At 41.4% G+C, this 72089-nt stretch overlaps 1 protein-coding gene and 1 long non-coding RNA gene across 2 annotated transcripts; one reads left to right on the forward strand and one right to left on the reverse strand.

The window, feature by feature from the left end:
• Positions 1-5437: 5437 nt before the first annotated feature.
• Positions 5438-25940, reverse strand: TMEM170B (transmembrane protein 170B). The gene is made up of 3 exons (XM_064705273.1): positions 25355-25940; positions 17700-17870; positions 5438-13681 (listed from the first exon to the last, which is right to left on the reverse strand). Exons 1-3 carry the CDS (start codon positions 25449-25451, stop codon positions 13551-13553), a joined length of 399 nt encoding a protein of 132 aa, XP_064561343.1. The 5' UTR covers positions 25452-25940; the 3' UTR covers positions 5438-13550.
• A 2364-nt stretch (positions 25941-28304) lies between these two features.
• On the forward strand, positions 28305-31301 carry LOC135444100 (uncharacterized). The gene is made up of 2 exons (XR_010439162.1): positions 28305-28872; positions 30578-31301. It is a non-coding gene; the product is annotated as an uncharacterized LOC135444100 (long non-coding RNA).
• Positions 31302-72089: the final 40788 nt, after the last annotated feature.

Here is a 72089-nt window from a genome sequence, read left to right on the forward strand (position 1 = left end):
AAATTTAGAGATTTGAAGTCTTCTTTATCTTATTAACCTACTTGAAATCTGTACTCAGAACCTGACAAAGTTAAACATAAAGAGCTGACTCTTACTGATCCCAAAAGGAGTTAATTTGAAATTAAGAGGATTGTCATAGGCTGAAGTTCTTATTTTCCCCTTGACTGGCTCCAGGATAATACACTACTATAAAATACATAAAAATAGGCATTAATCTTCAATATGAAAATGGGTGGCTCAGCTCTGGGCATATGCAATCACTGTGATTGTGGGGCTGTTTAGGCAGATAAGTGGAGGTATGGGAGGTCTAATGTTTATATGAGGAATTTGAGGCACTTTCCCTCTCTACTGTAAAGCTGTTGGAGTTGAAGCTCACTACAGAACTGTTTGGAATCTTTGCCATGGGACACGAAATCCTGTGAAATAGCTCTACTTCCAGTGGGAATTGGGGAGTTTCTGTTGCAGTTGACTGAGATTTTAATGCGACTTTGACAATCTGGCTGTTTTCAGGCTGATCTTCCTCAGACATGCCAGTCAAGGCATTAGTTGACCAAGATCCTCTCTGTCTGCGAAGTAATTACTCTGACTGCCAAACCCTTGGGAAGTGCTTTGCAAAGATTTAAATGCCAGACCCTGTCTTGGCACTGAAATGCTTCTTCCTGTAGTATCTCATATCTCAATCTGACCCACTGGAAAGCCAAGCAGGACTCCACTTTCCAAAACACACTGAAATGAGAGCATTTAATGCAATGGTTGTGCACTGAGAGAGGCAAGCCTGAAACTGGCCTATGGGAATCTGAGTCCCAGCTTGCATGAGTGAACACAGATGGCAAAACTGTCACATTCAGCTCCTGAAAAATTCCCAGTTTTACAGGCCCACTTTGTCAGCCTGCAGAACTGCACTGCATGGAAAGAAAGGAGGGGTTCCAAAGAAAGCACCTGCTGTAGCAGGCCAAATAGAAGTATAGCCTCAAGAAGAGATTCCCTTCTGTCCCAGTTTGTTGCACACTCCCACTTTTACTGTTTCCTTACTACATCTCACCAGACAAAATCTTGTGCCCTGAATTCCTGAGCCAACACACTACTGCTCTGTTCCTGTATTTGGAAAAGCACCCACCACCTTCACCACCAAAACCCCATTTCTGCTTTTACTCAGGTAAAGAATAATTTAACATTGAAGTGTTCAAGATCTAGATTTTGTCATCTGCTCCTAGAGTTTTTAGTTTGAATTTTAGAAATATTCATGTCATATAGCACAATGTTAAACATGAAACCAGGAATAAATAATAAATAATACTTTGAGTACCAGACATCATAAACAAAAATAAAGTTATGAAGAAAACTGTGAGAATGAATAGTTTCAGCCTGTCCTAAGCTTTTAAATCTTAAGATTACTTACCTTTGTAGACATAATATTCAGAAGCAGCATAAAACAGGATTGTAGCTTTGGTCATTATCTAGAAGTGCAGTGTGGGAGGAAGGAGGAGAGGAGGGAGAGAAATCATGGATAGGCCAAGATTACCACCTAGTGACAGAACTTCTGCTTTGCAGGGGCTTGCTTAAATATCAGACAAACTCCTGGTGCTGGAGAAACAAACCATCCAACCCTTATACAATAACAGTCCTCTGAAGGACGGATTACATTATTATATTATTATTGCTTCAAGATTAGGAAAAAATTCATAGCATACGACCTGGTAGAGTGAAGTATGTAGCACTTTGTTGGTTCTTTTTGTTTGCTTGTTTTAAAAACTATCAAGAAAAAAGTTTTCTTGTATTTGTGGAAAACCAATGTGGCTAAGCACTTGCTCTACTACTCCCCAAAGTAACAATTTAGATAAAAACAACTTAAATATTATTTGAACCTGAACAGGTTTTTAATTAATTATTTTGTCATTAGTTAATAGAGGCATGAGTTTTCTGAACTGGTGGCATCCCAAAAACCACAGAATAAGGACCACATGAAAGAGGAAGTGTTCCATCTGCATGAGAGAAACAGCCCTGGGTGGGTACCTTTGTGCAGCACCTGACTCTGAAGGAGAGCTGGGTGAAGTAAGAAGATGGGTCTGGAATCTGTCTTTAATTCTCCCAGCACATTATTCTTTTCTTTCATATCTCACTGTTTTCCTTCCTTCCTGTACAGAACTGCCATAAATAAAAATGCTAAACTTGAAGCATGGCCTTTGTTGTGGATGTCTACCTTTTTATATTCAGAATAATAAAAAAGGCTCCTAGCCTTCCAGATGAAGCTCATTCAGCCTCCATTCTTGTTATTGCAACATCCTTTCCCCCCATTCTGAGAAATACACCTTTCCTTGCTCCCTTTCACACCATAATTCAGTGCATCCTCATCTTGCCCACCTTGCCTCTTGCCCTGCTTCCCCACCCTAGCTAAGTTCCATGCTTTTATTTCAAGGTATTCCAAAGTATGTGCCACTGAAGCCACCTAATGGACTGTCAGGGCATTTTCACCCACATCCACTGAGCCTGTCATGTCACAGTCTGGCAGTGACTGACTTCTCAAGCACTGTTATGCTTTGTCCCTAATCACTCAGGTTACTTAGCTATGTGATAACCGCCCCAATTTTGACTTTTTAGAAAGCAATTTTCTGAATCCTATCATTTTAGCACACTCAACAGTGCTATGGGCTCAACAGTGCCTTTAGGTGACATTTTTCTAGTCTCACACTGAGTTACAGCTCTGTATTGCAGGTCCTGTGCATGCATGCCAGCCCAAGAGGGCTGCAGTCAGGGTCCAAAGCTGTAGGCTGCCCAGGGCTAGGAGCAGGGCTGCACACCTCTGCCAGCGTGGTTAGGGAACAACAAATAAATGAGGGAGGGCACTTGGAATTGTACTAAAAGCAGAAGCTGTGCCCAGCAAGGTTTGGAAATGGAAAGGCATCCATTAGCTGTAACTGCTCCAACACTGAAGAGAGAACAAATAGTGCAGGCATTAGAAACATTCTTTTTTAAGGCACCATTATTTTTTATTTTTTTTAGATAGCACCAGGGACAGTTTAGCTGCAAAGTAAAATGGAACCACAGTACAAAGGTGCTGCTCAGCTGATGGTCTGGCACTGTGCAAAGGGGCAGCTTTTTCTGGTTCTGAAACAGCTGTGTTGGGAAAAATTCCATGTTAAATAGGAAGCTATAGGCTCAGACTACTGATTACTCTGGCTCCCCTTCCACTGATAACATTTCAAGCTGCTATTCTACAATAATATTTTCAGTCAGCTTTTAACAATTTAAAAAACCCCTGATAGTGCCAGTATCTGTCATGCCTGGAATGTCAGTAATCAGTGTTGTTCTAATATCCATGAGCAGAGTTGAGCTGACACATGCCATAATTTATGTGGACAAAAGGAGCATACTTGAAATACAAATTGTGTCCTCATGCTCTCTGAAAATTTTAAACTCATATCCTATTTTACAGTTGAACAAGCTTTATCTACACTGTATTTCTGTGCCCAAGTGAGACCCCGCCACCATTTACAAAGTATAGCCAGGAAGAGAAGCTCAAGTAAATATGGAGATATATATATATATATATTTGTGTCTATATTTACATATATGTTTGTAGATTTATATGTCAAAATATGTAGAACACTTTAACATAGTTTTATTCTGGTTGCACCCAGCCCAGAAGGCTAATTACCTTTGGCATTCTAAAGTTGACATTTTTCTCTCCCCATCAGCATTTACACAGTATAGCCAGGAGAAGAAGCTCAAGTAAACATGGATATATATATTTTTACGTGTCTATATTTACGTTTGTAGACATATATGTTAAAATATGTAGAACACTTTAACACAGTTTTATTCTAGTTGCACTCAACCCACCAGGCTAAGTACTTTTGTTATTCAAAAGTTGACAGATCATTTTTCTCGTGTGTCAGGAAATTGCAAATTCTGTCTATAACCTGATTAAAAAAACTTTCTGTGAGGCAATGTAAGATGTAATGCTAAACAGCATTCCCTGAAACTAAGCTTCTCAGAAAACAAGAAAATCTGTTCTTTGGGAGAGTATGTGTCTTTTAAATAAGCACAACTTACTTTTTAAGAATGAAAAAAAAATAAAAATCAGCTGTGAATGAGCCATTGTGGGGCACTAGAAATAGCATTTGGACATTGCTCTTCCTGGGATGAGGGCTCTGGATGGGCACAGAGATGACTTACCTTGGAGCAGCTCTCGTGCTCTCAGCTCCTGCTGTCCCTGGCTCCTGCTGGGGACACAGCCCAGGTGTCACAGATGTTCCTGCAGAGGCCCCAGGCAGGCAGGCAGGGAGCAGGGTGGCAGGGGAACATCCCTGCTGTGTCCAGGGGCAGATCCAGAGGGTACCCATCTGTTCTGCAGAGGCAGGCACCCCACCCCATGCAGGGTGCAAAATCAAAGTAGCTGCTTGCTTCTGGCAGTTACTCTTAAAGCTGAGACTTTGGCACATCATTGCTTTGCGCCTTACACAACTTCCTCCAGAGTCAATAATCAGAAGATTCAGATATTTTTGAATCCTTCCCTCTAGATTGATTTCCCTTTTTGTATCCCCATCACTCACGGTAAAAGCTCATCTTGAAAGCAACTTTAAATTACAAATTAAAAAACCCCAAAATCAAATTATCAAATGCACAAAAAAAAATAGCAAAACAAAAAGACTCACTACCCACCACTACTTTGAGACATAGCAATCTAGTTTTATACTCTCTGCAGCCCCTTAAGCACTTCATAAATCAGCTCCTGCAATGCCATCTCTAAAAGCAGTACTTTCAGCCTCCATGGGAAGACCCACAGATTTATTAATGAATGTTCTCAGACAGATTATTTAAGAAAATATAAAGCAAATTAAACTTTTTTCCTTTAAAATAAGCGATAAAAAGCTTACACTGCAGTTTGTCAAAATAGCAACTCCAAGAGATAATCACTAATCATGATGAATTAGACTTCCTTAAAAATTAAGGACATGGGGCAAAAGCAGGAATAACTAGCAGCTAAAAAAAAAAAATCAAAAAAACCCCAACTATAAAAACATTTACATCATGTTGACTAAGCATATTTTTCCCAAATTGCTTTCTCTTGTGAGCTGGCTTAACCTGATGAAATGTATCAATGTTGTTCTCATTTCTGCAACCAATTTGTTTTCTAAACTCCATACAGTCAGTTGCATAAACAAATCCTTATTATAACCACAGAAGCAGCTGCCTCAGCTTCTGCTGTAACCAGCCATTTACAGATGATGGCAAATGTGCTCAGGCATGTTTTTTCCCACATGCTAAAGTTTAGCTGTAAGAAACAGAGGCCATAGGTTATAAAGTTGTGTGTGGAAACAACAGAGAAATGAAGGTATTGCTCACAACACACTTCAGTCTGGTGATCACACAGGTACCAGTGAGGGGGTTTTTCTATCTATAAATCACAATTCAGACAATTGTAGGGACACACCACTGTGGTCTACAGGAAGGTACATCATTTATTTACTATTTTTAGCTTTATTTTTATGTGTACATCTGTACATTTCAACCAGATTCACAAAATGTAAAATTTGTGTTGTCAGAGTATTTCATACAGAGGTTGACACATAGCTTCATGATTACTTAGAAGAACATGCAATAAGCTACAGAAAGTTTGTGAAAATATTTTAATAGAAAATTTTAGTTAAACAAATGAGCACAAGAAATCATGTTTACCTTGCAAGTTCTGTTTATAAGCTGCTATGAGACATTTCCTACTACCAAAAATAAAATAAATATAAGTAATTGCCGAAAGATTCTTTAAATCTTACAATTGGACAACTGTTCCACTGTGTCTGCATTCTAAAGAATGGAAGTGGAAATTGTGCAGGAGAATGTTTTACTTTAAATAGTGTCCAACTGTTATTGCTGTTTTTCAGAGAACCTGAAAGCATGCAATGAAAACTTCAAACTAAATAAACAGCTGAATGTACATATTTAGGTTGTTAACACAATTAAAATGCAAAAGATAACTACAAAAGTTTCTCAAAATGTTGTGGTTTGTTTGTTTTAGGGGTTTTTTAAATATGTACATAGAGAACTGTACACAAACAGGGAAATAAAAAAGTTGCTTAAAAATGAAATAGAGTAGTATACAGTATTTACAACTTAAATGCCATCCCTTTTTTAACTGGGGCTAAACTATTACATGAGCATGCAGTACATCCACTCAAACAAGTACCTTTTGCACACTATAACAGAGTCCTGTACAAAGCATAAGTCAACTAAATGTTAAGTCACTCTTCTCCATCACAGTTGTTGCTATCTTTGAGCTTCATAACTTTGCCTAGTTCACAACACTTTGGCTTAGGTAACTTCACAAAGTGAAGCTATGAACATCTATTTCTAATACAAGTTTGAAGAATGCATTCTGTCAACAAGACAGTTTATGGTGAGACACCAACAGTGTTCTGTTGTTTAAGTAATGCTTGGTGAAAAGCTGTACTGAAGGAGCACAAGTCTATCAGTGGACTAATGGATATTTTTTACCTTTATAATTTTTAAAGATTTTTAAATTCCTGTTTTCCTCTCCTCCTATTTGTTCAGCCAAATCCGAATGATTATAGTACTTGTATTTGTAAAGCTTATAGTACAACTGTTAAAGTTAAGAATACAGATGCTAAATATTTTTCTAACTGTAAAATAGGTATTTATTCTTAGTGGCTTCTGTAAGTACTTATGAAGAATTATGTGCTATTCTATATATTGTCACAGTCAAAAGTTTAGTTCTATAGATACCTGATTATCCTCTAAAACACCCAAAATATTAAGGACCTTCAGAACTCCATTATCTGTATAAAATTTAGGCACATTTCAAACAAGCAAAACGTCTAGCCAAGTAATGTTAAAAGGTTTTAGATTTTTAGCTCCCATATACCTTATATTGGTGGATAATCCAAAATGGATTTTACAGTGTTCATACTAAATTTCTCAAGTAAGCCTAGAGAGTTAGGTCTCAAACCAAAAGGAATGCCATTTGTATCAAACAAGTATTGTTAATTTCACTGAAAATATTTCACTCTTCAGTATTTACTTTGCCTTAGAGTTGGTGTTTTGGTCCACAGATGAAGCACAAAAGGACATATTGTCCATTCCCTTCAACAGCTATCAAATCCTGCTAGGATTCATGCAGTAGCTTCCTAAAGTCTTCAGTAACTACAAGATGAACAATCAGAAGTGAAAAAATGCATGTTCCTGAAAGAAAATATTTCTTTAGATCATTATTTTAGAGAGCAATTGTTTTTATACCTGCTACACTGGGAGAACACCCCAAGCAGTAATACATCTTCACAGGCTTTGAGATGTCCTTGTGATTACATTTATAATTAATGCACAGCCTGAATTTCATGTCTAACTTCAGGCACAGTTGTGGGAAACAGCAGAAACAGCATGCTTCAGGATACAATCTATCACAATTTTAGGATATCAAATGTATGCACTCAGGTTGAATTCTATTTTCTGTGATAACTTCATTTCCCCAAAATTATGTGCAGCTTCCTACACCAGTTAATGAACCCAGATGAAGATTTCACTGCTGTAACAGAGAATACTTTTCCCACTGACTTTAAAGGTTGTGAAGGTGGTGACCAATGTCTCCACCAAATATCTGACCACTAGGCCAAGATAAATGTTCAGCTCTGTTAAATTCATCTTTACTCAAAGAACATTTATTACTTCAGCTGAGGATTAGAACAGTCTTTCCACCTGAGGCTGCTCCCAATCTAAAGACCAAAAAAAAGTTATAATTCAAAAGGTATCTCATCAATATGCTGGTGCACCGGTATGTTAAATTTTGGTAACTCCGAAAAAAGGTTCTGCTTTAGCATTTTTGTGTATGTAATACCCCATCATAATTTATGAACAACATTCAGAATTTCATTTTGTCTCAAATTACATGGGATTAGATTGGTTATTAGGATGACAACTGTGAGCTATCTCCATGTTTTTTCCCCTTAACTGAAATACCCATATGATAAAAACCCTATTTCTAGAAACAGAAGAGCAACTGAAAAGCATCTCAGGTTCACAATTGCATTTCTGGGCCTTATTAGAGCCACAGACTTTCTGGGGAGGGAGGCTAACTGATTAACCCACAATTCACTACACCAAGCAATACTATTGTGTCTGTTCATCTGGAATTATACATACGTGATGTAGGATAGCTGTGTACAAAAACATCCAGTTTAATATGCTCATGATATAAATGCTTAGATTCAATGCAGGCAATGCATTATTTAAATATGCCTAGTGCATGAAATACATAAATTAAAACAAAAAGACCCAGTTCTTATAGTTATTAGAGCTCAGACTCCATTACAGTTCCTCATTATATATGTGCTCCCCACAACAGAACTCAAATACAAATTGTAAGCTAAATAAATATTAATGTACAATATGTTGAGACAGCAACACTATTTTCTTTATCAAAATCAAAACAATGTGCTTCAAAAAATAGAAAGCTACTTTAGACAAGTTTAGACAAGCTTCACATCCATGTTGAATGTTCAAAACTGGTTAAATTATTGTTTTCTTAAAAAAAAAGCCAACAGCAAGTCTTGACTAGCCACAGCACACAGCTTAGTTTCATAAATTCAAAATTACTGAGAAATTTAAGGACAATAATTTTTGGAACGTTTTTTTCCTGGAACATAACTGCAGGTTTTGAATCAAAACAGAATTTTTTTGATCTGGGGAATAAGTCAAGCCAATCAGAGCAGCGCCAAATGCTCCTCAGCTGCTTCCCAAGAAGAGAACCCAAAGAGCAGCCACCTCCAGTATATGCCTACAGAGATTGTGGAAGCTCAGTTGAATGCCAGAGTCAAGGTCAGAGAGGTCATCTCCAAGGGGAATCTCCAAGCTCATCTGCTACTGACCTCCCAACACCATTATCTCCAAGGAAATAATACTAATTAAACAATATTTGGGTCACTTAAGAAAGCTTTGGGTCAACAGAACCTGGTTCTAGGTGTGATTTTGGCTGCCTAGACACTTGTTGGAAGAACAATACAGCATCCCACAAGTTATCCATCAGGTTCCTGGAGTATGTAGAGGATATATTTGGAAAAAAGATGGTTAGATGTGCCAATTAAGGATGGGGCACTGCTGGACTTGCGACTCACAAGCCAAGGAAACCTGCTTTGTAAAATTCCAATCAGGGACAGCCTCAGCTGCCATGGTCACAGTACTGGGATCCTGCTGAGCTGAAGGTCAGTGTTAAAACAAACATTTTAGATTTAGAATAGCAAACTTCACAATGTTCATAGCCCATGGGAAGGGTTGCTATGGAGGATGAAGTACTGGGAGTTCTTCACCAACAGTCTCCTGGAAACACTAAACCAGCTCATCCCCTTTAAGGCCAGGAAAGAGACAGAGCAAGAGACCTCCTTGGTTTAACTGTGAACCTCTGAATTTGCTCAAATCCAGAAGAGAAGTGTACCAGAGATGGAAAAGCAGAAAAATACACACTAAGAACTAAAAGGACATCGATAGGATGTACAGAGAACTTTAGGAAGTTCAACAATGACAAGGGTAACATCTTGCACCTGGCAAAACACAATGCAGGAGTGCAGCACAGGCTGGGATGGACCTGTCTGAGGAGCAGCTCTGTGGAAAGGGATCTATCTGGGGGTCCTGGTGAACAAGCAGCTCCACGTGAGTGAGCAGTGTGCTGTTATGGCAAAGGAAGCCAACAGGATCATTGACATGATGGATGGACTAGATCAACAAGAGCATCACCAGCAGAGTTAAAATCACCATTATCTCATTCAGCCACCTGACAGGCCACATCTGCAGTACTGGGTTCTCTGTGTCTAGCTTTGGTCCCTGCCATGCAAAAAACACACAAAACCATGGACAGGCTGGAAAGACTCCAGAGAAAGGCCACGGGGATAATCAAAGGTCTGGGAAGCCTGACATATGAGGAAAGGCAAAGAACTGGGTTGATTCTGCCTTGAAGAAAGAAGGCTTAAGGGAGCCTTTATCAACATATTCCAATTTTCAAAGGGTGGCTACAAAGAAGAGACTCCCTTTTTACAAGCAGTCACATAGAAAAGATGAGGGGTAATGTGTACAAATTACTTTGTGATATTCCAGTTGGACACTGGAATAATGCCATTGGAACAAAATCAGAGGGAAGTGTTGGACTCCCCAGTACTGGACACTTTAAAGACTTGGTGCTGGGCTACCTTGTCTAGACCATGCTATTGACAGGAAAGGTTGGACCAGACCATGGCTGAGGTCCCCTCCAAACTGGTATTTTACAATTCTATGATCATACTGATAAATCAAGTGTGTGGAATGTTTAAATCTTTGATAGTAGCAGCTTCTAAAAAAAACAGTAGCTTTCCCACATTAAATAATATATTCAGTACTCCCCCTTCTTCCAAACATTAAACTGTGTCGATGCATTATTTGTTCTGCACAACGCAGAATGTGCACTTTGATACAATGCAGAGACAGGCAGAGCTGATTGAAGACAGTGCTAAAACATCCTGTGTGGACAACACTGCATTGTCCAAGGGTGAACCAGGGTACCATCAGTGCCATTCACACACAAGATGCCTTTGTAGCTTCATTAAGAGGGGAAGGGGGAGGGGAGGCTAGCTAAAGTAATTCTATTTTCTATTGGAAAAGCTATTTCAGTTGTTAGCAATTGTCAGGTACAAAACACACTCCGCAAAGCCACCATTCACTCATTCAAATATACATATATACACAGACACACACACAAACACTGACTAAAGCACCTTATGCTTAACTGTTTCTAGGGATATGGAATGAAAGTTCCAAGTTTTGCAGACATAAGGCCACTTACACTTTCTTTCACTGCTGGAGTTATTAAGCAGTACGTTCATGCTGTGATCAAAGAACACTTCACAGACAAACTTTTCATCATTATAAACTCCTCACAAGAAACAGCTGAAAACAAACTTCTATCAAATAAAGCCTTGTCCCTGTTAGGCCACTTAAGCATTACATTATCTGCCTGTCCCCTCTTGCCAGGCAATAATGCCATACAATGCAGAGAGAGCTAAACACAACAACATTCTAAAAGTGAATACAAGTACCTATGCAATAAAAAATTATTTGGAGAAAAGTAGCTTAAAACCTGCAAAGATGCCTCCTTGTCCAAGGGGGAGAGTTACAACAGCAACAACTTCATTGGCACAGTAATTAAAATGAAGAATGAAGTTCATCAGTACAAGCACATGTATCTCATCAGCTGGCAGCAGCCTGCTGTAGGTTAGCTTAGTGAAAGACAGTCAGCCATTGGCCAGTGGCAGCATAATAGCCTCCTACAAAAATTAAGAATTGAGATTAAAAATTAAGAATTTGGAGCATGTGAATAAGTTTCAGTGTGAGACAAAGGCATGAGACAATCTAAATTACTGAACACCGTGAGTGCTTCGTGATGCATTTGGTTTTGATCCAGACAAGCATTTCCAGGTTGTCAAATAAAATGTTTTAAACTCTGTTGAACAAGACACTGTATCAAGTAACCAAATCAATCAGAAATAATCAAAGTAGAACAAGAATGAAGATGTGACAATTGTTTTTAAATCCTCTCACCTAAACATATATGTAACAAGGCACATTAGGAAAAATATCTTCAATCACTTTATTATTCATTTGACTTAAATACCTGAAACCAGTTTTCTCACAATTTAAGACAATGGGGGAGAGTTTCAATTGCTTGTTACAGATGTCATAATTTCATTGTCTATTAAAGTGCAATGGTCATGTGCCAAAAATTATAAGCAAAAAGTAAAAGACAAAAGACAAAAAAACAAACCACAGGAAAGTTTTTGACAACATTCAAAAACAGTGACAGTATATGTATTCAGCCACATTTTTGAAGCAATTAAAAGTAAAAATAACACTGAAAATATTTATAAACCTATACTTTAACTTGTTCCCTGCAAAGCCCATAACTTTGCATGTTTTCCAAACAAGACTCTGATGCTTTTAAAGAAAACAAATACTATTAGCATTCCTAGCGCTTTAAAGAAATGTGGAATAAGATAAAGGCAGACATGTTAGTTCATTATATTTTGAAGTACTAAGCAATGACTGGAATTGCAAGTTATATTTTAAACATATTCTTTTAGGTGTGCAGTAGGTGCCAGTGTTTGTGACAGTCCTGAAAGTCTTTTTGACATCATAACAGCAAAACCCTTGAGTGATTTATTCCCCGTCATCATTAAGAGACAACTGCTGAAAAGCATTAAACTGAAAAAAGATGTAAAAGATTCCTCATTCTTCACAGAACTTTATGCCCTTTAAATTTTGTATTTCATAAATAATTAGTCATTAGACTTAATTTCTCTTTACTCCAAACACTCACATTTATGACATTTCACATGCACAACACCACTCAGTCCCTTTTAAACTAGAAAAGCACAAACCACTAAAAGCTAAGTATTTGAAAGTTCTAGGTATCTTGACCTTTCCAAAGATACAAAGTGTTCAGAAACAAGGTAGTAAATACATTAGTGCTGCCCCACTTACAAATTTTTGGAGTACAGTAACTATTTCATTACATTTAATATTTTTGTTCAGTAGAAAACCAAGACATCATATTGTTAACCCTTTCCATTTTCCTCATAGGTTTCTCTGACAGTTTGTTGTATTTGTGTTTTCCTTACAGAATGCATGTAGGGGTAAGGGTCCTACCAGTGCTTAATTAAATATAGGGAGTTCATTTGCAATGAGCACCCTTTTTCTGAGGTTTGCAGAAGGGCTGGTAGCCATGTGTATGCTCAAGACAAAGTAATTTCAAGGAAAACACCAGTTTAAGATTTGTTTGTGCATACACAATGGTTTGTACTTAATAACCTTCATATAGTCACCCTAAACTCCTGATTTCTGACAGGCTAAAATCACGAAGAAATGTGCCAAGGAACAAAACCGCCATGAGCCATTCTTCACACAGTGCTAATTATATCAGGGTTGTTAAAGCTGTGGTTCTTAAACCCCATCAAAACTAATCTACATTTTGAAACAGATCTAACAGTTGTTTTGAATGCTGAACAAGAATATTCAGCATTTAGAGAGATTCTTCTAACACACAGAAGTCAGTTATCTTGCTATTTCACCTGAATTCAAGGAGAATTGTGCACATTCACGGAATCCTTCTACATTCCAGAGCTTACCCAGCCACCCGCTCAGAATCGAACCCCAAGTTTGGCACACGGAGCAGCTTTCAGGGCGGCCCCTCTGTTTCCTTCCAAGGTGTTAAGGACAGTGATGCCACCACCAAGCAGGGACCTGCCTGGCAGCTGCTGGAGGTGCTCCATCTCCATCCCTGGATCTCACAGGGATCCCCCTGGCCCGCGATGGAGGCACGTTAAGGCGCAGTGCAGGAGTGCAGCAGTTCCAACACTAGAGGACAGCCTGCTCATTTGACTGAGCCTCGAGATTTGTAGTGCACTTTCCACATAGCTTCCTTCCTCTTGCACCAGAACTCGAGTTCATAAGCTGATGAATCCACTGTCAGGAAGCTTCTCTTCAGAATAAAGACGTTTTTCTCCCCCCTTTCTACATGAGTTTCAAAGCGTTGCAAGAATTCTTGAAAATGAGATAATTAATGTCAGTACTGTCTGTCCAACGCCAAAGACAAGAGCTTCTAGGGGAGCCATGTTCTTTCCTGCTACTCTGTAAATTCCAGCTACTGCAGCACCTAAGGATCACAAGGAAAACAATGATCAAATCACAGAAAAAGCCAAGGTTGAAATATGTGACAAATTATCTACTCTATGTGTCAGCTATTTATAGAACATTACCAAATACTGCATTGCTTCATGGCATTACACAATTACCAGCCTTGTTTGTATTTTTACAGTTATACATATCCTTCAGGAATGATTTTCCCAATTGAACCAGATCAACTTTTCCATCACCAGTTTAAGAAAATCAAATCTTGTTGCTTCCCTTTACACATCTTCAAATTTTTTTAAACATTTTTTGCCTTGTGCCAGTTTGAAAAGGTAGCAGAACAGTCCTCTAAAAATTGACCAGGTCTGAAGAGTGGTTTAATACTGCTTGTATAGGCAGGGAGAAGACAAGAACAATAAAGCTGCTAGTGTCAACAAAACAATTGCAAACACACATTGACCAGCTTCATTTAATATTTCAGCTGAATAAACTGGTCATACTAAATGAGTTTATTTCAACTTAAACTACTGAATTGTTAACAATTGTTTAGTAAAACCAGCAAAACATGAAAAAGGCCAAAGTACTGCAGTGTTTGCCATAAATGTGTATGAGAGGAAATTTCTAACCAATACAATTAGATTTTGAGCTATAGCACATAAAAAGATTCCAAACTGAACAGATCATTTTTCTTGTACATTTGTGTGCAAATTCACATTTGAAATATAATCTAAAGGCCAGGACCAACCTCAACCAAACCCAAAACTTAATTGTAGACCTTCAGTATGGATTGTCTCAGATGTTATCTAGTCATAATTAAATGCCTTCAGAGATCAAAGAGGCTCTTTCAGGCTCAAAGAGAACTGAAAAGTCATCACAATTTTTTTAAATAATAAGCAAGATTTAAACATAAAATGGGACTTTTTTTTTGGTTTTGCACAGTTACTAACAGGAATAGTCTGCTGGAGTGATCAAAAATCCATCAGTGACACAGAAATACATTGAGTCACAACAGATTTTCTGAAAGTACAACCAGCATCTGAATCATCTGACATCTTCAAAAAGTAACACCTCAGATTCACAACAGCTTTAGCAAGAGTAGAATTCAGTCATGATTGTGGCCATAACAGTACTTACAAACACTATTAATCACACTGTTAGGCAATTTTTTGGTTATTTTTATTGTTGTTTTTTTTTAAAACATATTCTGTAAAGTATATTTTGTCTCAAATATCTCACCAGAAGGCTAGCCTTATGGTATTTCACTCAGCTACCTTTCATAAGCTTTTCCATTTGTTCCTTGGCTAGCTGCTGTCAAAACCTGAAAGAGATCCATTAGACTGAGCCCACTACTGACATTAAAATTATTTTTCAGATTGAACTCTCAAAGCAAATTCAAATTGGCCAAAAAAGTATACCAGAATTGTCACTACTAGATCGGTTACAGAAATTTTGGGCTTCAAGAAAACACTGAGATACTCTGGGAAGTATCCAGAATAAAACAATAAAAATTTGGTAGTTTGCTAATTATGTATTATTACACAAATAACAGTGTGCAGTACAACCTGTAACGCATAACCCAGCACAGATGGTATGGAGCCAAAAGTATGTACAATAGGCTGCCAATGAGGGAAATGAGAATTTGTTACCAAAAAGGAGTGTGCTGGGGAAGAGGAGGAAGCACAGGCCCTTCTGGATCAAATACAGCTAAAATTCTTGCCTTAAGCTGCCTGGTGTTTATATATTCTTGTCTGGCTTGGTGGGGTATTTTTGGTTGTTGCTTTGTGGTTTGTTTGTTTTTATTAGGGTTTCAGGTTTGTTGGTTTTTTTTTTTTTTGGTTTTTTTTTTTTTTTTACTGTATTCCCTTCTGATTAGTAATTTTTCAATACCTTTAAAAATTTTTATTTAATACCTAATTTAATTTTAATTTTTTAATTTCCATGACTTTTCAAAGCTAAGAAACAGAGGAGTCTCCTGCTTTTCTATATGCTGCTAAAAAGGTTCCAGAACATTAGAAAGTTTGAAAGATCTTCCTGACCAAAATTAAACTTACATTTTGCAATAGTCTATGCTGCATTCATTCTCCTACACAAACAATGCAGAACACTGGAAATGCAAGGTGGAAATTGAAGTCAGTTGGCTATTTCAATTTCTTAAGCACTGGACCAGGCATATTCAAATAGCTGATATTTCAACTTGCATCTCTCAGTTTGCAGCATAATAGCTATTAAAAATCCTCTTTAATATTTGATCACCATAATTTGCCTTCAAAAGCTCCCCACAGAATTTCTATCAGTATGAAACAACTGAATTCTGGCCAGAAACAAAAAATACTTCAAGGTAAAAGTACTTGCCTAAGCAAGCTGCAATGCTCTGTGCAAAACCTTTGGGAACAGCATAACAAGTCTACAGTCTAAGCTTGGAGAAGTTCTCAGATGAATCTGCACACAAACAGGATTGCTTACGTGCTAAATGCTTTGACCTGCAAAACTGGATGCCAAAAATACAACCGTGTTGCTCCTCTTTTTATGCAAAGATAAAAGACACAGAGTACTTTCATTTGAGAGACACTGATCCTGAAACCTCCCCACCACAGAAAGCTGTGAAAGTCTCTGCTTGGATCTTTCAACACCACATTTCCTATCTCAGTTCTTCAGAAATGCTCCTGCATGGCTGACCTTGTAACAGGCCACTGCCATTTCAATCCTAAGACAAAAACCAGCATAACACATAACAAGCCACTCAAGTAGTTCCAACTTATCTTAGCAAAAAAAAAAAAAAAAAAAAAAAAAAAAAAAAAAAAAAATCCAACCTCCCCCAAAAAACCCAACAAAAAATAGCTATACTGAACCATACTGTGTTAACTGGTGGAAATTCTAAGATGAGAAATCTGTAGCAATTAAAACAACATTTTGAAGAAAGTTTTAGTGAAACTTCTCATACATTTGCATTTTTATTTAGCCTTGAAAAACAATAGTCAGGAAGGTCTTTCAGCAGCAATAAGAAATAATCTGACACAAATCCTCTATGAATGAGTAGTGATACCACTATTCTTATAACCTGGGCAGAACACAGGAAAACCAAAAGGTGGGAAAGGTGGGAAGTTTTGCCTTCAGACTATATGGTGGTTGCTAGTGTTAAGGTGCCTAACTTGAAAGGTCTCTGAGGGTAAGGAAATCTTTTCTGCACCACTGAAGATTTTGGGGCAGAAACTACTGCTCAGTTAACATAGGCACCATTCAACACATGGTTTTTAATGCTGAGAACTCCTTACCAGCACTGCTGCAGACAAGCATGTGCTTCTTTCCTGAAAAAATAGCATTCACTATTTTTCCCCACACAAGAGAAAACTCAGCATGCTCCTACTTGCTTGGGAAAGCTACTGTAGTCTATTTATAAATTTGATAAACAAAGCTGGATATGATAAAACCAAAGAATGACTAAAGTATCCTAGAGGTTTTATGGCCCGTGTTTCAGTGCTGACATAGATAACAATTTCTTGGGAAAGATGGAAAAGCAGCATCTGATACAATAACTCTAGATGAGGACAGATGAGCAGCATTTCCTCAAAACATTGTTGGCAATGAATTTGGTCAGCTGTAAGCCTTCCACATTTCACTATATAACACACTCCTACTTTCTGCAATGTTTTAAACATGAGTGTGGTTTTTAACAACAGCTCTGCGAACCTTTGGGCTTTAACAGAAAAAATTGTTGCATCTATCTGAGGATACAATGTCAAGAAATAATGAAAAAATGTATTTTGAGTGGTAGCCATTCATGTAATTCCATAAGAAACTCTGTAACACATGCCCTTGCAAAACAGTATTCCACCTAGAACATCAGCAAAGCTTAATTTTTCTTTTTTGGGAGGTGAGGGGAAGCCACTCTATAACTATTGCAAAAATCCTTAATAAACAATTAACTAAGAAAAACAGTTGTTTTTTTTGTTTTTTTTTTTAATTTTAAGTTAGATGTAACATAAGAAAGGAAAAAACCCCAAAACAACAAAAAAATCCCAAACAAGAACAAAAGGCAGACTTACTGGTTATCATTGCTCCAGTTACAGAACCCAGAAATCCAATGCTGACCACAATGACAGATATCAGCCTCCCCTGCCTATGCCTCTGCAGCATCACAAACATTAACACTCCCACAGCACCATGGACAAAGAGAGAGGAGAAGAGAGCCCAGAGGAAAACCCAGTACCACATCTCTGAAAGAAAGCAGTCAAATAAAGGGTTAATGTTTTTAAGATAAGAACTTCACAAGTAAGAAACTTTAAAACATTGCAAACAATCAACAGTAGGAGAAAATCAATACTGATTTCCATTTTAAAAGTGATACATGTGACACCATCAGCACATGCTCAAGACTCTTTCCTCATTTCAGCAGTCTGTCATAAAGGACTAGCTGAGTTACATTAAAAATAATGAAAAGGATTTTGGCAAAAATCTTAATTCAGATTTTTTTTACAAGTAGCCATAATTCCTTAAATGGCTTCTTTAAATAGTGTTGACTGCAATTTCATAGTGGGCATTGTAACTGCTTCTGTCAAATGAAATATTCTCTGACACAAAGACTGAAGGAGGAAAAAGTCAAGAACTGGTTTGGGGTTCATTTGGGTTCTGAGTTTTTATTTTGGGGCAGATGTGGATTTTCTGTTGTTTCCCAAACCCCCACACACACAAATAAGAGGCAGCACCAGGTAACATCAGATGGAAAAACTGAGATTAAAGACTTTAGTTATCTACACCCAGGAGCTGTAATAGAGTGCTCCATCAAAGTAGCTTCAACGGTGCAAATAAAAACATTATCATTTTAAGAAGAAATTTCAACACATCTAACTCCTTGCTTCTAATTCCTTAGTAGAGAACTTCAGAGAGAGGCAGTGACTATTATTTGAATTACTAAAAAGGGCGTCAGATCATGAGAATGTTTGGAGCACAAACATTTCTTTGAAGAATGGCAGATGTGATGAGTACCTTCAAAGAAAAATCTGGAACCATCAATGGAGCCACACAATAATTCAAGAACTTTACTCACTTGGTGTCAACTTTCTAAAAACATTCTACAAATCAAAAGGGTGAGCAAATAAAAGAAAAAAAAATCCCTTTTAAGTGAGCTACAGTGGGTATATATCATTACAGAACTTAGCAAATTAGGGTACATATTCCATAATCCCATGACACTGTCATTAATTCAGCTTTTGCTGCAGTTCCCCTCAAAAATAGAACAAAACAAAAAACCCCAGCTTCCTTACAAAAGCAAGATACTTATTGCTTATGAGGCAAGCTGTATTAATGTAGCTTGACTCATATCAACTATTTGAGGAAAAAAATACAACCCAATTAGCTAACTTTAAAAATACTGAGCAGCACAAAACATACTGTGAAAAGATGCTGAGAAAAAAATGTTGCTACACAATAACCACAGCCCTGGGAGTCCATTGTCAGTAGGATATGTATACAGATAGCACAGATGGAGAGTTTAAGCTTTTTTATTTAGCAGTACTTTGGGAGTTGCTCAACCCTTCCCCTTTCACACAATGAAACACTATGTCTGCCCAAGGACGTACAGCTCCTCTAAATCATGGAAGCCAAAAGATTCCTTTAAAAGAGCAGCAAGAAAGGTGGCTGGCAAATCCACATCCAATGAATTCTTCAAGTGTAGTTCAAGGTGCAGCTTTTCCTTCTGAGTGCCTGGGTCCATGTGTCCACATCCTGAGGGCGGCTCAGAGCAGCTCTCATCAGATCCTCCATCCCTTCACCCCTGGCCCCAAGATGGGTGTCAAAAATTTTGGCAAAAGGATAATGACCATGGTACTCTGTTCCACTAAATTAATGTCTCATCATTCTCAGAAGCCACTGTGACAGAACAGTGGCAGGAGTGTCAAGCAGTCACTCCACAAACTTCCTCACTAAAATTAAGAAAGACTGCTGACCTAATCTGTGGGAAGGGAACCTCTCCTGCTGTCCTAATAGGCCTGGTCCATTACTAGCACAGCCTGGGTATTTCCATTGTTTTATTCAAGTGGCAGCACACAAACAAAAGGATTAACCAAAGATCCACCAATATAGAACATGGCAGCCCTGCCAGACCTACAGTAGGACAACAGGAGGATTTATTAACCAATCTGGACCAAGAAAGTCTGTGGGAATCTGACACTGCCATACCCCGTAATTTCTACAGCATTTGTTAGGCACTGCATCACCTTTTAGGAAATTGTTGTTTGTAGGCATTGTCAACCTTTATCAGGTAGAAAAGACAAATAACTTCCAGTCTTAGGAAAACTCACCAGGATGACTGTATTTTTAGAAGAAAATGAAAGCTTATGGGAAGGCAAACTACTCCCCTGTAACTAAGAAACCAAAAATATTTACAAACTCTTACACAACAAAATAGCTCCACAGTAAGCGATGATCTTCAGTCTTATTTACGTTCCAAATAAGGCTCAAGGAAAATTAACATCACCCCTCACTTTATATTTAGGGCAGGAGGCTTGAGAATAGAACCAGCACCAAAATGTCCTGTTGGCTAAAGAAATATAAACTTAGTTCTTTGCTACGCACTTTCTTCTCCTACTCCTTAAAAGCAGCAGGCATATTGAAAAGGAAATTAGAGAGCATCCAGAAATATTCTTTGTTTGACACAAAAGCAGCTGGAGCTTTGTTAAACTATGACCTCCCTTCATTAAGACATCATGTATGTCTTAAAACATCATGTAGGAGCTGAAACAGGACAATCACTTCCAAGCACATTCCCTAGGAAAGGCCAGAAGTTATCCTTTCTTATCCTCCTTTATTTACTCTTTCTATGCCTGCTAGTTCAACACAATCATTTATTTACTCCTGCTTGTAGGGTGAGTGATGAAGCCAGCCAAGTAAGTTGTTTAACAGGGATGAACAAGGTAAGGAGAGAGAGAGAGAGACAACCCTTCAAGCAAATCAGAAGACCTTAAGCTCCATTCATCTAGAGGACAATGCAGACACTCTTACCCTGATATGGTGAGGGCAGAGAATTATTCGTGTTCTGTAAAATTCGGTATCACCTAATCCCTGAACTGCAAAGAGAGATGACTCTCAAAAACAGAATCTTAGAGTAACACTGAAAGACACAAAGAATGGGTTGGGAATAACACTGAGAGGTGCCACTAAAGAATAGAGAAAAAGAATGTGGACTTCTGAACACAAATGGCCAAGACTTCACTTGTTCAAAAACGACTGAGTAGTTTGATTGCTGAATTGACTTGCAACATCTCTAAGGAAGAGGAAGTGAGACTAAAGTGTCTCAGCTATTTATGTCCTATACACTGACTGATCCTTTAAGCAGCATAAATTTATGTATTGCTACCCTGACAAAAAAAGCACAGTCCAATTTCAGTCTTTGTGCAGCTATTCTAATTAGCTGGCTCTTTTGACAGCATCAGCTGCTGTTACGGAGGTAATGATTTACCTATATCTGTCAGAGAGATTCAAATACTCAACTAGCCTCAGTTCATTTAGTCATGCCCTCAAAGAGATATGAATAGTATAAAATTTAAAAAAAAGCCAGCAACAAAATGCTTGCAATTTCCTTTGCTTGACCCTAAGAAAATTTCAGAGCTGACTTTTAGAGTATCCTAATTATTTGAAGTCACCAAAACACAACATACATCTACTAAAACTCCACAGTTCCTACAGAAATAGAGAAACTAGGGCAAGCCCAGTAGTTTACGACATCAGTATGTTGCAAAGATGTCACAGCTCTTCTAATAGGAACAACTAAGATACATTTTTCATGTTTAAAATTCTTAGTGCTTAAACGGAAAAGAAGATTTAAGACAGCGTTTATGCTCCTTTCCTCTGGTTTGCCTCAGTTGGGGATTTTTTTCCTACCAGAAAAGCTGCAAACTCAAATACCTTGTAATTAATGCCCAATGACACCAGTTTTAGAGCACTTTGTTAATTTTGGTATTCATATATATCAGACAGATATCATGCATACATTATGCTTATGCACTACAGATACACATTATATATATATTAGTGTAGGCATACACAACATTAGAGATTAGGAAAAGACTTATTAAAGCATGTCATTATTTAGAATAACATTCATATCACTTCCATCTTATCAAGATTTGAAGTTGCACTCCATCATCAGTTTCATCTTACTCAATAGATAAATGATTTTTTCAAATATTATCTATAAAATGTATCAATATGCAGTCCTACTGCCACTCAGCTTCAATAAACATGGAGTATCTCCTAAGTCCTTCATCTTCAGCACTTTTCCTCTAGTTCTAATCTTGTTTTGCCAGATGAATAATGATTGTCTACAACCTGTCATAAATCAAAAGTGATTACTCCAAACCAAAGTGTCTCTCTCCTCTTTCTATTTTAAGCCCAGTACCCAGCCTACTACTATCAGTTACAGAGGTAGTCAAGCAATAAGCACCTGTACTAAGAATACAAAAATACAGATTTAAGTCAACAAGGCAGCACTCGTGAAATTTAGAATTAGAAAAACCAGTAATGTTAGATTCCTGTAGCTTATAAACTCAAAGCACTCAGATGAAGTGACAGCTATAATAACTGCAAATGTAACTCAGATCTTTACATGCTATATTTTTTCCTTCAGCACCAGGTCCTGTCCCTAATTATTGTATTAACTGGTACTTTCAAAGTTATCAACAATACAGTCAAAGTGTTCTTTGGAGATGTTAAGATTTTTGCTGCACTAAGTGGGGAAAAAAAGCACTTTGCTGAGGATCATTTAAATCTCAAATTACAGACTAGTCCTCTTAAGTAACAGCATAGGGGGCAAAGAAAATCCAGACAATCTGGGACAAATTAGCACAAGATGGAGCTTAGGAGCTTCTATTAGTAGAAATATTGCCAAGTCCTTTATTGTGGAAGCAACCTTTAAACAATTTTTATTTTACTGGATACTAATAATGGGATATTTTTTCCTCCTTTTTCAGTTCAAATTCAACTGCTATCTGATCTGTTCTAGTAAACCCTAGACTCTAAAACACAACCAGCTCATATAAAGGAGATGTTCTTGGTATTTACTGGAGGATGCAACAAAGAGTGAGGTAAAAGCCACCCCACCTCTCCGTGACTCCCAAAGCCTTACTTGCACCTCCCAGGAGAGGTCAGGAAGAGAGGAAGCAAGCACCCCATGGTGATGGGCCTGTGCTCAGCTAAAAGGAACAACACCAGCAGCTTCAGCTGTTACAGGGTGTGATGTGTATGGCAGCAATGAACTTGTCTGTGGTCTCCTGGGTGTTTGAGGCCATGAACGAAAGACAGGGTTTCCTTTTTTTATGTTGAACCTGATCCACATATATGGTGTCAAAATAATCTTTCACTTTCTCACTGACAGGAAAAAGAACCCACCAAAACTAAGCTATTAGGGTATGAAGCATTCCTGGCTTATGCTGGAGTTCATATCAGGACCCTGTTGAAAAATTCAGAAAATTAACATATTTTTAAGAAGGAAGCTGATAACATTTTGCAACATGTTTGTGAAAACATAATCAATATGGTTTATCCAAAAGAGATAAATCTTCACTTGTGCAACCTGAAAGTCCAGTCCAGACCACAACGTTAAGTCCAAAAGTACGCACGAGGTAGTCTTGAATATTCATGGAACATGGCATATTAATGATTTTCTTGTCCCAATATTCTGGGGAAATTTTTCCTTATACCTAACAGAGGTGCAAAAGGGAATGGATTAAGTATTCAAAGAAGATAAACTCATTCACAAACCTATTTTCTTGGCAGGGAAAAGAACAGAATTTCTGGTCTTGAGCAAAGTTTACTTTGATAAGGAGTATGGAAGGGCTCGTAACTAGTTCAGCTTTTTGATAATATCAATGATTATATCAATATATATTTTAACCTGTGGAAAAGATTTTTAAGCCCAGAGCAAGTTTTGGTCTGTTGACAGTCCATGAGAACATTCAGGTCAACAGGTTATGGCTGAAAGAGCAAACATCGTTTAAGCACAAAATTAGAAACCTCCACTACAACTGGCAGTGACACATTCCCCAACAACACTACAATGGATAAAAAATTATTTTTCATATTTTTAAGTTAAAAAGAAAAAACATTCCACATTAAAAATACCTTATGCAAGCCCTTATCTTATTGAAAAGCACTGAGAAGTGAGCTGATTTTAACTCTCAGCACTAAATTTCATAGAAACGCCTATGCTGCACAATGATCTAATAAGAAAAACTTTATAGAGGATGTGTGGCACAAAGCAAAGTGAAATCCATTGTGAACTTTTTCCTTTAAGAGTACAAGTTTTTAAAGTAGGTATGTTAAAGTAACTACTCAGGAAGTGAGCTGTATTTAGTGTGTCATCACACTAATACCTGGAAACTCTAATTATCAGACACACGCTACAAAGTTCGTAGACCAGATAAATATGAAAAGGTTAATCTTTTTTATTACACTAAGATGCATCCTGAAAGTTAAAAGAGCAATAAAGACAATCACTTTCTGTTTGCTACAGCTTCAACTTCAGCTACACTTCTATTTTCATCCCACTTCTACTTCCATCACAATTCTTCCACCTTTAAAAGATTAAAAAAGAAAACAGAATATATCTATTAACCATTAATATAGAGTGCAAAAAGGTGACATAATACTCTTTCATAAATATTAGATTATTTCCATAACTGTTTAAAACCTACTCCTACTCAACATTTTCCACTCATCTGTCACCACCTAATACACCCCTACAAATGAGCAGAAAGAATTTACTCAGTTACATCTCTGCTACTGACACCCAATCCTGTTTGTTCAGAGCTGGAAGCTTATGTTTTTCTTCACACAAGGTCAGAATAAGAGAAGATACCCCTCTCCACTGTATGCCTTGGGTCTCACAGTAGTCCACACCCATTTTTCAGCCTGAGACTGAGCAGAAAAAAGCCAGTTCCTGCCAAAAGCCAGCTGAAGCTCCCCTCTCCTAACAGAGGGTGAAGGACCAGACTCTACTTTGGTTCACATAATTTTTTTTGGCAACAGCTCAGTCTTTAAGAATCCCAGATGCTTAAGACTACAACTACTTGTCAGAAAACAGCTGTCACCTCATTCACTCCCACAGGTCTCATTACCCACCGGTATACTCAGGGGTAGTGGGGGAAGTCTCTGATTCTCCACACTCAGAACTTTGTGGTTTTCTAGTTGGTTTTTTATAGCTCTCTGTCAAATGCCAATGAGCATATACCCACAAGGGGGAAAAAATAAAATAAAAACCCAACCACCTCCACAAACATACTCCAGCCTTCCATACGTATTTATACACTCGCTCACTTTCTACGATCCTTCACTCACGCACAGGTACTCATCACCTCACTCGCACACACACACCCTATGCCAGTAGCCTTCTTTTATTATACATGGAAATAAAGAAGTGAGGGAGCACATCCCACACTCTCATGTCCTTTGTACGGGCAGGCATCGCGGACACCTCACACAGACCCCACCCGGCTCCCGGACCCCACAGCAGGCACAGACACAGACACACACACCCGATATTCCTGCTCACAGAACACGCATGCAGGCTCCCGGAGAGACCCGGGAACACCAACACCAGCCCTCCCTCCGCGCAGCACACAGGGAGACCACCGCCACCCCCCGCCCTCCATTGTGCGGCGGCCCCGGAGCGCTGCCCGCAGCCGCCCGGCCCGCCGTGCCCCGTTACCCGTGAGGCTGCGCAGGACGGTGCCGTGAGCCCACAGGCTCAGCACTTGCTGCACCGACAGGTTGATCATGGAGTTGTCCCCCGCTTCCACCTTCATGGTGCCGCCGCCGGGCGGGGTCCGGCAGCCGCCGGGCCGCGGGGCGGGAGGGAGACGGCGGCGGCGGCGAGGAGCGGCAGGGCGGGGAGGCGGCCGAGGGAGCTCCGCGCCGCGGAGGAGACATCGAGGACGGAGTGGGGGAGGCGGCGGCTGGGGGAGCCGGGCGGTCTCGGGGGAGGAGGGGAGCCGGCCGCTGGCGCTTCCCTGCCGCTCAGGGGCAGGGCCGGGCGGTGGAGCCCATCATCACCATCATCATCTCCGCCTCCTCCATCAGCAGCGGCCGCCGCCGCCTCGCCGGCGGCATCGTCACCCCGGTCACCGGCATCACCAGGAGCGAGGGCGGGGCGGCCGCGGGCCGTGCCTAGGCGAGCGGCTCCATGCGGGAGCAGCGGCGGCAGCGGGGCGGCTCCCGGCGCCAGAGGCTGCCGGAGGGGAGAAGAGGGAGCGGCGGGAACGGGAGCGGGAGCGGGGCAGCGGGAGCGGGAGGGCGGCCCCGCGCAGGCGCGGCGGGAGGAGCCGGGGGGCGCGGGCTCCGCCCACCAAATGGAGAGCCAGCATTCGGAAGCACGATTTGACTCAAAGAGGGCGGGAAAGACTGGGAATGTCGTGGACCCCCAAAGAAACTTGCTTTAGCAAGTGTCTCAAATAAAATCCGCATACACCTATGGAAAATGAAGTGATAACATTTCATGGTGTTAAAGCTGGTATTTAAGTTGATGCTGCTGAGTGCGTTTAAACATCGGAGGAGAGCAAAATGCAGAATCTGAATTCTCATGAGAGCAGTGTTGTCAGCTCGCCGCTCACAGCCTTAGCCCACAGAGCTGTAGATTCAGGGTGGATTCAGCTCCACGGCTGCCTCGGAGGGGTCTGGGGACACAGTCCCGGCGGAGCTGGACGGCACAGGGACAAAGGAGCGGAGCGCACAGGGGGAGCGCCGCTAGGAAGTGCCGGGGCTGCCGGAGCGCAGGTGACAGCACGCGTCGCAGCGGAGGAGCTGCCATCCCGCTGCTGCCATCCCGAGGCACCATCCCGGCAGCGCTGCGTGGAGTCCCTGCCCGTCCCTTTGAACCTCGCAGCTCCGCCGTCACTGCGGCCGCAGGTTAAAGCCGCCGAAAGTTAGAAAACGTCAGAAATCGTGAGCGAATCTTTATTCCGTGCTTTTGTTTTCTTTATTAAATAAAGGAAAAGACGCTTTAAGCTGGATGCGGCTTCTTTCGAAGCACTGCATGCACGATGCTTACCGATGTGAAAGCCAGCAATCATCCCGCATCCATTCTTAAATACGCATCCCGAGGCCACATTTAGTGCCCGCACTTCCTCGCTGGCATTTCTTCAACAGTGCTTGCTACAGTACTTCGTAAACATAATTTTATGTCAGCATCCTTTGATGGAAAGGGTTGGAGAAGTAAAGCAATTTATAATAAAATTTGCAATTTATAGATTAAGAGCCAGGACAGATAAATCAGCTCATATCCTGCTTGATGCCAATGACCCGTTTTTTTTCAGATAGACTTTTGCAGGATGTCTGGTTCAGGGGTGTGCTTCCAAAGCCTTTTGCAGCTGACAGTACTTGGCGTTTCTGCAAGTAGGTATCGAGCCAGGCAATGAGAAACTCACAGGCAACAGCTCCCTAGGGGGCTCTGGGTTTCACTGGTTAAGCATGGCATCTCTGATGGAGAAAGAACTCAGCTGCTGGGCCAGGACACTGTTCTGTGGTCAAGAGAAGGTCCTTTCTCTTCCCCTTCTTATAACTCACCACTTCACAGCTGTGTAAGTCAGGCCCTAGAGAAAACAGTTCCCTTCATTATACAGTAGTGATTTATTTTTAGGGCAGAATTATTCCATACTTGGAGTAGGGCTCAGTGAGAAAATAGCATAAAATTTAAGTTTGAATGTGAAACATACAATGAGTTATTTAGGAACAGTTTTTATGGTTTATTCTTTTTAACTCCTGCATGCCAAACATTGAGAAAACAAACATTTTTAAATGTCCTTAAATAAAATCCCCACCCCTAAATTTATTTTTGTTGCAGACCAATGTCCCAAGAACCAGGTACACTCTGCAGGACACTGTGGTGTAATAGAACTTACAGTAAAAAGGAAGACTACTTTTGGTGACCATTATCTCATAAATCTTCTATGACAACCTACTGACAGATGTCAGCAAGACTATCTGATAGGCCAGAGGCATGCATGGAAACATGCATGTATCTGTAAACAGTGCTGCATCGGTGCCTGGTGACCTTCCAACGTGCACATGGACGATTTCCTTGTGTTCCACACAGGGAAGAATGCATGGGGAATTTTGGCTTCAAAACACTAGCAAGTGTCCAGAACTTGCTAGAACACCTTCCTCAAGGTTTTACAGTAGAAGTACAGGGAGCACATTCACGTAGAGGTCGAGTGAGTATCTCTGTAGTTCGCAGATTCTTGCAATATTTCCTTCAAGGATCATCCTTCAAGGCTTTGCAGATGCTCTTTCCTCCCAGGGAGGGCTGATCATTCTGCAGCAGTACAGGGACAGCAGGAACACAGAGCTGCTCCTCTAAGTCCTAGGAGAACAAACCAGAGAGATCCACCAAAACCACAGTCCAGCTTCCACTGAAACTCCATCTAAGAAGCTAAAAATTGTTGTCAAACCTCAGGCATGCAACACCTAAATTAACTGAGCATTTTCTATCAAACACCTCCAACATGCTTGGACAGTGTTCAAGTAATAAAGGGATGGAGATTCATCTTAAAAATGGCCATAATTTATATAATTTATTCAACTTCATCCTCAGCCCATCATTCAGCAGGTGAGATGGATAAAAATTTGAATGCAAATTCATCATGTGTGAACAAGGCTAACTGGGTCATTCCGGAAAATAGGAAAATATTGCTAAAGTACTGACTTTAAAGCAAATTTAAACAAGAGTCATACATGTCAGTGACATTTCCCAGTAGCACAAAAATAGGAGGATGTCATTCTGGAGAAATAGAGTCCCTTGAATGAAGCAGCAGCAGAAACAGTCACAATTCACTCTTCCAAGCTGCTGCTTCATAGGAGCAGGGAATTGCAGCCAACTCTGTCCTCAGCAAGACCTCCCACATGGGTGGTGCTGCCACAGAATCCCGAGTGTAGCAGCTCCCTGCAGGGATTATTATCAGCTCTGTAGGCAGCGATGCACGGAGCAGCAGCAGTGATGGCAAAGGGCTCCCAGCAGGGCTTAGGCTGCTGCTGAAACTGTGACTCAGGGGAGGAATAAACCACCTGTGCTTGAGCAAGGCAGGCAAAGGGGGTGAGGGCTGCAAACATCTCAGGGGGGAGAAGCCACAGTGGGCAGCACCGTTCTGATAAGTGAAACGGGAAGGAAAAAGAAGAAGAAGGAAGAAAAAAGAAGGAGGAGGAGGACAAAATCTCAGAATTTCATCAGATAAGGTAGCTCCATTCCATAAATTATTAATGGTTAAAAAAAGAGAAGGAATCCTTTTTCAAGGGCATGGTAAGACCATTTCCACTGCTGTGGCACCCTGACCATGGTGGGGAGAGGCAGAGCAGAGAATGTGAGGATGCATCAGGGAAGGTGACTGTGCCAGAGAGGAAGACTTGCTAGTAGGATGGCAGAGGGAGGGCTGGCAGGCTGGGTATGACCAGCTGTAATAATCCTCTGCAGAGCAAGGATCAGGAGAAGGCTTGGAACTGCAGGGAAAGAAGCAGGGGAGGGGAGAGAACCTGACAAAGAAACTTTCACAATTTGTGTAGAAATCCCAGGTTTCCACTCCTGTGTGGTATTCCAGAGGCAGGGACACAACTCACAAGGTCTGCCTGACAGCCAGCCCTGAGCCACCACAAACACCTGAGAGACTCCAGGACTCCTTTACACATCCAAACCCAAATCCAAAGGGTCCGTGGGGAGCACCTGAAAGCTTATACAGGGACTGATCTTCATCCCAGATGAGCTCATTTTCCTTCTCCCATTCCCCTGTTCCCTCACAGCAGCTGGGAGGTTTGGGAGTGTGCAAAGCACTGCAAGGAGCCAGCTGTAAACTCTGACTTCAGCCAAAGGAAATTAGTTTTACAGGTGGAAAAGTAGGGTCAGCTTAGTTTCTCTGCTCTGCAAAAGATCAGAATACCTCTACATAAGTTGCTATTAACTTCTGGTACTGTTTTCAGAAGCTAAAGAAATAATGATAGATTTCTTTGGAGAGCCCTTGGCTGAATAATTTTCCACTTGGAAAGGTAATGCTGTTCAAAATGAACTGATTCCTTAAGTCACATTTCTTTAGAGACACAGACAAGACTGAATATGTTCTATTGCCATGCTCTGGAGCAAATATTTAATTTTCCATAGTGAATACAGCTTTTCATCGTAGTAAAACATCAAAATCCAAATAGAAACCCCTTTTGGTCTCCTTGAAGAACAGAATTCTCAATTGAGATTTTCTATCCAGAGCTGGCCATGTAGATTGACTGGAAGTGCAGTTAAAGATCTGTTTTAACTAAATGGAAAACCCCAGCATTTGTTATATATAAGAACACTTTTTCCCTATTTCAAAGGGGTTTTTTTGGCCTTTCACCCAAGTCACTGACAAGCTGTTACAAATACAGAAAATAAAATAATACCTCTGATGTTAGCAATAGATATCTTCCTACTTGTCCCCTTTCTAGACCACCAATTTATGCACAGCAGTTACTACTCGATAGTAGTAGTACTCAATAGGAGTAGTAACAGCTGAGTTACTACTCAATAGGAGTAGTAACAGCTGGCCTGCAAGCAAAGCTGAGTTAATAGAAGAAACAACAATTGATGATTTTTGAGTGTATCCATAGCAAGGAAGAAGACAAGGCCATCAGCATGGAAACAGATTAGAAAAGAGACATGAAAATTTTTGTAAGCTAGACTACATGCCTAAGTAGATGTGTATATGGATCTTTTTAAATTTCTGTAAAACTTTTGCCAATTATATTGATGTTAATTGCTTTGCACCAATTAATATAATTAGTTATTGTGATGTAGATCATGCTTTGTTAAGAGTATATAAGGTGGAGAACACGCAGAATAAAAAACTTTTTTCTTCTTGGACCCTGATCACGTGTGTGTATGTCACATCCGACCTAACAGTGACACTTGTCCCCTTTCTAGACCACCAATTTATGCACAGCAGCTACTGCTCAGTCAGGAGAATTGGCAGCCACAGCTAGTTGTGGCTGGAGAAGCGGGTCTTTCAGACATCCTCGGCCTCCTAATCTCAGCTCTCCAAAGGCTGAAACGCGATCTCAGCCGCTGACCTCGATGACGGATGAAGATGCCTGGACAGCCATGCAGGAGAGGAAGGAAGTAAGGCGATACCACGGGCTAAATATCGCAGCTCTCCCCAGCACGAAAGCAGCATCGCAGGTTGCTCAGAGCCATCGGAAATCGTGCGGAGCCGGCTGGCAGGGCGGCAGAGGGAGGCAGAGGTGCGCAGGAGACTTTTTTTGCTGCGGCACCGAGGCTGCTCTGCTCTGCACCGCCGGCTGCGCTCTGACACCGCCGGAGCCGCCGCCGGAGCATCCCCGGGCTGTGCTGGCACTGCTGCTGCGAGAAAACACCTGTGGGTACCGAGAAACTGCAGATAGATTTATTTTTTTTAATCAAAACTTTGGAAGAAAAAAATAATCTGCTTAGTCTATTTAGATAATATGCCTCTGTAAAATACATTGATTTTTGAGCCAATAGTTTGCATGTATTAAAATGCCTGAAGGATTGAACCCACCATGAAATAGAAAAGTCCCACTGACTACTCTAAAAAGATTTGCCATAAGTAAAATTACCTAAACTTGGATCTAATTTTTTTTTAGTATTAAAATCTGCACTGCGTAAAAGATCAACTCAGCTATTTGTTTTTAACAATACCATCATTCAGAAATATAAAGCTTTCTCCTACTCTCTCTCTGCACACACTCACAGACATGTGCACACACGCGTGTGCATTCACGCACATGTTGCAGTTTAAGGTAAGCACTACTGTTAATATCAACTGTGCTTAGAAAAGAATTTTATTGCTCTTAATGAACCCCTTCCCAGGAATCCTTTCCTGTGACTAATAATGTTATCAGGGTTCATATGAAATCTAAATTATTGTTTGTGTTTTCCTTTATAAGTTGACTCAAAGCAGGCACTTATCTGTTAAAACTGTCAGTTGGAACAGTTTAGCAGGGACAACCATCTCTCAAGACATGGATGAGACCAGTTTCACTGTTCCTTCTGAAGATAAAGTAAAAGTGAGGAACAACTTTAGCTCCTTCTTCTCTTCACTGACATGTTCAAAAAGCCTGTTTGGCTAAAATGCAGAAAACTTGCTTCCAGCAAGACTTATTTCTTTCAGAATAGCCCTCCCTCCTCCAATTATTTTTTAAATAACTTACCAGACTCTCACAGCCCATATCAACAACGTGATTCATGGTAGCCACATCAGGTTTCTCATATGCTTAAGTCATTGGGTAGCAAGAACATTGTCACACTATTATTTTTTGAAATATCCTATTTTTAGATTATTTTGGAGTTGCTGGAAGTTTGATAGAGAAATCTGTTCCTTCATTTGTTAAACAAATTCTTGTTTAACCCTCACATATGCATGCCACAGTCCAGATAGTACATAGGCATTTAAGTTTATCTTCTGCACATAGCCCTAAGCTCTGGCTCATCTGATTTGCAATACATTTGCATTTTTTCTCTGATTTAGAACTGAAGAAAGCTCAGGTTCAAAATATCTGAGTTTAGTTGAAATACCTGTAACTTCAAGCTTCACAATTAAAGCCATATCTGCTCTTACCCTCACACTGAGCTCCTTCCCTCCCCTTGTTTGTCTCTCAATTCTTGAGCAGGCAGGAGAGGACACATCAGCATCACAGAGCAGGACATTTCCTCAAAACTTCTAGTTTTCCCCTCTGTAGCAGTGCTTTTCAACACCATAAACCTGCAAAACCACAAATATTTCAGTTCCTAAGCAGGTCCTTCTTCTGCTGACCCAGCATCCTCTAAAGTAACCTGGAAGTGCCTAATTGATTTCAGTGGGCTCCAGTGCTGAATGGGGGAATTATCTGATCTTATCGTGTCTTCTTTTCATCTGACAACAATAATTATGTTTAGCAGAACTGTTACAGGTGTTTCTAGAGATTCAGCTGCCTTAGGGCAGAAACAATTCTGTTCTGCCAGTAAGGGCCATGTATTTTTGTTCCTCTTTAGTATAGGCCAGTTGTAACAAGTCTTACCCACTTATTTGATTATCCCAGTGTGTTTGCAGCACTGGTTTACTTACCCTAACTCTCCATTTCATCAGTACAGTCTACTTCAGATAATGTCTTTTAGGGCACCTCAACAACACCTTTGTTGTCAACATTTTTTAAAGTCTGCTGGTTCTGTCAGCCCTACCACAATCCCATGAAATTCAGAATCTGGCTCTTGGTTTAAATTTATGGGTTAATTAGGAATTTTTGGCACCACCACAAGCATAGATTAGTTCCAACCATTGTGAGATTCCCATCTGAATTCCTGGAATTTTCAAACTATTTTAACAAGTCTTTGACTTCCTGTCATCCCCTTTAGATTTTCCTCTCCTAGTTCATAGTTCAAGCTGATCATATAAATATGTCACAGAACTATGCTTTCAAAAATACCTCCCTCTGCAGTGCTGAGCAAAACTCAAGGTAGACATAAAGAGAAAAAAACTGAGCTCATTCCTACAGCAAGGGAGTCCCATTGCTGGAAAAGAAAACCAAAATCATGTGAAACTATGGATAATTGAAACAGTTTTGGATCGGGTCTTGATACTTCATAAAATTCTTCAGGTATGATCCAAGAGGACACCAAAGATTTTCTTCTTGTTTATACTGCCTTGAATACTGCCTGACCCTTCAGTAACATTATTCCTAAAGAAAGGAAAGAGTCAGCAGCATCACTGAGGTGCACAACCAAGAATCAGGAGACACAGCATCTCTTTCCAGACCAGCCTCATGCTGACAGGTGAGTCACAGGCCAGATTCACTCCAGGCACTATCACACCCTGTGTCTTGTTGCCAGTGGCCTTGGGTAGTGCTCAAAACACAAAGTATCCTAATTCTATTTGTAACCCCTTTGGTGTTTGGTTTCTACAGTTGGAAAAAATGAGGTAACCTTACTCGTGGGGTTTAATTAATGGACAGTTTAAAATGCACTGAAAAATTCAGACAGACAGAAATCAGAAGTATAAGGTATTTGCAGAGATAAATACTTCCAAGGTGGCTTTGTTATTGTTCTGGCTACCTGCCCACAGAGCTTTGCATGCAATTTAATACCACCAGGAGAAGAAATATTTGATTTTATAGAGTTGTTAGCTCTAGCTGATCAAAAAACTCATGTGGGGAGGGGGAAAAAAAAGTGAAATACTTTATTGTCAGTATTTGTCAGATGCACTCTTCCAGTTCCCTCTGAAAGGGGCTGTCATGATACTCAGGAGTCTTAAGAACAGGGTAAAAGAGTCAGGTGAGGATGGGAAGTGTGTTCTCTCACTCACAGGATGAACTTGCTCACTATGTCTGGGCTACAATGTCCCCTTTCATCCAATCTAAGAAATCTCCTTACAGGACAGGAAAATTTTGCCCCTTCAGTTGTGCAGAGCACAGATAGCTGATGGAAACTTGAACTGAGAGGGCCACAGAGTGCAGCATCCTCTGGCCCCTAGGGTCTGGAAGCAGCCTGGCCACATTTGCACGGAGCTGCGCCCAACAGGAGGAGCTCTGCCTTCTGCATTTCATCCTCCTGCACTCACAGCTCACGGATTAACTCAGGCTGCAGTACATGAAAGTGATGTGCACCTGCCTGCATGGGAGTGCCTGAGGTCAGGGGGTTTTGCAAACAAGTGTGCTCAGTGCAGGCCAGGCCCCCCCGTCCGAAGCCCTAATTAAAGGTGTAGATCACAATCGGTGTAAGGATACCCAAGGCTGCACTGACCCTGAAAATGACCATCCTCCCACTCTTCCCTCAGGTCCTCCCCAAAAACAGCACTGACAAAACCATGCAGAGATAATTCTGAGACTAGAATAACAAGCGGAGTGGTCTGAAAACAAATACACCTGTAGGAACAAAAACAAACGCACCTGTAGGAATGAAAACAAACAAGCAGTTAAAGTGGCAGAACTCTGAAAACATTTGGAGATGGAGCTGTACATGAGTGTGTCCTAATTCCTTGCTTCCTGTGGCAGTAGTGGAAGAGAAAGAAGTAAAACAAACTTACTACTGCTAGGAAAGGTGGGATCTGACCCAAAGCAGCAACAAATGCAATGGTAACATTCCCAGCTTATACAATGTTAGCTTTTGACTATACCAGCTGCTATGACCCTCCTCTAAAAATAATTCAAGTCCTGGTAAGATGATAAACATCATTTCACAAACATTTTCCTCACCTTATGCTTGCTTGGTAAGTATCAGAATCAGTACAGCAGAATTTGTGCATTCAGGTAGCAGTTATCACAGAAATTATAACACAAGATAAATGCATAATGTGAACAAACTTCCCAAAGGCATCAGAATTTCAATAGGTTTTCTTGTCATATGCACTGAATAAGGCACCCACTTTTAAACAATCAACAACTCAAGTAAAGCAACACAAAAAATCAGAAAGAATCTTACAAAAGGGAAAAGGGCCACAGCTAATTTAAGAAGGTGCTTGCTACTGGCATTTTACCTGTCCTTACTCTGACATCAGGAAAAAAAGTTGACTGGTTTCAGATAGCCATTAGCTGTCCTGTCCTTAGATAATCTCCGAGAGCTGAGGGGGCAGGAATTAACATACACAAATAGAGCACACTTGAAAAATATTAACTAAAGCTGGGAATAAACTATTCTCTAATGGAGGTCTCAGACCTGATTAACAAAGAGAAAAACTGAAGCAGATACTTTCCAAGGGAAATGTATACAACAGAACTATTCCAGGCTTTTATGACTTGATTTTTAAAACTGGCCAAGAAGAGATTTAATTTTGTTTACTTAAACAGCTTTGGAAAGAAAAACGTCCCAGTGCTCTAGCACTTTGTCAGACAGATTCCAGAGCAGAGGATTAGCTAACTGTTTGGTCTCAGTGTGCACACACACGTACCACCTCACATCTGAAAGGGGAACTTGGTCAGTTTGCAAAACGAGGACAAATGCATGCTGGCCCAAGTTCTCTGTTTCGGTCAGACTCTCTGATGAAACAGCACAGTGGGTGAGGACTGCAGGGAAAAGGTTTTACATGTTGGTTTCCACTTCTCACTACAAAAGAAAATGTAGCTTTTCTGTTTCTACTGGTTCATGTGGGAGCAAACAAATGCAGCTTCTGTAAAACCCATGGCAGTGCTGCAAGTGCTAACAGCATCAGAATTACAAATGTGTTAGTAACTAAATCCTCCTGACGAGGGGCTGAACCCCTGGGACAGCACGAACCCTGGCACGCAGCCTCCCAGACACACTGTCTGTCTGTCTGGGGAGGAAGCTGGAGAGAGTGGCTGCAGCCTCCTTGCAGCCAGAGCATCCAGAGGAGACCAGAGCTGCTCAGGATCGGGGTGGTGCTGCCTGAGGAGAGCTGTGCTGCCAGGTTCAACACTGCCCACCAGCAGTGCCCTTCTGCCAGACCCTCCTTGAGAGCTGCCCAAGGCTCACAGCTGCCCTCCCTTCACCCGCCCTCCTTTCCAGCCTGCAGGGCCCTGTGCTGGGAATGTGATACCTGCAAGGCTTGCTCAGGGAAAGGGGCTCACTGAAGGTGTACCTTAAGGTTGCTGATTGCCTTCCTTGCTGTTCAGATGGAATCCTCTCTGCAACTCCTCTCTCACCTTCAGCTCTTCTGCTTCTACATGTCCAGAGGCAACCCACTCTGTCCAGCAGCATCTATAAGCATGCAGAGGATCTTAGAGCCTGGAGTAACAACCTTTGCTTTAAAGTAAAGTTAAAGCATCGTTTAGTTGAAAAATTCCTAGCCTATTCCTAGAGCTTTATAGTGGAAGGTGCTTTGATCACTGACTCTTTTCTATTACTCTTATTTTGACCAATGCAAGTGCAGTCTGACTTTTGTGCCAGGGGCTTGCTGATTATATTAAATTTTGATAGTGCAGTTTTGAAAGGACTTCTAATAAAAAATCACTGCTAATGAAGACATAAGTGCAAAATCAGGACATTACTCACATTTCCAGACTGAGCTGAGATGTCATTGGCAAATAGTGTAGAGGCAAGAGCAGATGCCTCACAGTGGTGAATCGCACCTAATGCCCTTCTGTAATATGCCACAATGTGGCAAAAGCTGATCACATTCAGACTTATTTTAAGAACAAAATGTTAGGTAGATCTTAAAATACCCAGAAAAGAGAGGCAGGTAAAGAGGCTGCTGTGTGTTGTTTTACCTTTCACCACAGACCTCATGGTTGCTACAAGATGCTGGAAGAAGTTTTGTAGCCTCTGGTGCATGAGATGAATTTGGTTTGGTCAGATGATTGCAGGGATGGGATTTAGCAGAGCAGATAACCCTTTTGATTCTATCCTCCATGAGAGTCTTTTTGCTAAGCAGAAAGTTATCCTGATGTTGGATCCCGTGGTTTGCAATGTCAGCGTTACCTCAGCTCGCTCTGATCTTCATGGAGTGAACCATTAATACAATGAAAATACAAAAGGTTCCAAAAGAATGTGTGGTGTAAGGTCAGATTCTGACAACCCATTTACTTTACTCTTTTACAGGCTTCAGTATTGATAGTGATGCCATTTGTGAAAAAAGAGATTGTCTAAAAGAGCCTCCCCTGCCAAGGCATTAAAGAGGGGATACTGATCCTTAGTGCTTAAATATTTGTTTCAATACAAATTTTCCATTCTAGGATGCTATTTGGAAAAGCCCAACAACAAGAAAACCCAACAAAAGGTCAGGGGGTGCTGTACAACCACCTGGACAAATAAGTTACAGTAGCTGTTCTTATTTGCTGCAGAACACAGCTGGATTTGGTCTTCTATTTCAGGTAGATGGTACTAAATTTTACATAAAAGTGTCAGCACCTTTAAATGTAGCCAGGTAAGGAACGCAAAGAGGTCAGCTTCAGGGAGGCATATTTGGAGAGTGTAGTCATATTCAGGCTCAGTTTTTACCAGGTTTTTGCAATGAGGCATGATAGTATAAACCTAAAGATTGAAATTCCACACCAGAGTGAGTAGTCCAAAAACACACTGCTTTGACAGTGTTCCAAAAAAGTCAAAGCTTAGATAGTGCATGAGTACTGCCTGGGCTTTAGTCAGGCTATCCATTTAAGGCTGAAATGTCACTCTTGATGAAATCAGAAACAACCAAAAAAGCACATTTCTCAAATCACTCAATTTATCATACTGCTTTTTGTCACAGTGCCTACTGGGTTTCACAATCAATCAGGCTTCTTTCAATATGCTCAGGATCATGGAGGTCTCAGTGACAAATTAAAAATTTGCCTTTGAGATAACACCAGATGTGCATCACATGTGAAGAGTGAGCTCTTTGTGTAATTAACACCACAATTATTATCACCAACACATTAACTGTAGTCCAAAACATGTCTTCATGTGACTCACATAATAATACCAGAAGCCTAGCAAAAGCCTGTAGGTGACTATAGCCTGCTGCTTTCAGTGTTTTAATGGCAATCCCCTGAATCTACTCTGACCTCCTTTCTGGTTCCTATACTACATCACTGGGCAGAGCCATTTGCTCCCTTTACCTCTAACCTCTATAGCATTCATCTGCAACTCATTTTCATTCCTCTGCTGTCAGTCATAGGCTGAAGTGGAAGCAAAATTCAAATAACAAGGCATTATATCTATCTATATCTATCTATATCTATATCTATATCTATATCTATATCTATATCTATATCTATCTATATCTATATCTATATCTATATCTATATCTATATCTATATCTCACACACATACACATATATATGTGTGTATACTTTTTTTTTTTTTTATCTGGAGGTGTACAGCAAGTCTGGAGACACACATACTTGTGCATCCTTTATTCCTAGTCATAAGGAAAAGGTCCTCCATATGCCACTATAGGCTTTGGCTGGAAGACAATTTTATTTTACTTTTTGATTTAGTTCGTGAAGACAACAAGGGGATTGAGCTTATGAAAATCTCTTTAGGTACAGTAACCAAACATTGACAGGCACGTGAGTAATTCAGCATTGACTTTGTGGCCAGCATAGCAAATGACACTGGAGAATTAATGTTTCATTGCCCAGGAGCCCACTTATAAATGCAGCTGTAATTAAGCACTGCCTGCTGCGATGCCCAGCAGTAGTGATGAAGGAGACGTAATAGGCATTTAGTGCTGTTTGGTTTTCAAAGCAATATTTTAGCTGGGAATGCTACTCTGTAAGTTCCCTGGGAGCCATCAGCTGAATCTGATTTCACAGACAAGAAACACGAGAGCCTAGAAACATTTGATCTACCGGATATTGCTGGCACTGCTTACTGCTGCCTTCGAAGAAGGCAGAGCTCTGTCACGTACCTTTCCTCAGGGCACAAATCGCTTTCTGCCCCGCTCAGGAGGAGGTTGCTCTGAGGAAAATGCACATATAGCTTACTTTTATTCAGGAGGCCACCAAAGGCTTTGCATATTCTTTGGCAATTATGTAAGATATGATCTGCAATCCTCCCCCACTCCCAATTTATACCTCAGAACAATTAGAATATTTATTAGCGAACAGGTGTTGGTTAATTGATGCAGTATCTGTGACAAGGCACTGAAGTTGTAAAAGATTAGTCTGTGCACAGAAACCAGGAACTGAGAACAGTCAGGCAGGTTTTCTTCCTGCAGGACAATGAAATTTTGCTGAATATTTATATGTCTAAACATTCATGTCTGAAAAAAGGAAAGAGAAGGAACAAACATGGGTCACAAAGATCTTATCGGGAAGGCAGGAAGCCGAGGTTTTAGATATCCCAATGTGATGTTTTTCACTTCTGAAAATGTGGCAAAAAGGATCAAAATAGTGTTCTGGAAAGTAAAGCGATCTTTCAAAAATTAATAACAAATCTGTAAGCAGAAATCAAAGGTCCATGTCCCCCTAAGGGCTTCTACTCCAAGTTCCTAGAGCTACTTTCTGCTTCTTTGAATGGCCTATTACTGCACTATCAGCTACTGCTTTTGTGTGTCTGTATCCAGAAAAAAACCAGTCAGGTTCTTCAATGCAGCATCTGGTGCTGCACACAGAGGTGGTCAGGGGCCTTCCTCGTGGTCTGCCAGGGGAAGTATCCAGCATGCAGCACCACAGGTGGTTGCACTGATGGAGAGAGAGGCTGGGACAGGTCAGCACAGACACAGGAGCAAGCAATCAATAGTCTACTTAAATGACACTTGCTGACACATAAAATGCTTCTGGTAACTGCATCCTAAAACTTATGCATTTCTAGAAAATAAAATGAAAAAATAAAATATTTGTTTAGTTTCTAGGGGAAAATCTATGCTTAGATATCTGGACTCTGTTCTCTAGATTTTCCCTTCCTTCATCCCTGTTCCTTTAGAGGCCCCTCTATGCCACTGATGGTTAGGAACCTCTCATAAGCTGCTCAGCAGAAAAGTGGAAAAAATGTTTTAAATTACTTCAATAACTGTTTTATTAACCAGCACTTCAGTTATGCTCTATGATGTACCAGCAAAATTGCTGAGTGTTGAGGATGTTATTGGGCATTTCAGCTTGTTTCTTTCACACTGTCATTGTTGTGGATCATCATATTCCTGGCAAACAATTATTGTTTGTTCACTGCTTTAACCCAGCTGAATTCAAACAAGGCTGAAAGAGTGGACTCCATTACATATTCATGAGAAGAAGGTTTTTAAGTTTACTGGCTTGTATTCACTACCACCACCCCCCTGTTTTGACTAAGTCACAGGTAAAATACGAGCAAGGTGCATGTTGACACATTTTCACCAGGTTGAGAAGGCCTTGCTTCTATCCTATATATATTTGTTCCAAGCACTGCCATGCTCTGTGCCTCTTGTCAGTGCCTGAACTGCACTGGAGCTACTTTGGAAACTGGATTTAACCTGAGTGCAGCTCATGGTGTCTGGTCCAGAGGAGAAATCTAAGGAAGTACCTGTAAAACATCCACTCAAAAAATAAGCTCTATGCAGGATAAAGCAAAAGAGCACCAAGTGACTGGTTTTAGTTTTCTTAGTCTTTGCTTCTGATGGATAGCTGTAGTTTTCAACTATGTTTTATGTTGGTAGGAAGGAATACCCTTTGCTAGCCCTAAGGAATAGCTAGAAGACATAAATCATGTTTAAAGCTACATCACACTTCCTTAGTCTAGTAGCACCTGCCACTTTTTATATTAAAAGAGGCAAAGGAACCTAACTAAGCTGATCATAAACCGTGAGTGGAGCTGAGAGGGAGGGAGTGTTAAACCAGTCTACATCTGTGATTTCCATCATGGACAGTGTCACTCAACACGTACAGGGAAAAGAAACTAGGGATGGAACCAGGCCACCGTGAAGTTTGAAGGACTCCAGAATGCAGCAGGGTGGCCAAGAAAAGGCTTCTCTGTCCTTGCACCCCGTCCTTACTCTTGCCATCGAAGTATAAATGTGCCTCCAAAAGCATTCCCATAGAAGGGATTGGTGAAAGAGATGGGGCTAATAGAAAACCATGCAAACAAATACAAAGCACATTTGGTGGGAAAGGCGGAACACATCACATATCTTCTTCCCAGGAGAGGGAAAAATGAGGAGCCTAACCCTCCCTCAGGCACTTATTTTCAGTATCCTTTGCACTCACCTGTGTTCTTAAAAATCCTGTGCAGGTTGTGTTTGCTGGCAAATGCTAGCCTGGAAAAGCATCAGCTGTCACCTTTCTTATGGCAGATCAGAGTCCTTTCCGCTGCCCTATCCTTAATAAAACATCAGGAGAATTAGAGTCATCATCTTTAGCATCCTCAGACTGCTACTGATATCAAGTACCCCTTACTTCATGGTTATAAATTTGCCATTCTATGACCTTTTTTTTTGCTACTTCATTTTCTGGATGCTATTGTGACATTCTTTCTTATATATTGTGTGTCCTTTCAAATGAGCCCTGCTAGGAGGATTTTAATCTGAGAAGTAAGCATATTCTTCAGGGTGTTTCCAGACTTCAGAGTGTAAGAGGATGATGCACAGCACAACTGACTCTTGCTGACGGTTAAAGCAGAATGCCAAATAAAGGCTACAGACAGGTGAAATATTTAGTTTTGGCTAACCCAACTCTACTTCTTGCCTCATTCTGCTGCTCTGTGTGTCATACTTGATTGTGGTCTATCCCTGCTCTTTCTACTGGCAGCTGATAGCTCTCACCAAGAAGCGATAAAGGAGATTATTTCTGGATAAAGTATATATTTATGAAAAGTGATTTCAAAGAATAATTAACTCTGATTTGCAGTTGTCAGAGCATTACTTGAGATCTTCTCTTGCATTATTTACATTATTTAAGCAATAAGGTGGAGCTTTACGCTGGGTTTGAGAAACTAGATTTTTTTTAAATTACCAGCTAATTATGAGAAGTTTCAATCCAGCCAGAAGGCTTTGTTCAAACATCACCTGTTGCATGTGAGGCATGAGAGTTTGTACCAACAGAACCCAGCTCTACTAGGAGAGACTTCAGAAGATTACAGCTTTGGAGTGCAAAGCCTCAACCAAAGCCACTTCTGCAAATTATGCAACCCTTGATTTCAGAACTGGCAGAAAATGTTCTTCCCCCTTCATAGGCAGCAACTGTTACTACACATCTTACCATTGTTAAATTGTATTACACATTGTTAAACTGTACCATTTAACACCTTCTAACAAAACCTTGATCAAGCTGTCTTGGAATTTTGTAGCTCTACTGCCTTAGAGTTACACAATGCAGGCTGATATTGGGTAACACTAATCTGGGTGATCCAGCTCACCCAATTTTTTGAAGTAATCAGAAATATATAAGAAAGCTTACAAAACTTTTCAGATGTGTGCCAACATAGAGAAGAAATTATGTAGCTTCAGATAGAAGCCTGCTTGTATGGCAGTCTTTCAGACTCTTTTTGCCACTCTTTTCCTAACACTTCTACTTTTCTGTTTGTTTCCTCCACCACCAATTCCATTGCTGAAATCAAAAAATTAAGTGATAACCACTGTAGGCATCCCCCTTTCCTAACTCCCATCAAGGCAGAATGTAAAGACCTTGCACACCAAAACATGCTGGTAACACTCAGATTTAACAGGTGAAACTTCCTCCAGAGACATAACATTTTCATGGTGATGGGTTTCCATTTTAACCTAGTGGGACTGCTGCAAAGAAACCTTTTATGGCAGGATTTTCCTGGGGCTTCCTTTTCTCAAAGGAAGAAAGAGCCAATTCAATTGAAAAAAAAATCCAAAAAAACAAAATCCAAATACTTTCCCAGAGCAGGTCACAGACCATGGATACCCAAAGCTCTGTTACTTCATAATTCAGGTTTATCCCACAGTGGACCAGAGATGAAGTCTCCATGAAATGCACAGGAATTTCTCCCACAAGCTGAGGTGGCTTCTGCAGCATCAAACACTGAATACACAGAAGCATTATCAGAACAGCAGCAATATCCATGTCTTGGGGAACACAGTGACAAGAGTGACTTCCCAGCTGACCTTATTGGATTTGTACAATATAAGCCTTCTCAAACCACTGGGAGCCATCCAAAATTGCTTCGCTAAAATAAAGTTTCATCAACCCTTTCACACTTTTCTCCCATACTTCAAAAACTTCTGTCAGTTGTAGTAGCTCATGAATCTTGTTGGAAGTAAAGCCAGAGGCTTTTCCTTGTAAAGAAGGCACAGTAGCCTTAGGGCATCATCAGACACTTTACCTCCAAAGGAAAGACTCCAGGGGCTGGGTGGCTCTAACCCAACACCAATAGCACAAAAAGGTCAAACCCAAGGATTTCTGTTCCCTTTGGGAGAAAAGCACACAGCATGGCTCTGTTTCCCAGTCAAGGCAGTTGTTTGCCACCCTCAAGGATGCTCTCTCAGGACAGGACAACACACAGCCCCTCCTCACAGGAGGCAGCAGCACAGCACCGGAATTGTAACCAGCTCCCTTTGCAGAGTCCTTTTCTGTTCTGCCAAGGTGACTGAGGCAGGTGATTTGGTATGGAAAGTGTCCTCTTTACTTTGAAGTCAAGGGAGAGGATTTTTCTAAATCATGATGTTTTTCTTTCTTCAGTCCAATCTTGACTTACGAGTCATTAAAAGTTACCTTGATTTGGAGCAGGAACTTTTCCAATGTCTTTGATTTCCTCCCTCAAAAGCCTGCTCTGTTCCTTCAGGCTTGCACATAGCCTCAGAGGCCCTTCTGTTTTCAGTAGAGTTCACAGTGGCTGAGCACATGAAAAGCAGCCTTGATGGTGGGTGGCTTTCTGCTGTGAAGTGTGACACTGACCTCCACCTTCCCCTGGCACTCACACCTGCTCCATATAATTCACATCATGCTCCTAAAAATGAGTTCAGAAAACCCTTTGATACAAGTTCATCAAGGTCTCACTCAGCCAGGGGAGTACATGTAATTTACTCACAAGGGGCCAGTGTGCTTAGCACAATGGGCTGCAGCTTTGCACCAGTGGGTTTCAGCTGAGAAGCAAAAGGTGTGACAAGCTGGGCACAATGTGCCCACCACATCAAACACAGGCAGCTCCTGAGCGATAAACAGGTCATGGGAACCTTATAAAGCTCTCTTTTTGTGCCTTACTGAATGCAAGATACACAGATTCAGAGCGTGTTGGTGCGTTTTGGCCAAACAGAATCACAAAATCAAATAAAATAACTAAAAAACAATAAAAAACCACACACACACACACACAACAGAAACAGCAAAACAACAAACACAAAAAGAAGAGACAGGTTCTGGACTGATCCTTCTTCCAATAAAGTCAGTAGGAGTTTTGTTGTGTGTACCAAACAGTCTTTCTTCTCTCACAAACAGTCTTCCTTCCCCCCACATCATTATATGTACCATATATAACGATATATTTGATCAAAATATCATTAAGAGAAAGCAGGTTGGTTTGTGTAGAAAGGTGAAAGAAGACATGATGAAACAGAGCCAAAATGAAACAGAGAAAGAAGGTATTAAATTGTCCCAGAAGTTGTTTTACCAATCTAATATCAATTTACAATGAATACTGAAGCAGGATGACAGGAGTCTGACCCATATGACCAAAAAACAAGACAATTACATAGATATTTAAAGACACATGAAGTGTCAGCTGAAACTGATGCCAGTAGTAATTTGAAAAAGGATACAATTTTTTCAGAATCTGGTGTAAGATAGCAGATTTCTGTTGGTTTTCCAGAGAAGATGATTCAATGCCCTGTGATCCATAAATTAGGAATCACAACCATGACTCACCTCTTATATTTGTAATACAGGTTGCCTCTGGACTTGTAACTTGTTCCCTGTCCTAAAATATGTTCTCCTTGTTCAATTAGCAGATGTGGGTCACTGCATAGTCTCATCTAGTGTGCAATTAAGAATTATTTCTAACTGCTTATGTCTAAAAAGGCTCTAATTAAAACAAGCAAATCTTATCCTTGGAGTTCTTAGCTTTCAAGCCTCCGCTGTTTCTTTAATAAATTACCTATGATTTCTTAGGAGCTGGGGAAAAGGGACAAGGGACTCCCACCACCCCATTCATTAAATGATTGTTGAATATTATTACCACTTTTGTGCCTTTTGTTTTCATGGATGTACCTCTGTCCAGTGTCTGCTCACTTAATTTAGAAACCTTTCCACCAATTCTGGGTCACATTTCTCATTTCTCCCAGCAGCTTCCAAATTGAGATTTCAAGGGGATCACAGAATTTTCTCCTCATATTTTTCTTCTGACTTCTCTTTCTCCCCTGTACTAGCCTCAGCCCTTCAGTCTGGACTTTTTCTAAACAAATGAGCCTATTTCAAAAACTGAGCCCAGAGCATGTCCTCAGCAGGGAATGTGGCCTCCCCTGCCACAGAGGACATTTGGCCAAAAAGCAGATCTGGTGAAATTCGTCATTGTTCCTCAACTCAGCCAAAGACAGAATGCAGAATTTGGGGCAGCCTTTGCAGTAGCTCCTGCCATTTGTTAACCCCGCCTGCAAATACAGGAGTCAATAAGAAATGAGCTGGTTGTACCTGGGCAGTTTTCTACTGACGTAAGGCAACACAGAGAGCTGCCTGAAAGGAACCCCTGCTCTTTGATGGACGTTCAGTAATGGATTTGCTGCACCTAAAGCAAAGTTTTATTTCAACACTTGTTTTTAAAAAGCAGCAACCAGTTGTCCACACCCCAGTGATCTGTGTAATTGAGTTCATGACATATCGCAATATTTACTAAGAAAGTGGCAGATGCCAATTATTGGGGTCTTTCTTTCTTTTTCTTTCTTTCTTTCTTTCTTTCTTTCTTTCTTTCTTTCTTTCTTTCTTTCTTTCTTTCTTTCTTTCTTTCTTTCTTTCTTTCTTTCTTTCTTTCTTTCTTTCTTTCTTTCTTTCTTTCTTTCTTTCTTTCTTTTCTTTTTTTTATTAAAAAAGCACATCTGTATATGATGATTATGCTCAGAGTATTCCTGTTGAAAACAACTTTTATTTACTAAAGGATATTAAAGCTTGTTTAAAAAACATGTCCTCCATGAGAAGAGTGGCGGAGAGATGGAGTTAACAAGCTCATGTGTTATTTTACTTGAAACACTGAGTAATCAGTGGTTGTATGCTTTAAAAAATGTATTCCCGATATAATTTGTAATCCTTTCCTGGGGAGAGGACATAAACACTCTGAGGAAGGTGACATGGCTCTGAGGAGAGGACATTTCTCCAATGCAGAAGGGCTAGGCTTGGAAAAAGGAAAGGTTGGTTCTTCATAAAAAACTGCTGCTGAATCTCAAAGTGAGAGAGAAATAAGGGCAGCCACACCATGCAGGTTTTATGCTCATTTCCATCAAACTAGCAAATACAGAGGAGGCAGGTCACAGCTGCAAATACCTATGAAGAATGGAGATTTTGAGGCCACACTTGGGCATTTGAAAGGACAAACTCCTGAGAGGGAAGTAAGTGTCTCAGTAAATCCAGAGTGAAATTGCACAATTTGCCCTATGCTTGCCCTGGCTCTGCAGGTCAGTTACAGTGCCCTGCTTGAGGGACTGCATTTTCTTAGCACGTCGAACTAAAAATGCCCAAGCCTCCTTTCTAGTGGCCAAGATGTGGTCAAGATCTTCTAAACAGCATTTTGCCATGTACATGTGACACACTGTGTAAATCCCAGGGACCTTGGGCCTGCAGACCCCTCTTGCTCCCTCATGATGCTAATGGCTCTGCTCTTTGCCAGTCACTGGTTCATCTCTTTCTTCCTTCAGCCCCACTGGACAGAAACATTTAAACCCTTTCAGGTTGTTGCCACTTCTCCCAGCCCAGATTCCCCTTTCCTGTCTCACAGCAGCTGGGGAATGTAGGCAGACTCCCCAGTGATGTCTGAAGCAGTAACAGCACACTGGTCTTGGTGACTGCCAAGGGTTTCAGCAGCTGTTGTCAGTGACTGCTTGTCCACAGAGATGCAAGAATGGTGCAGGTTTGGAGAAATTATTTGAACTCCAGAGGCAGATGGTTTAATAATAGTTGTCAGAAAAAAATAAATATTTTTTTTTTAAAAATAGTGGAAAGGCATATATTCATTAATAACTACTTGAGTAAGACTTGAAGAAGAAACTGCTAGAAGTTGATTAGCATGACCCTTTAGGTAGCAAGATATTAACGGAATGTTTTCTACCTTGAGGGTTCAAAATTGAATTACTATTCCAGGCTGTCCTACGTCTTGCAACACAGGATCAGCATTTCACATGAAATCAGTGAAAGTAATTCAGAAAGCTGGAAGCAGAGAAGATGGCAATGAGAAGATTAGCCTTTTATTTTCCTTTAAATGATGCAGATGTAACAAAGTGTGACACTGTGTTTATGAAAACACCTCAGTCTGACCCCACACCTGAGTACGGGTAGGCAACAAGGGTATTTCCTTTCTGTCATGAGGCTGGTGCTTACTGCCAGTGCTGGTCTGCAGCAGAGCATGGGTGTCAAAACACTTCTCAGATAAATCTCAAGGATCTTTAGAGTCTGTGCACTCTGTACGTGGAAAGGACTCAAACATTGCATCTGAATTAATACAAGACTTTATGAAGATTCAGTAAGCTTTGTTCCTTTCTGAGCACAACAATTCACTGAATACTAGAGCTAGATTAATAAACCTCACAATCCTTGGAGCAAGACCTGTGGCCTGCAGCAAGTGTTTAGCCACCACCCAGAGGCAGAGTCAATCTTCCATGCTTGTCTCTACCCTGATAATTACACTTGTAATTACTCTGAGCCAGGAAGAGCTGTAACAAAGAGAGGACCAGGTCAGGATACGCTCTAGTTGGCTGCTTAGGATGTTCCCAGGGAAGTGAAAGCCACGAATTCAAATGTTCTTGAGCAGGAAAGAAATACCAATGGTTTTGTCTCCCCTTTCAGAAATGGGTGGCTAAAAAGCTGCCACCACCCTTTCATGTAGCGCTGCCCAGGCAGAGCTCTGTGATAATTGCTAGAGGCTTGGAATCAGGTTTTCAGATCCCCTAGGGCTGCACTGAGGTTTTGGGGATGTTTTTAGTCAGAAGTATTCCAAACTGACATTAGGCACCTGAATCCTTTTGGAGAAAAGCCCTTTGCCTACCACTTCAGTCACACCTGTTTCCCACAGGTAAGACACATGCTGCTAAAGCAGGGCCTGAATAAAACCCAAAACATGTTAATTTCCTTAATTTGACTTTTAGAAAACATAAAATGGAGAGAACATGCACTGCCTTAATTTCTTTTTTGAAACAGCTCTGCATTCATCAGCATTCTGTGCTCCAGTTAGCAAAATTCTATTTTCCAGTTTTGCAGACTAGCAATCACTTGAAATGCCAAAAAAACTTTTACTCCAATGGATGACTCTGAGACAAAGGCTGTGCTGTGCCCACCTGGGTTGCTAGTGAGCAGCAAGTGGGTGCCAAGTACATGACAGAAGCAGTGATTTACTGGCAGAAGCATAAACACAGCAGGAGAGACTGGGGTACTCTTGATACTTTAAAAAAATATAAAAGTAGAAGCACTTTTGATTTTACTCTTAAGGAAAAAGTGACAGTGGGAGTTGACAGGGAACAGACTGTCTGCCCAAACACTTCAGCAGCATTGAAGGAGAAGAAAACCAGAAGCTGGAAAAGCACCCAGCCTGTATCTGACATGGCTAATGACAACTATTCATCGTGCTTCAAAGTCGGACATCTGGGTTCTTGCTCTTTGCCACCATCTCGGGAACTCCTTCTGCGAAGCTTTGGTGGCTTTCCACAGCTGCCAGGACAGCACGAGGATGTGAGGCTGACAGGACTGAAGGATCTTTCTGCAGGAGCTGTGAGTGAGGTGCCAGCCCTGCTGCAGCACTCCCTGCCCATGCCTGGGGCTGTAGGTGTGCAGTTACTCACCTGCTCTTATTTGGAGACCAAAGGCCCTGTCTTGGCCCACCCCTGGCAGGTGTTACCCTGGTGTTTGCTGTTGGAGGAGACTCAGGGGAAGAAGACAGGGGTGGAACTGGTGCTTAAGAAGCTGAAAAGAATTAAAAAAAAAAAAAAAACCAAAACCAACCCTGCGCCCCCAAAAACAAGAAAAAAACCCCCACTTGCTCCATCTAAGTTCAGCTATTCCTCAATTTACAGAAATGGAAAGAATAACATTGAAATTATTTACCAAAAAGTCTAGTGCGCTCTTTCACTATTACAAAAATAAAGTATTTTAGATGTCACTGTATAAAAATAGCCCATGACATCAGCTCTGTTTTGCCTCAGCTCCAGAAAACGCTGTGGACTACATGGGATGTGTGTGGGGTTGGAGGTATTTTTAGGTTGCCTAGTGGGGACTGTTGGGAATAAAATCGGTACTAAATCCATCTCATTCATTCAGGGAACAGAATTCACTACAGGGGAAGGGGAGAAAGCAGAAGCAGCTAATTTTTCTTACAACACCATGCTTTAGACACTTTCCCTGCATCGCCAAACAGAGAGAGGAGCAGCAGCTCCCTCTGGAAGAGCTAATTCATGTTTTCCCTCAGCTGACCTTTAAAAGAGCCCAGAAAGACTAAACAAGGCTGGAGGAATCTAGATTCTGAGGCTAAACAGCAAACTTTTTCCAAGGAGCTCCAAGAGCCACATGTTGCCAGCACCCCCTCTGAGACAGCAGTGTTAGTTGCGAATATCCTGTGCCAGCTTTTGTATCTTCTCCTCCTCTTCCTCACCTTCACCTCTGCCACAGAACCAAACTGTGAGTGACCTTTTGGGGGCTCTTTTCTGTCACATTCCTGAGCCTTAAGAGATTCAGATTTTCAAGTTATTATTTACAGCTGCAGTAATGAGGAACTCGGACAACAAATTCTAAAGCCATGAAATAACCAGACTGAATAAAACTTGCAGCTACATTTTCTTTAAAAAAGAAAAAAAGTTCTGAGGCATTACATTACATGATTTGCAATGTAATTGATAGCAAACAGCACAAGCCTGTTTCATTAGCGAGCAAACAACAACAGTAATGAAAAGACTTCTTGTTAAGGCACTAATCTCCCATTAAGGGACAGCTGTGAGGTTTCATGGACAATGTCACTCCGGGTACCAGCAGAAATCACAGTGTGTTCACGTGCAAGGTTTGAAATCAATTTATGAGAAAGCATGAGCAGGTTGCAATTGCATTTCTGTTCCCTGCAGGAGGCTTCAAAATAATGAGGCATATTCTGAAAATTCTGTGGTTTTTTTCAGATTATAGGTTAGAAATATTATTAAAATAGGAGCTATAGGAGAAAGGCAAATTACTGAGGAAAGAGCTGCCACAAGTTTGCAGATTATTGCACCAAGGAAGAGACCATAAACCAGAGGCTCTCAGTATATTTTTATTGCAGTCACCTTTTGCATGCAGTGCTTGGCTCATGAGTTTACGTGCCGGGTACCCTGTCTGCACCGGGAGTACCTGTGCGTGCTCAGCAGATAACAGCTCCTCCTGTCCGCTCTGTTATCAGGCCAGAGGTCCCACGGCTGCCCGCCCTGACTCACACACCCATGGAGCCCAGGCGTGGGGAGGTGGAGCTGTGGCCCCAGCACTCTGAGCCGTGGGCTGGGTGTTTAGTTTGCCATATCTAAATGGTGAAACGCTCGGTGCTGCGTGACTCAGGGCTGCGAGCGCCTAAGTGGTGTCAAGCACAGCAAACAGCCTGTTTGGTAAACCAGTCAGCAAATACCTACAGATGAGGGAAGAGCTTAAAGAAGTCTGGAATTCCCTGGGAATAAATCACAAGCACTAAACTTGCCCAAATTTAGCAAGCAGTGTTTTCCAAGCTGAAGGACTGTACCTACATGAAACACTCAAAAATTGCAAAGACAACGCAGCCCTGGCTCTTTCACAGATAGAACACAAAGCACTTTGCCAAGTAGGTCGATATCATTACACTCCCTTTTTAAGGAGGGTGACAGAGGCTGGCCTGAGGAGGGGCAGCCTGCAAGAAAAAGTGTGGCCAAGGGCAGAACAAAAGTCTCCTTTGTCACTTGCCAGTGACCTTCCAGTCTAAAAATACAGATATTCTCTTTTGTTGGATGGAGAGGGAAGGAGGTTGCTTCAACTTCAGATTTGTGCTTCAAATCAATTATACTTTAAATTTATTTAATCTAATTTCTCAGATTTAAATTTTTCCCCTTATCAAATATATACTAAAAATACCAACAACTTTGTAAGAGGATCTGTTTAAACCAAAACCAGTCCCACTGTAATAAGTTCTTAGGTCCATGAGGCAGGGAGCCAACACTTGTTATTTAAATGGCCCCATCCTCCCTGTTACCAAAATTTCTGAATAAAATTAATATGATTCATATTCCTGACACAACAGCATGGAGAACAGGGGTTTGCAGAAGCCAGAGGAGACACTGGAAGAATCCATCTGTTCACATTCCCCAGTAAAAGGCTGGTTTGTGAGCTTACAGGTTAATGGAAGAATAACAACATACAGCAGAGCCATGAGGGAGAAGGCAGGAGCTGTGATGAGGCAAATGATCACAGCCTTGGCATCCTATATCCTGCCCCACAGTTAACGCCTCTTCTCCCACCCAGACCTTTTCTCTGGGCAGACTCCTCTAAGACTACTGTAACTGAGGAAAACAGAGAAAAATGCTATTGAGCAAGATGCTTGAAAGGTGAAGGATGGGTCTATTTGTCCTCCTCAGCTGCTGAAAGCAGGAACACAGAATAATTAAACTCCATGTGATCTGCCGGCAAAACGTTTAGATGTGACTGCTTTGTTTCTCTGAGTCTTTGTTACAGAATCCATTGCTGGTGATGGTGGGATATTGCCATGCACAATCAAGGTGCTCCATTATCTCCACGTTCCTTTGAAGCAGGTCTTTCTCAGGAGCTTCGCTGCTGCTCCAACAGGTGTTACCTCATATGATGCCCAAAGTTTTCTCATTCAGTTTATTGTTTCCATCTCTCCCACTCTGGGTTCTTACATTAGACAAATTTCCCATCAAGCCCTGATAATGCAATAGAAAATTCTCACTGTGCTGCCTCTAGGACAGCTTTTGATTTGCCATCAGCCTTATGAATACTTTTACTCTGAGTTTCCTGGGAAGCAGTATCAGCTACATCTAGTCCAGCATTAGCTACTTTATGTGATTCCTTCCTTTACAAAGATTAAGAGGAATATTTCTTTTCAATTGAAAACTAAAGTCCACCTAGAGGGAGTATCTGAAAGATCCTTGCTTCTCTAAACCATGCTCACATGAACAGCACCACAGCTTGCTTACAGAGTGAAAACATGTTTTTCTGCAACATCAAGCCCATCTCGCTCACAAGCAAGGGAGAGGAGGAAGAGTCTTGTGCACTCTGTATGATTTGTGCACCCACTAGCCAAGAACTGCCTGAAAAATAACTATGGTGAAGTCTTTCCTTCAGTCACCTTCAATGAGGCTAAGCATTTTTGTGCAGTATAGAAACGAATGGTCTTTTACACACAGTTTAATACACAAAGTAGGAGAAACACAGGATTTTTACAGTAAAAGTCACATTTTTGCTCTTAGAAAATCTGGATATTTTTCCAGAGAAAATTGTTAACATTAGAAAAAAGACAACACTTCCTCCTTCAAATTACAATGAACAATTGTGAGGTTTGATACACCTGGCCATTATTAGTTGTCTCAACTGTATTTATCTAAACTCTGTTTATAATCATAAACTCTCTTTCTGATTGTATCCAATATATAACACATATTGTAGCACACCAATAAAACTAGATATGAGTCACACCTTAGACAATGCATAGTTCAAGGACTTCACATTCATCTGCTGCTTTTATTGCTAGCTGTGGTGAACTAGGCCAGTTACTTCAGCCCTCCACCAGGAATGGAAAAACACCAGCATGGCAATTCATGTGCTAGCAATCATCAGCTTTTGGGGTATGACCATAAAAAAAGGCGGCAAAACTGTCTAGGGAAGGGCTACTACTGCTTTTCCCAGTGCTTTCACTCTGTACTCCAAATGCTGTAAGAATGAATCCCTAAACTTACAGACTCCTTCACCCTGTGCCTGGCTCCCTTCCAGCTGGGGAAGCACATGAATACAGCAGCTGGAGACATGAGAAGGCTCAAAGAAAATAGGTTAACTAGGGAATGTTTAAACTCCTTTTTTACAAGCCCTTGCTAAGGGCCTGAAACCAGGAACTGTACAGCTTTTAAGAGCTTATTTTGTATCATATTAAGCCCAGAGTATTTATTCTCTGTCTTTGTCACAGAACACAGAAAGGAGAGGATCTTCTGCTGTACTGACAAGTAACCTTACCACTCTACTAATTTCCAAAGGTTCTGTTGTGGTTCTTCCTTTAGGCCATCCCAGGACAATGGGGCTCTCAACAATACCTGCAGACAGGACACAAAGCTGTCTCTCAGCCCTTGCTGGACTGCTTGGCATTGCTGCCCCCTGCACAAGCTCCCTGCAACTTTGTGGGCAGCTCTGCAGTGCTGCCAGCCTCTGGAAACCACCTCCTTTTTCAGTGCCTAGCAAAGGGTTTCCTTTGAAAATTGTGGTCATCATCATTATCTGGCAGTTTAAGAAAAGGTGCACTAAATATTACCCTGGAAGTCAGAAAGTTCCTTATTGCTCTCTGATAAATATCTGACAACCATTAAAAGCCGTGTTCTGCAACAACCCAGGGCAGGGAAGCAGCATTTTCCTGTCCTCCAGTGTTTAGAAGTACAGGCATGCCCAGCCCAGTGACACACTAAGCAAACATGGAATATCTGGCTCTTATTGCAGGGCTTAAAAATATATGTTTCTCACAGGGCTCCCCTCTCCTCTCCACAAGCTGGGGGCTGCTTTGGAGGAGATAAACACACAACAGAGTTTTGAGGTGCTCCTGAAATCCACCTCCTGCGCCTTCCCACCCTGAGTCACTCAGAAAAGTGCTTTGAAAATCTGGATTCAAGCTACAGGAGGTCAGTGTTTGTCCAGCACACAGGACATACCTAGGAGCTTGGCCTGCTGTATTTCCTTGTCATACTGCAAAGGAAATGGGATCCCTCTGTTTGGCCAAGCCTCACACCTCCCACAGCCTCAGTGGCCCTCCATGACTACTCAGCCAGGAGAGCGGCAGGGCAGGGCAGGTTCAGCTGCTCCCCCCAGGCTGTGGGGATGGGGAGCAGTGCAGGTTCTTAGACCTGTGTCAGAGCTTTTGATATCAAAAGAAATCCTCCAGATCCCTGCCCAAAGCATAACCAGCCAGCTGTAACAACAAAATAATCCCTGAGCACACTAATGCCAATTTAAAAGGACAATATCTCAGTTTGTGTCAAGCTGTTATGAAATTCAAAGGCGAGAGCAGCATTTCCCTGTGAGCAAAGCAATGGATTAGCTCTTAGGGGTTTGTCCCATGTGCAGTCAGAACTGATATCCTATTCTATTATGTTATGAACATGTTGGATCTAAAAAAGGAATAACTTTTAATGTTATCAGAAATATCTTCTCTTCATGTCCCTGTGCAAGAGCTGATAAGAAACACTGTGGTGACTGGCTATCACTGCTTTTGTACATATCTTTTAGAATGGACAATGACAAATTGGATTTTGACTTCCTCCTCCCATTAAGATTCAACTTAATAGTTGCTACAGTTTCATGTAATGGAGTCCACAAACATATTCTCTCACTGAATTTGTAGATTGTCTGTAAGAGGCTGAAAAGAACAATAAATCTGAGAGTGTTCCTTATTCAGAATGATTTCCCTAAACATTTCTAATGCTGTACATAGTTTGTAATCATGTGGATTTCAATATTCAAAGTACAAGGCAGACTGGCTAAGTCTGAATGGCCTGATGGACCACATAGAATAGTTTTTGCAAAAAACATTTATACATCTCAGGTGCCTGTTGCAAAGGAAAGCTCCATTAAGAATAGAAGTCATAACAGCTATACAAAAATTACAAGGATGGAAAAGAACAAAATAGTCAAAGAACAGAGTAACACAGGTCTATGAAATGCATTTGAATCTGCAGCTCCTCTTACCCTTTGCATTTCAGGGGGAAAAAATGCACTCATTGTGCCAATAAATCTGCACATTTGGAGGCATTTTAGTGCATGCCTAAATGCAACTCTTGGCTTACAAAACCGAGGACTTAAAAGTTAAGAAATGGCAATAGGAGGATTTCTTTTGCATTCTGAGATATCTCCTGTCACATATGCAGGTGTGCACACCTCAGTATGTAGTTATAGGTCTCCCAGGCCTAGCAGGGATACAGAATCTGTCACATGTTCTCTCAAAGTACAAGGCCAGCAGCAGGAATGACACTTTGCTATCTGCTGGGGACAGAATGCAGTACATCCTAACCAAGAAAAAAGCTTACAGGTAGAAGCAATATTTTTCATTAGCCCAATTAGGGTATTTAGGAAAAGGAGAAAATCTTCTAGGCAGACAAGTACTTTTAAGGTCAGAAGCAGAATCACCCAATAGAGCTGCAGGTATTTGTTCTGGAAAAAACAAAAAGGAGAAAACAACAAAACAACCAAAAATCCCCCTCTCCAACCCCAGGATCTGAGCTCCATGGAGGCAATGGCCTCCCCAGCAGACAATACAAACCCCTGCAGATGGGTGCTTGTCTGTCACAAGGGTTGAGACCTGCTTTCCCCAATCTATATTTCCTATCCTGGAGGGGCCCTTCCTCCCTGGCAAGCAGTGACTGTGGCTGCAGAGGTAGAGCAAATCCAGGCTTCCCAACTGCTCTGGGGGACAGAAGAGTAATGGCACAGGCCATAGGAGGACGGAGGCAGCACAGGGCAGGAGCTAATCCCTCTGCACTCATGACAAGTCACAGCAGCCCCACCACCCAACCCACAAGGTAGATTATATTCATCAGGGTCTGGGTCCTGCAGCCAGCCTGAGGCATCACTGTGCTCCAGCTGCCCATCAGCATTTTGGCCCTTGCTCTCACAGATCTGTCTTCCAAGAAAAGTTATTTTTCTTGTATGCTTCCTCATGGTGTTGGCTGAAAGGTCTAAGGAATGCAGGAGTTGCATTATGGAAAGAAAAAAAACCCAAAACAAACAGATAAATGGAAGGGATAAATAGGAACATTATGAAAGCAGTAGGACAGATACACCAAGATCCAAGGTGGGTCTGTTAGTAATTTGGAATGCATTTCTCATTTAGGACAGCTGGTACCAAGGGCTGCAGATCGTAGGTGAATCATCAGGTACTTACAGGAGAGTAAGGGGGGCAGTGGCTGCCCTGGCAGCCTTGCTGATGTTTTTCTGAAATTGGAATATGCACATAGCAGTTCTTTTCTCCTTATCTAGTCCTCAAAACTGGTGTAAGTATGCATGCTTGCAAGTCACCCCAGGTTAGCTGTGTCAGAATAACAACTGATCATTCCACATACACAGGCCTGGCTTTTTGGAATTCCCTTGAAGGTTGAAAGCCACTAAGTTGACATGTTTTTCTCCATGTGATTCTCTTGGTATGGCTTTGTGGTGGCCTGATGTCATACCTAACCACAAAAGACCATGATCTAATATACCATAACTGTTAAAAAAATATAGTGTCCAACACATTGGTTTCCAAACCTCACAGGGAAAATATTTATGCCATAAATCTTCGCAGCTTTTCAAGGAGAAGGGCCTTGAAAGATGACATTTAAAATACCATATGGTATACTTGGTGAGTAGGAACATTAAATGGGTGAATTTGTTTTTTTAATTGTTATTATTTTACAAAAACATTTGGTACTTCTATAGAATATAGAAAATATTCTAGAGACATGAAAGAACGTTCCTTTCAAAGCCCAGGTCTCTTTCATACCACACTGGCAGTTCAGCGGTTTGAAATTGCTGGAGCAGTATAAAGCAGCCTCTGGGTGAGAATCTGGTTTGGGCATTGGGGAATTGCATTTTAACAAATCAATCATTTGCAGGCTGTAATTTAAGAAAATATTTATAGGGAAGAATACACAATTAATTTGTGGCAAAATGATGTTAGCGAGGGTTAGGCAGCAGAAGATATTTTCAGGACATTGTGAACAGGCAGGAGACTGTGAGGGGACAAAAGTATATTTAAAAAAAAAAAGACAAACCCTTCAAGACAGACTTCAGTGTTGCCATTTATTGCTGTTTTGTTTCCAGCAGCTGAGACTCTGTGCCATTTTACAAACACGCTGTTTGTGTTTAGAGCTAAATGGGTTTATCTTGAAATGCAGCCCTTTTCCTGAGGCCTTGTGGCCTGTACAGCTTTCTTTCTGCCTTTTTTTCTCCCTTTGCCCAGCTATGGCTTCATTCCCACATTTGACCAAGGTGGAAGCTGGGAGTCCCTTAGAGGCAGGGGAAGGGCTGAAATTTTCCAGGTCACATGCAGGAATCCAGCTTTCTCCCAGGCATGGGGCACAGCCTCTGAGCTGTAGGGTGCCTACAGCTGCTTTCTGCTCTCCAAGACAAGTTCAATAACGTCACTGTCTCAGTTAATTCATCCTCTGCAGAGCAAGAAATACAGTCACTGCTACCAGGCAATCCTCAATGCATGCATTTCTATTTCCCCCTCCTTGCAGTAAGCCAAGGAAAAGGTGTTGCTCATTTCTCTCATCACTGATGTCTCACAAGATTTGTCCTGCAGCTGACTGTGGCACATCCAGAGATGAAGGCATGGGGTCATCAGACTTTCCTGCTTGCAGCTCAGGCTTGGCCAGATTTTCCTGAGAGGCAGGCATCCCAGCTGGTCCCTTACTCTGGTCTGACACCAGGCTCCACATCTGGGCAGATGCAGACATAGATTTGGACCAGAGCTGCGTGTTTTGGGACAGCTCCAGTGCCCTGGGCTCTGCCTCAGGTCTGGCAGGCGGAAACTTGGGCTGCAAAAGCTGGGAAATCAGTCTAAAAATATGTATTTCAGTAAAAGTTTGTTTTTCAGGTCTGTTTTTCTGCCTTACACGCTAGAAATGTTGGGCAAGTGGTTTTTGGTACCAAGAACTGCTTTTTCATTAGAAAAGAATGTCCCCACCAACCACATCCCCATGTAAGGAAAAAGCAGCAACTTACTGGTAAAGCTGTTAAGTGGGAAGGCAGAATTACATTCTCTGCTGAGCCTTGCTGTCATTTCAGTGAGGTTCCATGGTTTCAGCAGCTCCTTGTCAGGAGTGATGTACACACAGAGGTCAGCACAAAGCCCACGGGCTCAGCTGAGGGCTGCTGAAAGCAGGAGCCTCACCAGGCTGCCAGGCAGAGCTCTGGTCCCTGCTGCATCCAGGGGCTGAGGTCTGTGTGTTTACAGAAATCAGAGAAAGCGTGGGATGAAATGCTTCTTCATTAAGGCTGCAGCTGGGGTCCTGCCTTCCGATTTTTTGAAAAGCCCAGAAAAACAAACATTTTGCACTTACTGTTTTTGGGCTGAAGGAGGAATGTCCCTCTGACAAAATGAATGCATGGAGAGTGTTATGGAAAGAGGTGAAAAAGTTTCTCTTACCTTGCACAGAAGTGTGCCGCATGGGGCTTGATCTGTCAGCTGAGGGAACTCATAAGCTGTAACTAAAACTTAAAGGCCAAAAGGTAATCACTGCTGGGCATTTGTGTGAAGAAAAAAAATAATAATTATCCATATACATATATATATATATGTGTGTGTTTGTGTGTGTATATATATGCACACATATATATACACATATATATGTATATATACATATACATATATATATGTGTGTATATATATATCCTGAAAATAAGAAAATAAAATAATAAAAAATAAAAAAAATAAGAAAAGAAAAATAAGAAAAGAAAAATAAGAAAACTGAAATCAGTTTTCAGTCTGCTTTTGTACATAAATTCTGCTTTTACGATGGAACAATCTCAAATTCCAATACCTGGGGAAACGATAAGCAAAATGGAAAGTTTGGGAGATACAAAGTCTGGACACAGGATGGCATTTTGGAGCACGGATTCTTCTCCTGTTGAAAACAAAACCAAATGCTGAACTCTTTAACCCAGCCACAGTATCCTGCTGATTCAAGAAGCCCTTCCATTCAAAGAATGTAAACTCTGCTATGACAGGAGCTGAGAGCTCTCTTTTATGGAGAGCAGGAAACTTTTAGAAAAGGCCAGTTTATGACCTGGTTGGAGAGCTGGAAATAATTAAGTGTTCTTGTCAAAGGCCAAAGTCATAGGGTTAAATTCCTAGGAACTCAAAACAACCCTCGGTGACTGTGCCAAGACTGATCATTTGGCCCTTTCCTGCCCACAATGGGCAGGCACTGAGCAGCCTGAGACAGGAATGAGCCATGCCTCGGCTATCTGCTCTTTCCAAATCCAAGCCTGACAGTTTTAGACTCATCACACGCTTGTGGTCTAAAAAAACAAACCCGAGGTTAAAAAAATAAAAATAAAATCTGGAAATAAGAATTGCAGCCAAATGACCTATTTATATCCACTCCAAATATGAGCTAAATGACAAATGAAGATCCTGATTCATATTCTTCTTCTGATGTAACCCTGCTCGATTTGATGAGCCACCAGACTCTGCAGGAAGAATCTGGCCCTTGGGGAGCTGTCACGCTCTGCTGTGCACACTAAAACTGCAGAACTGTCTATACCTACAGGGATCTTGCTGCTTAAATTTGAAGCTGTACATGGTGTTCCTACTGAGCAGGGCTCAAAGATGTAGTGAGGGGAAAGGGGGAATTCACTCGTTTGGTACTTTTTTTACCAAATGATGACATCAGAGGAGCAACAGACTGTCTCCCCTTGTGACACTTAGCTGGAACACAGTGCAACAGTGGGTTGCCAACACCCCTAAAGCAAGTTATAAGCTTGTCCTGGTGACACTCTAACCAATGCACTCAGCAGCCTGAAAGCAGAGGCAAGAGGAGAGCTGTGGTGGAGAGGACCAGGGCTTGCTCCACAAACTGTGTGGCAAGGGAGAAACGTGCTGCTGCCCTTGGAGTTGCTTTTCTCATTGCTTCTCACTCAAAGTCTTTTGCCCTGGTGCCTCCAAAAACTGTTTGAATCTTGCTTTGAGCATCTTTATAAGGCAAAAAAAATGCCCCTGAAATCCTCAGAGAGTGTTTCTCAGCTCTAATTGCAGTCAAATTGTCTGTTAAAAGTCAAGCAGATTTTCCTTCTACACCAGAAGAGCAGAATTACAGTTTTGCTCCACTGCTTTAAGCTCAAAATCATCTCCACTCAGCCTTGTGCAAGGAATTGGTTTGTCCAAATCCCTTGTTTCAGTCAAGGCAACTCATCTGGTATCAAACTTCTCTTTTAAAGGTCAAGGTCTCAGACTGGATCTGAAATGTTCGCAAAACTTGGTGGACATCTTGCTTCACAATTGGATGAAATGAGGTCAAATTATAAATATTTCTGCAACTTTGCAGATCAGATCAGGTCCTGGCACAGTGGGATGAGCCAGTCTCTATTGAAGGTGGCCCTTCTGCTTGTGTCTCTTCTCAAGCTGTGGTTCTGCCAGTCCTCAAGCAATCCTGCTCCATCAATTCATCCTCATTCTTCCCCCTCCTTCCTCCCTGTTCAAATTTCTAAACCTGAAGAGCAACTGAGACCATCCGGTGACCTCCTGAACTGACTGTTCTGTCTTTTGTGAATCTAAATTGATTTTCCTTGCATGGGAACATCCAGGATCTACCCTTTGACCTTCAGACTGAGGTTCTGTATTAGGAGTGAGAGAGAATGCAAAAGTGGCATTTGACTGTCAGTGTTGCCAAGAAACATATGAGCCATTCTCTACTAGGAAACAGTCTGTTTGTGTCCAGTGCCTGGAAATAGGGGAATTGCCAGACTTGCTTAGAAACAAGGGTCAATATCCTGTCCCTGATGCTAGCCAGCACCAGATGCTTGAGAGAAAGGTCTGGGAGGCCTGCAGCTGGGCAGATATGGGATAATTCCATCCTTATCTCCCTGCTTTGGGGAGCAGTATAGCAGGCATGGACACAAACACGGACACAAACACAGACACATGCACACAAATACATGCACACTGGGAACCATGTGCCTCAGAGAGCTCTTTTCCTGGGAATATTGCAGTATTCTGTGTCAAGTCAAGAATTTTTAATACCCATTACAACAGAATTCAACAGGGATGTGCCTTTGTTAAGGAAGGCAGTGAATAAGGCACAGGACGATGAAGGTTCAGGAAATGTATTTAGCTCTTGGTTTTCCATCATCAGTGTGCAGCTAATAAGTCAACTTAAAATGGCCACTAAAAACAACCTTGTTCACATGCCCAGGAGCTAAAATACCATCTTTTTGCAAAAGAAGAGTGTTGTTGAAAGAAATTGCAAACCCTTCACCCATATTCTACGTGTGGGCATATTTTATAACCCGAGTATATTCCTGATCATGGTTTAGGGCCCTTTTTCCATGCTTCTAGGGCCAGGCTTCCAGATTATTTTAGGGAGGTAGTCAATGGTCTTCAAGTCTCTCAGGTATGTTCAGCTTGCAGTAATGCTCCTTCTAGTCCCTACATACTGGAGGGGAGATGAAGTGGGACCAGGCTGGGCCTGGATGTGTTTCTACACTACCCTGAACAGATTGCCCTTTCTACGTATGATTTAATAATGTTGGATTTTGCTTTTTCCATAATGGCACTGATTCACAGCAAAAAAGAGGCTTTCTTTGTGTCAAGCTACAGCTGGGGATTTGATGTGAGGTTTGTCAGGGATTCTGGAAAGCTACTGGAACAGCCACTGTGGATTTCCTGGCCCAGTTTCTTTCTGTGTTTTGAGTATATCTGCTGTTACATAAATCTGATGATTATGAAAACACTACACTGTTTAATACCCACAGCTCAGATGAGAGGGGGAGGAGGAAGTTTGTGCTGACCTGTAAGAGAATCTTGTTATTGATACAGTTGAGGAAAACAGATCTCAGCACACTTTGCTTATTTAATTAGTGTCTGTTTCTGTGCCCCAGCTGTCCCACAGAACTCTTTCTGTACCAGTAATTAAAACACATAAAATTGTACAGAGCTATAAGATGATAATCCACATTATCTGATACTGCTGTTATTTGATAGCTCTTCAAACACAGCACAAAACAACCCTGACCTTCCTAATGGGTTTTACTCAGAAAGAGACTCAACACAAAGAGACACATAACTCTGCCCTCTAAAACCAGTGGGCATAGAAAAGAGGATTGCAATTTCTTGGCCAAAAAAAGAAGTGTTTCCTTGGTATTAGTGGAGTAAGCTATTTTTAGTTTTGTTCTGAAGTCTTTGTGAGGGGCCTCTCTGAATCAGTCCAAAACACAAAGTCCTCCTCCCTAATCTGGAGAACATTGTACTCTTTCTCTTGCAATGCATGCAATTGAACAGCAAAAGAATAACCTCATGGGCAGGTTTTTCTGGAAAGGTTTCTCAAATAAAAGCACCTTGTGTCCTCCCTCATCCTTTGTAGATGCAGCTCCATCCAGGGCTTACCAGCTCCTCTGCAATCAAAGGACAGCCAGGGCTGAATTCCAGGATTAAGTCTCTCCTAGGACAGTTCTGTGGGTATCACACTTTGTCCTCACTTCCCAGCAGGCAAACTTTCTTCTCTTTCTCTTTCTACTCCTCCCCATCCTTCCCTCAAGGGCAGACAAACCATTGAACTGCTTCTTTTTCTCAGGCAGGGCATCATTTAGGAGAAACAGCCCATTTTCTACATACTGCTAGTTCCTTATGGGAGACTGTCTGGACATGTTGGGCAAAAGTTAATCTGATAGAAATTAATTCTGCTGGCTCAAGGTGATTAAAAAAAGTGTTTATGGTCACCCTGCATTGGCAGAATGAATACCAGAGCAGAGCTTTGCCAGCAGCACAAAGCCCCCATAGGAGTGTGGAATCAGCATAAACCCTGTGCTGCAGGCTTTGGCTGACTGGCCCACTCATCACGTCCAGATGTCACTCCCTGGTGATGATCAAGCACATACTGAGGAGTGGCTGCTCTACAGAGTCTTGCAACAACAAACATGACGCTGGGTGCTCCAGGGTCCCAGCAGGTTTGGCAGTGCCATCCACCACTGCACCTCTGCACAGGGACTTCAAGAGGGGGAGGCATGATTCCAGCTTGTCAGATGTTTTCTGGCCTGCCAGGCAGAAAACCCTTCCTCACCCCAGGCTGTGGCACGGTCTTTCAGCCAACTGTGCCCCTTCAGGCAGATACATCCCCTTCACATGGGATCCTGAGGACACCAGCCCACACCAACTCCTGGCTGTCCCCAAGGGTGTACTTCAATCTGATGTGTCCCTGCAATACCAGTCTTCAACAGAAACACCAGTTTGCAACCAAGAAACCTCTCTTTATGCCTCGGTCCATCTTGCTTTTCCTAAGGAACACAGTCCAGCACTGGTCTCTCACCTTGCTCTGCTAGGAAAGCCAAGGCAAGGCAAGGCAAGCCAAGGCAAGCTAAGCCAAGCCAAGCCAAGCCATGCCAACCCAGCTGGTTGAAGGATTGGTTTCTGAGCATCCCCAAGAAGCTGCCTGGCAGCAGCTGCCCTGTAACTGCTCCCACCAACCTTGGTAGGACAAGCCTGGGCTTTCCAAAAAGAGCCACCTTAGGATGGAACAGGAGAAATTAGGGGGCCTTACAGGCTCAGAGCCAGCACAGTGCTGCCTCTGAGGATGCTGTTCAATGTGGCCAATCCCTGTAGCTGATAAGGAATAAATTGCTGCATAAAGTCATTCTGCAGTCAGGTAGAGCCTCGGGAGAATGACTGTCACCCGAGAGCTGTTGAGTCCTCATAGTTAGTTGCTTGGTGTTACAAATACCCCCTAGGTTATAAAAGCTTTCAAGGAAAACGTGTTCCCCCATAAGCCCTATTGCTAGGGCTGAGGCTGAGGTATAAAGTATGTGGTCCTGCTGGGCAACCCACCATCTGCTCTTTGAGCTGAAACAAAAGCTTTTTCCACTGCAAATGCCTTCCTATGGAAAAATCAGGGGGTTGGTTAAATGAAATTATCCATCATGCCCACCTAATACAGAGTAAAACATAACCACTTGTTGAAAGAATACCTTATATGCTCCTAAACTTAAAAAAAAAAAAAAATCGACACACTCTAGATTTCAATATGCAGGCCAACTCAGTGTTTTCCATACAAAATGTTTTTAAAATAGTGTTTCTTTTAGAGGCACCCTCCACCTTCCTATTTCCTCATTAAATAGTCAGGATCATACCACTGTTTTGCTGTTAACAGTAAAATAAAGAAGTTATATGGGGAGTTCAGAAACAATTTTTTCCCTGCTCATACATTCATGATAAATTACATTTGGAAGAAATGGGAAGATATATGATTGTGGAATTTATTTTTTAACTGAAAGGAAATAGAGATAATTGCTTTCTTCTGATCTTGACATAAGTCTTTTTCCCTGGAGACTGCAGGAAGAATTTCCTGTATTTTCCCATTAGCGATGCCCTGCTCTGCTTGATGCCTTTCTATGGTGCTCTGTTCTCAGGGATCACATTTGCCCATATGCCAAGGCCCTGCCCTTCTGCCTTCCAGTTTCCTCACTAACTTCACAGATCTGTAGGAATTAAGTGGCATAATTGAGAAGGAAGGTAATAGGCCTGAGTCTTGTAAAGTTTTCTTTTAGCAGGTTGAACAGCCTTCATGCTAAAGAGATAATGTGAAATGTTTCTCTTAAATTCAGAGGTTGAAGAACATCACTCCCTCAGTGCTCCCCATCCATCTCTTTTTAGCCCTCATCCCTCTCCCTGCCAACTGAGTCCTGCCCTAAGGATAGTAATAACTTTACTATGAGTTCAGGAATAACTATTCCTTTTGTTATCTGTGCCATTTCCAGACTCTCAGATGATTTCTAACTTTTACCAAGCCTGGAAGCTCTTAAATTACAGAAAAAACTTATATGAAAAGTGCAGTGCTCCGTTCTAAACAAAGCCCAAACACATTTTCCTCATTTATTTACAAAAGCACAGTGATAACATTGAAGCTACTGCCACAGTATAACTTTACAATGAAAAGCCATTATGTGCAGTACCCCACTGTGTTTTTTGGGAATGGGAGGTATGAACATCCCTCACACGAACATAAAATGTGAATAATGATGATACTTGCAGGTATGTGCTCTAAGAAGAAAAACATGGGTCCAAAAGCACTGCACATAACTTTTATCCCTGCGAGTTATTAAACGCAGATGGCTACCAGGAAAGCTGGGTTTCGCAATAGCAATCATATAGGATCCTTCAGACTATTTGGCTAGTAATTTAAGTTAGGAAAGCTATTTGCAGAATGTGACCTCTGGAATGTAGTTCTTCCAGGAAGATGTAACATATTATCAAGGAGTGAATTCCAGGACTGAGTTATTTCTGGTAACAATTGAACTATGACAAAAATATTTACAACTAACTTATAAAATAAAAACATTCAAATATTTGACAAGGAGTTTATTTACAATGAAAAGTTTCTGCAGATCTCATTAGTTTCTACTTAGGAGAGAAATAAAAGGACAGGGGCTTTGGAAATGATCCTGTGTGCTCATTTACAAGATACATACCATTCCCATTAATTTTAAACAACGGGGCCACAAACAGCAAAGACTAACGAGACACGCAAGCCACAAACTGCTGCAAGTGCCCTGCTCATAGCTCAGCTCTTCACAAAAGTTCTCCATTTCTTCACAGCTGGTCTCCATATGAACCAAGAGCTCAGTCCCAATGAGGACTTTTACCCTTGCCCAAATAAACCCAAAGCAAAGGTAACTCAGAGCAATGGTGCTGCAGCTCTTTGCACAGACCTGTGCAAGCACAAGGCACTAAAAACACGAGGGAAGATCTTAAATACTTCCTGTGTAAAACTGCCCAACAACTAAAAAGATTTTGCTCTCACCACCAGATATTGTAAACTTTGCTGAAAATGAGGACAGAAGATTGGAAAGGATATTCCAACCCTGTGCCATACAATTCCTTTCCATCTGCACATTCAATGGAGGTTTGTTTTTTATTCCACCAACACTCCCTCCTCTCATGGGTAGAGGTCTCCTTTCAGGGCTGACATGGAAAGCATTTGAGGTTCATTTATTCTCACATCAGAGTTCTTCTTCAGCCTGAACAGCTTTCTCTTTTTTTTGGGGCATATTTGCTGAATATAAACAGCAACTGTATCTCCTTGAAGCTTTTGTTTTGCAAAGCTAAACAAACCAATAGGTATTTTAATACCTTTTCCTAACAAAAAAACAACCCCTAATCATCTGCTTAAGGAACCTAATGACCTCTCTTGGCATCTGTCCCAGTATGAATTGATTTTGCTTGAAAGTAGGTGACTAAATTTCTAGATAACATCTTCTTGGTACTTTACAAAATATCACTGCTATTTCTATGCCCTGCCTGGCAATTTAATTCCTTTTCCTTCAGGGCAGGTCGTGTTAGTGACCCTGGATGGTCTTGTGATCAGTTAGAGCACAACTGGCACCCTTGCATCTTTCCTTCCCCTCTCTACACAAACCAAGCATGGTGACTGCACAAGCCACATACAGGCTGACCCAGCAGTTCCTTCCTCTAAAGCTCCTCTTGCCCCCTACACCAGCCTTGGCCCAGAAATGCAGATTTGAATGGATGAATGGTATTTCACCCAAAAAAAATCTTTGCCTCCGAATACCTCCCACTTGTTAACAGCCCACAGACCTTAACTGGGTCCCACATTACACCTTCCTCATTTTGCCTTCCCTATACACTAATACCTGACACTTCTCTCCAAAAAGGCCTCCCAACCACCCTGCTCACCCCTGTCTTGTCACAACACTGCACACTCGTCAGCCTCTGCACTGCTCAGTCACCCATGGAGTCAGGTTTTATGCTGCCTCAGGGCCACCCTTGGCTGGTTTTCCTGGCACCCACAAAAAGAACAAGTGCTTCACTCCCAGATAGTCTCTATTGCTCTGTCCTCTTCCTACCACATTAAAAATTACTGGAACAATGCACAAACTCTTGCTCAAGCAATGCCAGTTACGTACTTCATTATTTCAGGGAGAACATTTTGCAATAGCTAAAGATAGTCCTTGGGCTTTATGTTATTTACTAAAGTGCCTGTTGAGCAGTCTAACCTTAGCACAGATAAACAAAGTATCCCAGAGAAGTTTTAGCACAATAATCTACGTGTCCTTAGAGAAAGTCATGCCTCAGAAACTTTCAGTTAGAAAGCAATAGGAAAATGGAATTTGAAGTGCGGCTGACTATACATTATTAAGCTGATCATTTCACAGTCCTTATTTCTATTATTTCTTTTGACTGCAAGCATCCCAAAGGTGGGAGGTGCATTAGGACCCTGGGGGCAGCTGAATTGAATCTATCAGGCCCATTGCAATGGCTGAGTTTGTGCTGTACCTTCCCTTCCCAGTGGTCCCAGAGCTGTCTCATTTGAGAGACACGGGGCCCACCCAGGCTGTTGTGCACTGTTGGCCCTGCTTCCTGCAAACTTCTCCTGCACCCTGCACTGAGGTGCAGCAGAAAGGGTTCAGCTTACCCATTTATAACCCAGCTTTGTGTCATGCAACACTGCTACTTAGACCACGCTCAGAAGCCACCTCTTGGGTATGCATTTTCAGTTTTGTAAAGCACACCTGGAAGCCACAGTTGTCTTTCCTCTCAGAGCCACTGCTTTATTCAGCATCCAAACCAACAGAATTTGGGAATACTCTGTTTCCACTGGGTGAAAAACATATCAAGTGCTTTGTGCTACAGCCTTCCTGGCAAGACACAAAAGTCTCTAAGTCATACCCATTTTCAGATTGCGATGTCAAAACAGATGTAGGACCAGATTTGCTGTAAAAGGCTTCTTCTGGCCCATGAATGGTCCAGAAAACCTCTAATGCCCTGAGCACAGTTTGGAACAATTATACCCTCACTCATAAGCCCAATGAGATTTATCATTTCACATAATTTTGACACAAGCCCACTTTAAACTCAGTGGATTGTTTTACTTTTTGGTACCTGCCAATGCTTCAAGACAGCTTCATTCCCTCAGCAAAGGCATTAACCCAGTGTGGCAAAATGATATGGAGACAGTTTGTACCTGGTTTCAATATCTCTACATTTGGGATATTTTAACACAGATTGTTGTTCCAGTGAAATGTGAAAAGGTTTTTTGGACTGCTTAGCAGAGTCAGAACTAAATCCCCACAACACAGATCTATTTGAAATGCAAGTTTTTCAGGAAATCCAAAAGAAGCTGTTCCCAGGACCTCACTGATACATACCTCACAGACACCCACAAGGTATAATTCCTATTTTTTAGAACCAAGTCTCACTAGTTCCTTTTTCTTTATTGCTATCATTTTTCAAGGTTTGTACTGAGGATCACTTCCAATGTGTCCATCCATCTAATGTAGTGGCCAGGGGAAGAGGAAGTAGTTTGTAATGATGTTGAAAAAAACACAAGGCAACAGTCAGTCCTGACACAAAGAAGCTCTGCAGTTGATACTGCCAGGGAGAAGAAGAGAAAAAGGGTATTAAAAAGATGCCAAAATTTCTTATCAGAGACCACACTCCATAGCAGAGCTGGGAAAAAAGCCTCAAGCCTTTTAGCCTTCAGTCCACTGCCTTAACCTTCTACACCAGTTTTATGAACACTTATCTTACACTGGGGTGGCACATCCATCTCTTCCTGAGTATTTATTCTGCTTGCAAGCTTCATCACAGGTCAATTTACATCAAGGCATAGGAAAATTGGGAAAAAAACTGCAAATTAGCCACAACCAGGGGTTTGGTCTATTAAGCTTAATTAGCTAAGCAGTGCTCCAGGAGCAGCTGAGGGACTGCAGACCCTGTGTCAGAGGGCTGGACAGGACTGCCTGCCATGACAGCCACATTCCAGAGGCAGTGAAAATGGGAAAGGGGCAATTACAGAAGTCCCCAAGCCTGCTGTGTCATTTTGTGCAATATCTGTTTCGTGTCATGTCTCATGCAACAACTGTGCTACGTAAAAGCAATTTGTGTAAAACTCCCTTTTCCTGAGGAACTGGAGTGCAGATACAGAGACAGCTCTGGAGGCTGAAGCTCAGACAGAACCTGATGAGTCTAAACATTACAAGACACTAATTACCTCAAAGGGACCCATAAACATACAGATTCGTGGGGCTGTGGAAAGATGATTTGGCCACAGATTTATCTAGGAAAAAAGAAAAAGTTGGCTGCTGGGCTTTGGGGAAAATTATTACAGATACTGTTTAGGAAAATAAATGGGTCTGTTGGACCAGTGTTGAATAGGAAAAGGATTTCTTTTAAATGAAGAACACCTCTGGAAATTTTGGCCAGGCAGCACTGTAGGCAGTAAGAGAATAAAAGAATTAACAGACAGCAAATAATTTACCAGTAAAGCCACTGGTGTTTATACCATGAGTCCTTCTGTGAGGAAGAGGCTCTGTGAGCCAAAAACACAGCAGTAGTGCACTTTGAAACAAGCTGAAGCTGCCTGAAAGGAAGAGTCTGTTTTCTTTTGGTGTTTGAGCAACACCTTGCTGGTGGTTTTCACCAACTCTGTGGCCATCAGGAAGGATTGCCAAATCTCTTTTTTAGGTCAAGTAAGCTTGGAATTTATTATGCAACCAAAAATTTTAGAGAATAATGAGTTTCATACGTGGAAGAACAAACTGACTTCCATGTCCATTTAAAATAACAAGACACACAGCTGGCACCAATCTGGACACACAGCATCAGTTTGTCCAGCTTTGGAAAATGAGAAGCTGGGAGTGAAGGCTTTGACTTGAAAGAGATGGGAAAACCTAAGTCATTATATTTTTGTGCTCAACAAATTGCAGCAAAAGCATCTGGTTATTCCTCTTCATCTAAAGTCAACCTTTAATCTCTGAAGGAAGGAAGGTCCTCAGACATGTTTCCTTACATTTACTGCAAGATTTCTATTATTTGACTGTTCCAGGAGCATCTATCCATATCCCAGCTGGAATTTGCTATTTGAAATAACATCTCAGAGTTTACAAGCCTATGATGAGACTTCTGAGGATCAGGCAAATGCTCCATCTCTCCACTGACACAGACAACAGCAATCTGCTCAGTGCAGCAGAATTTAATATTAAAAGTGTTATAAGCACCTATAAAAACATAAATTATTTTCAACAGTAAGAGGCATCTTTTATCAATATGCCACAGTATGCTCTGAGGACTGTGCAGGTTAAGAAAATAAAACTTTTACCTCATCAGAATAACAAATCCAGCCTGTTCAGGCCTGATGTTGGATTAATCCAGCCTAACTAGTTGGATTTCCTATGCCTGAGGACCTTTTCTGCCTTCTGCCTGCCCTCTTAATTCAGAGGTAACAGATACAGCCCAAATACATGGTTGCAGCTCCTGCCTTTGCTAAGGAAGGTTCATTTCTGCGGGAAGCAGATTTCCAAACATGGCCCACAGTGGCAGAGGTGTCTGTAGGCTCTGGGTCACCGTCTAAACAAGGAAAAGGTTGAAAAGGAGGAGGAGTCCTTGTTGCTGCAGCTTGGTGTCTGCCCTGCTTCGGCTGCAGCAGTCCAGCACAGATTGGGTCACAAGCCAGGAGCTCAGCCAGCAGGCTTTGTGGCCAGGTTGAATTTGTCACCAGTCATTTTGGGACACAAGGTCATACTCACAAAAGCAGGAGCTGGTACCTTAGCCAGGCTGCTGCACCTGCAGAGGTAATAACCTCCGGGCCAGGGCAAGGCAGGCAGTATGTTTTTGTGGACCTGAATCTAAAGCCTTGATATTGACACCTCAAAATGCATTAGCAGCCATGGAGCTAGGAACTGCAGCCAGCTTGGATCATGAAGCAGAAAGGAAATACACTCTTAGGAAGGAGACAGCATGATGACCATCTGCCGGACATTAGTGCCTTTCTCCTGAGTTAATTAGATTTTCCCCTGCCTTGATCTGACTTTTCAGAGCTGCAAGGCTCTTTTTTAGCACTGTAGCAAGACTAGAAAAATCCTCAGGAACTGGGACTGCCAAATAAATCATGGTGACAAAATGAAATCATTACCCATCATAGCTCCACAAATTTGGTGACAACAAGACAGTCACAGATGACCACTAGACTCTCCCTGTGGACTCTCTGATTCAAGGAGCACTCCTCCCGAATATCTGACAAATATCTGCAGCTTGCAAAAACAAGGCCTGCCGAGTACAGGGGAAACCGGAAGAAAAACATCTCATCATTGTGGTTTCTCTCTTACACCAAATGTTAAAAAAAAAGAGGGGGGAGGGAGTAAAAATGTACTCCTGCAGCCAAGCCTTCCGTATGGAGCCAATGGGCAGATGCGGTTTCCTTGGACTACACTGACCTACCAAGGACTGGAGAAACCAGATGAGAAGGGTTGGGGAGGGAATCAGGAACAGAGCCCCTTGCAAGGTAAGTGCTGCCCAGCAAAACCTCTCTGTTTTGATTGCTGGTGCTCTGGAGAAAAGCTGCTGTCCAGTAGCTGAGCCTGAGCCTGCAAGCCTATAAATAATCTGGTCTCTCTCCATTTAGATGTGCAGCCACCTTCTTGAGTTTCTTAACAACATAGATTCAAAGTCCATGCTTGTAAAAGGCCAAATTAATTGCTGTTTTACCCTCAAGGGCTTTTTTTGTTGAAATATTTTTTTCTGTGTGACAACTGACCATCTCAGTTTAACTCCTCTGACTGTTTGGGTCCTGGTAAGCTGTTTAATGAAGATGCATTTCATGAGTAATCAGGGAAGCCCTGCCTCATTTCCAAAGGCAAATCAGGAAGTTGGCTTGTAGCAGTGAATTTATTTGCCACTCCTGTTTGAAAAGGGGTCAAAACCCATGTACCTGGTGTTTGCCAAGAGGAAATACATTGTAAACTCTGCTGGACAAAGACCATCTTTATTCCAAGCTATATGTTACCAAACAGATCATTATCTCTTAATTGTATCACTGATTATATTTATCAGATAGGAAACTTTTGGTTTTCTTTTTAGCATTGAGTTTACAGTAAAGTACACTTCAGTCTGTCCTGGAAGCATCAGGCTATACTGATAGCTCTCTAAGCAGAAGTTTAATATGTGACACAGTTAAAATATAATTAAAATAGAGTTTTAAAGACAAAATATATCACTCTTTGCAAGTGCAGATTTCACCCTAGGTCTGCCT

This window comes from Zonotrichia leucophrys, chromosome 2, assembly GCF_028769735.1.
Source record: "Zonotrichia leucophrys gambelii isolate GWCS_2022_RI chromosome 2, RI_Zleu_2.0, whole genome shotgun sequence".
Taxonomy (NCBI): domain Eukaryota; kingdom Metazoa; phylum Chordata; class Aves; order Passeriformes; family Passerellidae; genus Zonotrichia; species Zonotrichia leucophrys.

What these genes read in the sequence shown, in the direction of transcription:
- TMEM170B (XM_064705273.1), bottom strand. Translation starts at nt 25,451, where the DNA reads ATGAAGGTGGAAGCGGGGGACAACTCCATGATCAACCTGTCGGTGCAG. An exon ending in CGTCCTGCGCAGCCTCACGG is followed by an intron (nt 17,871 to 25,354) that starts GTAACGGGGCAC and finishes GCTTTCTTTCAG; the next exon opens with AGATGTGGTACTGGGTTTTC. An exon ending in AACTGGAGCAATGATAACCA is followed by an intron (nt 13,682 to 17,699) that starts GTAAGTCTGCCT and finishes TGTGATCCTTAG; the next exon opens with GTGCTGCAGTAGCTGGAATT.